Consider the following 71,392-nt stretch of genomic DNA (forward strand, 5'->3'; position numbering starts at 1 on the left):
GTTTTTAAATACCGTGTACACTCACTGTTCACTCTATTAGACACTCCTACATAGTTGGTCCACCTTGTAGATGTAAAGTCAGAGATGATCACTCACCTATTGCTGCTGTTTGGTCATCTAGACGTTCATCAGTGGTCACAGGATGCTGCCCACAGGGTGCTGTTGGCTGGATATTTTTGGTTGGTGGACTATTCTCAGTCCAGCAGTGGCAGTGAGGTGTTTAAAACCTCCAGCAGCGCTGCTGTGTCCAATCCCCTCATACCAGCACAACACACACTAACATACCACCACCATGTCAGTGTCACTGCAGTGCTGAGAATGATCCACCACCTAAATAATACCTACTCTGTGGTGGTCCTGTAGGGGTCCTGACCAATGAAGAACAGGGTGAAAGCAGGCTAAAATGGTATGTAGAGAAATAGATGGACTACAGTCAGTAATTGTAGAACTACAAAGTGCTTCTATAGGGTAAAAGGAGCTGACAGTGTGTGTAGAAACAAGGAGGTGGTGTTAATGTTATTGCTAATTGGTGTATATGTATGTATATATATATATATATATATATATATATATATATATATATATATATATATATACTATAATATAGAGATGTATTATGTATTATGTAACAGTAAAGTATAGTTGTATCATTAAAAATATCTGCATTCTGGAATACAACCTTAACAAGCTGATTTAAGTTTACTATAATTCTGAGAAGTAGAACAGAGTTGTAACAAAGGGTTTATCTGACTTTGTAATAATACAGTACAATAGTTAATAATAACATGCATATGCTGTACTCTAAATGTAGATTCTTTACAGGTCCAAGATGGTCCAAGATCTTTTTTTTTCTTTTGCTTGCACTGCAGAGTTATTCACCATTTATCAACAAGGCTGGTCCTGCAGCAGCCAAAAAACAATTCTACATTTATAGATTGAACCATCTGTTCTTTTCACTCTCGTCTGGGTGACCTGCTTCTGGGATATTTTTCTTTTGGAAAGCATGGCTTTGCTAAAAAGAGCTAAACAAGGACTTTACATTTACAGCATGTAGCAAACACTTTTATCCAAAGTAACTGTGTCAGTTTGAGCAATTTTTAAGAGTAATGGGCCTTGCTCAGGGGTCTAGCTGTGGGGTGACGCTTCAATCAGTACCCTTTGTTTGTTTGTTTATTAGGGTTTTAACATCATGTTTTACACTTTGGTTACATTCATGACAGGAACGGTAGTTACTCATTACACAAGATTCATCAGTTCTTATCGAACACAGTCATGGACAATTTTGTGTCTCCAATTCACCTCACTTGCATGTCTTTGGACTGTGGGAGGAAACCAGAGCTCCTGGTGGAAACCCACGCGGACACGGGGAGAACATGCAAACTCCACACAGAAAGGACCCGGACCACCCCACCTGGATCGAACCCAGGACCTTCTTGCTGTGAGGCGACGGTGCTACCCACCAAGACACCGTGCCTCCCCAGTGCCCTTTGTAATATTAATCCAGTACCTTAACCACCACTGCCCTGGAACAACAGTTTTTAATAAGTTTTAATAACTAGACCTTGTAGTTAGTTCATTTTGATTTAATTTTAAAAACTGATCATTGTTTTAACGATCTGTGTGTGTGTGTGTGTGTGTGTGTGTGTGTGTGTGTGTGTGTGTGTGTGTGTAAATTGTAGATTGTATTTCTGTGTTCTTTTTTTTTGCTTTCTTAGTTTTGTCTAGGCTGGGTAGAGATAATTGCACCATAGTTCATTTGTAACTGTTTTTGTGTAACTGTTGTTCTTGCTGATTTAAGGTCATCCTGCAACATGGTAGCTTATATAATAATAATCACACTCTCATGCACACCTAGATAACACTATGCTCTTTACCATACAGATTGTTATGTTCCAAAATGAGTTGTTTGAAAAGAAACATAGAAATTCTAAACAGAAAGTGAATTGTCCTTCTGCATATTTGTGTGTGCTGTTAAATGTATTTCTGTGCACCCATTTTCTTAAAATAGGAGCACAAGTGATCCTATCAAAGACCATTACAATTGAGCCCTGTCAGGTTGCACAATTCCTGCAAAGCGCTCATGGGCACAGGCACATCTGGCAATGCAATTTTTTTTTCACACCTAGAAACGGCAACAAAAAAGTGGATGGTGAAAGTTATAGTTTATGCCAGTCAGTACAGAAATATGGGTATCATATTTATATATCATAAGTGGTAGCCAAGCTAGACATAAATGTGCGCCACATATTTTCATTATGAATGTATAATGAATAACGTGTCTTACTACGGATCAGTAGATTCTAGGTTCGACTTCTGGCTGGCTCGGGTACCTTGGGGACGTTGTAGCCTAGTGGTTGAGGTACTGGATTAGTAATCAGAAGGTTGCTGGTTCAAGCCCTACCACTTCCAGGTTGCTGCTGTTGGGCCGTTGAGCAAGGCCCTTAACCCTTAATTGCTTTAACTGTATACTGTCACAGTACTGTAAGTCGCTCTGAATAAAAGCGTCTGCTAAATGCCGAAAACCAAAATGTAAATATGATATACATCAGAATCTTTATTTTCGCCAAGTACCAGATGTACAAGGAATTTCTCTTGGTGCATGTGTCAACATATATACATCAAATTAAATAGTAGAAAAAGGAACACTATATATAAACACAGAATAAACAATACAATAGCGTAAACATAACATAAACAGTACAGCATCAGACAAGTGTGTAATGGAGTTACATTTGAGGTTTGAAAAAAGATCACATTCTTATTATTAATTACTAAAGAATTTAAAGTGTATGCCCATATCTAAGTAGAATTTGTCATACTGAAGAGCTTATTGACTTTTATAGTGAGCTGTTGAAATCTCTGCCCTTGGTAGAGGTGTTATTGTAAAGTAGAAAAGCCTAGGCAAAACAACAGCTCAGCCAAAACATGAACATTAAGAGTTAAAGGGAATGGAACACTTTAAATATATGTTTGCAACAGTCAATAATAATTACCAGAATACTGGTATATACTTAACTTCAAATCATAAACTTCATGATTGGGTTTTTTTTTTGTGTGTGGGACCACCTTTACGTACAATGTACAATGTAGGTTTGTATTTACAATGTTTAGTGTCTGCCAAAATATGCTATGGCATGGGACTCTCAAACAGTATTTTATCATTTTGTGTAATTTTGTACCTCCAATTCACCTCACTTGCATGTCTTTGGACTGTGGGAGCACCCGGAGGAAACCCACGCAGACATGGGGAGAACATGCAAACTCCACACAGTTTCTTTCACCATACCGCCCACATGTTTAGCTAGACATTAAACAATAAAACAGTTCAAGTCAATTGGAACATAACAAAAGACCCTTTACAAATTTGTTGTAGGATCTCTAAAAATCGACTGAGTTATATGGAACAGTGGTTTCCAGCTGCTACAGCTATGCAAACCACTTTTCTGGGAGACCTTTCTACAAGCAAGATGTTGCAGTGTGTCTGTGGGATATTGTGCTCATTCAGTCATAAGAGCATTTGTAAGGTCAGGGACCGATTGTCAAAGAGAAGGCCTATTTTACTATCAATGTTCCAATTCATCTAAAAGTTGTTTAATTTAGTTGTGGTCAGTGCAGAACCCTGGTGTTTCCCCATATAAATTTTCCAAGCCATGTCTTTGTAGATCTTTGTGCATGGAACACAAACTGTTGCCACAAAGTTGAATCATTTACTTTTATATACACCAATCAGCCATAACATTAAAACTACCTTCTTGTTTCTACACTCACCGTCCATTTTATCAGCTCCACTTACCATATAGAAGCACTTTGTAGTTCTACAATTACTGACTGTAGTCCATCTGTTTCTGTGCATGCTTTGTTAGCCCCCTTTTATGCTGTTCTTCAATTGTCAGGACTCTCACAGGACCACTAGTATTATTTGGGTGGTGGATCATTCTCAGCACTGCAGTGACACTGACATGGTGGTGGTCTGTTAGTGTGTGTTGTGCTGGTATGAGTGGATAAGACACAGCAGCGCTGATGGAGTTTTTAAACACCTCACTGTCACTGCTGGACTGAGAATAGTCCACCAACCAAAAATATATCCAGCCAACAGTGCCCCGTGGGCAGCTCCCTGTGACCACTAATGAAAGTCTAGAAGATGACCAATTCAGATCTACAACTTTACATCTACAAGGTGGACCAACTAGGTAGGAGTGTCTAATAGAGTGTACAGTGAGTGGACACGGTATTTAAAAACTCCAGCAGTGCTGCTGTGTCTGATCCACTCATACCAGCACAACACACACTAACACACCACCACCATGTCAGTGTCACTGCAGTGCTGAGAATGATCCACCACCTAAATAATACCTGCTCTGTGGTGGTCCTGACCATTGAAGTACAGGGTGAAACCAGGCTAAAAAAGTATGTAGAGAAACAGATGGACTACATTCAGTAATTGTAGAACAACAAAGTGCTCCTATATGGTAAGTGGAGCTGATAAAATGGACAGTAAATGTAGAAACAAGGAGGTGGTTTTAATGTTATGGCTGATCAGTGTAAATGATTGTATACAGCTATTAGCAGTGAGGTGGCTAAAACCCTGGACTCGCAAATTACTATGGGTGTCCACATACACAAGTTTTATTACTCAAGATTTGATTTTGTATTTAGTAAGAATCTTTAACAAACTAGGCAATGAATTATAATCCTCAACCGAGAACGTCAACTAGTTTGATGCGTGTGTTTCTATTTTTTGTGTTTTTACCTTGAAATTTGATAGGGACACTACAGATGGACTAATCTACATTCCGGTCACTTCCATCACATCAAAATTCTTAGCTTCACTGCCCAGACTGTGTGCATTTTATGTCTTCAAATAGAATGCATTTCAGAAATGACAGTGATGTGTAAGTGTTCCTCGACAATTCATGTATAAAGCAGATCTTTGTGCATTGTGGGAAGTTACAGTATAAAAGTCATAGGATGTTAGGAATACTATATAAGTATCGTACAGAAGATGAATATACTGTAAATTCTACGTGGTAATTAGCATATGAAAGATAACAATATATGCCTTGACTACAATACATTTTGTCTTCCTTTCTGCCAGTCATGATATTATATTACAGTAATTGTTCTTAATTGTTCTTTGAAAAGCAGATGTGCATGACATCATATCATACCCAAGTGAGTCAATGCTAGCTGAAATTACCTGTTAGAACAAAAGAGTATTCAGCATATAAAAAAATATGTTGTGTGAAACAGTTAGTGAACAATGCCACAAATAAGTGTTTTCCCACAGACCTAATTCACACGTCATAATCAGGAATTTGTATCTATTTGATTAGGAAATTTATTCTCAGGATCTGTCAAAAAATACAGAAAAGCATACATACTGTAGAAACAATGTATTGCCTGGAAGCAGTGCTTACAGTAATTGATGCTGGTTCCAGTTTATAAAATCAGACAATAAAACAACAGACAGTAAACCAAAACAATAAAGACAGTGCAACATGCAGTTAACAGTGCAAAGACAAAAGCAGTGTTACCAACAGATGGTAATTACAGTGGACAGGATGTTGAACAGTAGTTGGCATACTTTATAAAACAATAGACAGTACACAATGTGGTAAAGAGTGATAGTTACAAAAATGCATGTGAGCAAACTCTGTTCAAAATGAATTATCAGTAAAATTGTTGTTATTGACCAAAGCCACTCAGTATATGGATAGCCACAGAAAAAAAGCTATGTAGGTAAGTTTGGTTCTTGAAATAATAAGCAATTGATAATTACTGCATGTTGACACCAGAAAAATACCTTATTGGACATTATTAGTAATTTATATTCAAAATAGTGTCCTTTCCATGCCCCCTATTTAGATTACTGATTATAATCTGATGTGACACTCTGCTAATGGGAATTTCTGAGTTCACGACTCAGTCACTAATCTCATTTCTCAGTGAGTGTGTTTATATGCACCCTAAGAATTCCATTAAGGTCGGGTTCCTGTAACATATTATTGTATGGTCATGTTTGATCAGCTTAATCTGATTAGTGCATATTCAAATGATCAGTAATCCAAATTAATTACCTGCTCAGTAATTATACATGATGTACATGATTACTGTCTTTTGTATGGGCAACAGTGATGGCTCGCATCAGGCAGGATTCTAACTAAAGTGTTATTAGAGTAAAGTCAACCTTGCATACTATATTGTGCAGTACTCTGTAATCGAATACTGCCTTCAGCATGTACATTAAAGCAGGAACATATCATACAGCATTTAAAAAGATTTTAACAACAAAGAGGCTCATGTTACAAACTAAAACCTTGATATAATTGTGCTTTTAACCAAACAGCAAGAAATAAACAACACAATAGGTTAAAGAATATATAATGCTGGTTAACAAAATCGGTGTGATTCCTCTACTGTTATTCAGTTAGTTTAACTAAAACACACGCTGTTCACCAGAGCTGAGATCTCGAATACATCGTATCTAATCTTGACTCTACCTGCCGGCTGAGGATGAGTGGCCACATGAACAACGATTGGCCTGTTGTTCAGATAGGGGTGGGATTAAGCCGGATGGGGACTCTCTCTCAGACTAGTGCGATTACGACCTCTGCTGGCTGGTTGGTGTCACCTGCACGGAGATGGGAAAGGAGTGCAGTAGAGGGTGTGGCTCTCTGTACACAGCGCTGCACTGCACTCGTCAAGTGTAGGTGATAAGATGTTCAATTGCTGTGCACGTGTCAGAGGGGGCGTGGAGCAGAAATTGACGGGCAGAAATTGGATGCGCTAAAGTGGGGGAAAAATGGGGGGGGAAAAAAGTTAATCATGTCTCCAAAAATCAACAGCTTCACTACATACAGAAATGCTACTTAAGGAATACTGTAAATCAAAGCATAACCATCCATAAATACAGTAAATATAGGGCTAACTAACTGGAAGTGCCAGATTTTTAATACTACTATATATACTGTATATATATACAGTGTATCACAAAAGTGAGTACACCCCTCACATTTCTGCAGATATTTAAGTATATCTTTTCATGGGACAACACTGACAAAATGACACTTTGACACAATGAAAAGTAGTCTGTGTGCAGCTTATATAACAGTGTAAATTTATTCTTCCCTCAAAATAACTCAATATACAGCCATTAATGTCTAAACCACCGGCAACAAAAGTGAGTACACCCCTTAGTGAAAGTTCCTGAAGTGTCAATATTTTGTGTGGCCACCATTATTTCCCAGAACTGCCTTAACTCTCCTGGGCATGGAGTTTACCAGAGCTTCACAGGTTGCCACTGGAATGCTTTTCCACTCCTCCATGACGACATCACGGAGCTGGCGGATATTCGAGACTTTGCGCTCCTCCACCTTCCGCTTGAGGATGCCCCAAAGATGTTCTATTGGGTTTAGGTCTGGAGACATGCTTGGCCAGTCCATCACCTTTACCCTCAGCCTCTTCAATAAAGCAGTGGTCGTCTTAGAGGTGTGTTTGGGGTCATTATCATGCTGGAACACTGCCCTGCGACCCAGTTTCCGGAGGGAGGGGATCATGCTCTGCTTCAGTATTTCACAGTACATATTGGAGTTCATGTGTCCCTCAATGAAATGTAACTCCCCAACACCTGCTGCACCCATGCAGCCCCAGACCATGGCATTCCCACCACCATGCTTGACTGTAGGCATGACACACTTATCTTTGTACTCCTCACCTGATTGCCGCCACACATGCTTGAGACCATCTGAACCAAACAAATTAATCTTGGTCTCATCAGACCATAGGACATGGTTCCAGTAATCCATGTCCTTTGTTGACATGTCTTCAGCAAACTGTTTGCGGGCTTTCTTGTGTAGAGACTTCAGAAGAGGCTTCCTTCTGGGGTGACAGCCATGCAGACCAATTTGATGTAGTGTGCGGCGTATGGTCTGAGCACTGACAGGCTGACCCCCCACCTTTTCAATCACTGCAGCAATGCTGACAGCACTCCTCCGCCTATCTTTCAAAGACAGCAGTTGGATGTGACGCTGAGCACGTGCACTCAGCTTCTTTGGACGACCAACGCGAGGTCTGTTCTGAGTGGACCCTGCTCTTTTAAAATGCTGGATGATCTTGGCCACTGTGCTGCAGCTCAGTTTCAGGGTGTTGGCAATCTTCTTGTAGCCTTGGCCATCTTCATGTAGCGCAACAATTCGTCTTTTAAGATCCTCAGAGAGTTCTTTGCCATGAGGTGCCATGTTGGAACTTTCAGTGACCAGTATGAGAGAGTGTGAGAGTTGTACTACTAAATTGAACACACCTGCTCCCTATGCACACCTGAGACCTAAAAACACTAACAAATCACATGACATTTTGGAGGGAAACTGACAAGCAGTGCTCAATTTGGACATTTAGGGGTGTAGTCTCTTAGGGGTGTACTCACTTTTGTTGCCGGTGGTTTAGACATTAATGGCTGTATATTGAGTTATTTTGAGGGAAGAATAAATTTACACTGTTATATAAGCTGCACACAGACTACTTTTCATTGTGTCAAAGTGTCATTTTGTCAGTGTTGTCCCATGAAAAGATATACTTAAATATCTGCAGAAATGTGAGGGGTGTACTCACTTTTGTGATACACTGTATATATATATATATATATATATATATATATATATATATATATATATATATATATATATATATATATACAGGGGTTGGACAAAATAACTGAAACACCTGGTTTTAGACCACAATAATTTATTAGTATGGTGTAGGGCCTCCTTTTGCGGCCAATACAGCGTCAATTCGTCTTGGAAATGACATATACAAGTCCTGCACAGTGGTCAGAGGGATTTTAAGCCATTCTTCTTGCAGGATAGTGGCCAGGTCACTACGTGATGCTGGTGGAGGAAAACGTTTCCTGACTCGCTTCTCCAAAACACCCCAAAGTGGCTCAATAATATTTAAATCTGGTGACTGTGCAGGCCATGGGAGATGTTCAACTTCACTTTCATGTTCATCAAACCAATCTTTCACCAGTCTTGCTGTGTGTATTGGTGCATTGTCATCCTGATACACGGCACCGCCATTGGATGCACATGGTCCTCCAGAATGGTTCGGTAGTCCTTGGCAGTGACGCGCCCATCTAGCACAAGTATTGGGCCAAGGGAATGCCATGATATGGCAGCCCAAACCATCACTGATCCACCCCCATGCTTCACTCTGGGCATGCAACAGTCTGGGTGGTACGCTTCTTTGGGGCTTCTCCACACCGTAACTCTCCCGGATGTGGGGAAAACAGTAAAGGTGGACTCATCAGAGAACAATACATGTTTCACATTGTCCACAGCCCAAGATTTGCGCTCCTTGCACCATTGAAACCGACGTTTGGCATTGGCACGAGTGACCAAAGGTTTGGCTATAGCAGCCCGGCCGTGTATATTGACCCTGTGGAGCTCCCGACGGACAGTTCTGGTGGAAACAGGAAAGTTGAGGTGCACATTTAATTCTGCCGTGATTTGGGCAGCCGTGGTTTTATGTTTTTTGGATACAATCCGGGTTAGCACCCGAACATCCCTTTCAGACAGCTTCCTCTTGCGTCCACAGTTAATCCTGTTGGATGTGGTTTGTCCTTCTTGGTGGTATGCTGACATTACCCTGGATACCGTGGCTCTTGATACATCACAAAGACTTGCTGTCTTGGTCACAGATGCGCCAGCAAGACGTGCACCAACAATTTGTCCTCTTTTGAACTCTGGTATGTCACCCATAATGTTGTGTGCATTGCAATATTTTGAGCAAAACTGTGCTCTTACCCTGCTAATTGAACCTTCACACTCTGCTCTTACTGGTGCAATGTGCAATTAATGAAGATTGGCCACCAGACTGGTCCAATTTAGCCATGAAACCTCCCACACTAAAATGACAGTTTCAGTTTCATTGTCCAACCCCTGTATATATATATATATATATATAAACAAAAGATTATTTTATTAATCCCCATGGGGGTAAGCAGTTCCAGTACAGAGTAAATACAGTTAAAGATAAAGTAAATAAAACAGGGTAGAACAAAATAAAATATTGACTATATAAAGGCAATTACTATTTAGCAGCAAAATGACAAAGTCTGACTGTATAGGTAAACACTACATTAATATATAAGGTTTAACTTCGCCAGTAAAACACAAAAATGTGCAGTTGTAATTCTTAAAAGCATGCAAAAAGTAGCATTTAACAGCAAGTCTAAACAGTTCTCACGGTGAGAACTCAGGTTACTGACATTACTGACCCTTGTTAACTCAAAGATTGTCCATAATCACATTACTAAAGATCATTGTCATAAACTGATTTCTTGCAGTAACTTCATTATAATGTGCATGTAAAAGCACTTGACACTAGGGTGGCACTGCAGTAAATTACGCTAGCCCACTACTACTGGGAGCCAAGGTTCAAATAGCCAGCTGTGATATCAGCCGGTTGGGCATCAACACACAGACATAATTAGCTTTGTCTGGTGGGAGAATGGCCGAAGCTCTGGTATGGATTGGGTTCTGTCTGGTGTGTGGTACTGAATTGTGCCCAGTGATTCCAGCGAAGCTACACCCACTGCAACCCGATCAGGATAAAGCTGTGGGAAAAAAATGAAATTAAAATGTCAAAGCACTTTGTGTGAAGACCTTTAATGAAAGAATGTACTTACCAGTTACAAAATGTCATAATGTTCACCAATAAATTAGCTATTTATAATATACTGTAATTTAGTCGTTATTAGTAGCATCTTTGTATGTAGTAAAACTGTTAATCTATTACACCTTTAATAGTGTAGTAGTTTAATAGTGGTTTACTGTGTTATTTTAACATAGAGTTGAAGCAACACCATGTAGAATAAATGGATGTCAGAATATATGTTGTGTCTACCTGTCTGGAACAGACTGGAGACTTTGTTTTTAATGAGCATGTGAGGAATTTTGTCTGCTAGTATTAATGACAGTTTGGTATTTGAATAGGATTTTTTTTTACTTCAGATATGTCAAAAGCTACAAAATCCCTTAAAACTAATAAATTAAATTACATACTTTAAAACTCATAATGCTATAGCATACGTAGTTCTTTCCAAGAAGTTATAAGGTAACATCATGTAATAGTTCACTAAAGATATATATATATATATATATATATATACAGTGTATCACAAAAGTGAGTACACCCCTCACATTTCTGCAAATATTTCATTATATCTTTTCATGGGACAACACTATAGACATAAAACTTGGATATAACTTAGAGTAGTCAGTGTACAACTTGTATAGCAGTGTAGATTTACTGTCTTCTGAAAATAACTCAACACACAGCCATTAATGTCTAAATAGCTGGCAACATAAGTGAGTACACCCCACAGTGAACATGTCCAAATTGTGCCCAAAGTATCAATATTTTGTGTGACCACCATTATTATTGAGCACTGCCTTAACCATCCTGGGCATGGAATTCACCAGAGCTGCACAGGTTGCTACTGGAATCCTCTTCCACTCCTCCATGATGACATCACGGAGCTGGTGGATGTTAGACACCTTGAACTCCTCCACCTTCCACTTGAGGATGCGCCACAGGTGCTCAATTGGGTTTAGTCCATCACCTTTACCTTCAGCTTCCTCAGCAAGGCAGTTGTCATCTTGGAGGTTGTGTTTGGGGTCGTTATCCTGTTGGAAAACTGCCATGAGGCCCAGTTTTCGAAGGGAGAGGATCATGCTCTGTTTCAGAATGTCACAGTACATGTTGGAATTCATGTTTCCCTCAATGAACTGCAGCTCCCCAGTGCCAGCAACACTCATGCAGCCCAAGACCATGATGCTACCACCACCATGCTTGACTGTAGGCAAGATACAGTTGTCTTGGTACTTCTCACCAGGGCGCTGCCACACATGCTGGACACCATCTGAGCCAAACAAGTTTATCTTGGTCTCGTCAGACCACAGGGCATTCCAGTAATCCATGTTCTTGGACTGCTTGTCTTCAGCAAACTGTTTGCGGGCTTTCTTGTGCGTCAGCTTCCTTCTGGGATGACGACCATGCAGACCGAGTTGATGCAGTGTGCGGCGTATGGTCTGAGCACTGACAGGCTGACCTCCCACGTCTTCAACCTCTGCAGCAATGCTGGCAGCACTCATGTGTCTATTTTTTAAAGCCAACCTCTGGATATGACGCCGAACACGTGGACTCAACTTCTTTGGTCGACCCTGGCGAAGCCTGTTCCGAGTGGAACCTGTCCTGGAAAACCGCTGTATGACCTTGGCCACCATGCTGTAGCTCAGTTTCAGTGTGTTAGCAATCTTCTTATAGCCCAGGCCATCTTTGTGGAGAGCAACAATTCTATTTCTCACATCCTCAGAGAGTTCTTTGCCATGAGGTGCCATGTTGAATATCCAGTGGCCAGTATGAGAGAATTGTACCCAAAACACCAAATTTAACAGCCCTGCTCCCCATTTACACCTGGGACCTTGACACATGACACCAGGGAGGGACAACGACACATTTGGGCACAATTTGGACATGTTCACTGTGGGGTGTACTCACTTATGTTGCCAGCTATTTAGACATTAATGGCTGTGTGTTGAGTTATTTTCAGAAGACAGTAAATCTACACTGCTATACAAGTTGTACACTGACTACTCTAAGTTATATCCAAGTTTCATGTCTATAGTGTTGTCCCATGAAAAGATATAATGAAATATTTGCAGAAATGTGAGGGGTGTACTCACTTTTGTGATACACTGTATATATATATATATATATATATATATATACTGTATATATATTTATGCTGTATGCTGATAGCTGATCAGAATGAATTAAAGGTACTCACTCACTCTTTAATGTCAATTTTGTATCTCTAATTCACCTCACTTGCCTGTGTTTGGACTGTGGGAGGAAACCGGAGCTCACGGAGGGAAAACCCCCACAGGGTTGCCAACTTTCAGAAGTAGAAATAAGGAACACCCTGGGCTGGTGGGTTGGCGGAAAAAGAATAGGTTGGGGGTGGGATGGCGGGTGTTTACCTGAGTGGGGGGTTGGCGGTTAGGGTTGCACCTATAAAAAATATAATAAGTCTTATACCGTCATAGGAATATTATCAAAATGCTTTATTTAGGCTGTTTAACATTTATTATTTTCATTTTTTATAATTATGAATCAGAACCATATTTTAGGCAAAACAACATGCACAAAGAACATCATGTAACATTTTTTCTCAACAGTGTAAACAACATTTTTACATAATCCATCTTCACACTGATATGTAGCCCCGGTTCTGGACTGCGTTGCTTAGGGTTGGCAGTGAGAAAATGCCCACCCCAGAAAATGCCCACCCCAGCGCTCCCATAGCACCGGCCCTGCTTGTGTTACTTTAGTACCTAAGCCGGATTCGAACCTAGGGCGGAAAAATATGCACGATGCGCTCTGCCACTGCACTACTCAAACACCGGAGTAATACACAGGTTGTTACGCTGATATGCCTGTGCACACACGGCGTTACTAAGACTAAAAGTAAAAACTACTTACAATAATAACCAAACGCTTTCTAATTCCCACGGTAGCAGCAGTTTCCTTCTGTTTTATACACATCGCCCTGTCTCAGTCTAATCAGCAGCATTTCTCTCTCATTGATAAAAATACAGAACAAAGAGCGTCCCGTATCAGTTCAATACGGAACACGAAGTTTAGTTTCCAAATAAGGAACGCTTCCGTATTTTACGGGACGGTTGGCAACCCTACCCACTGAGCCACCCTAGCCAAGTGCTACTATCAGTACCTAGTTGCAATGTTAAAATTGGCAGTTGGAACAACACCCAGACTACATAGTTTAGTTTAGTTAGTTATATAGTATTGAATTTATATATTCATTTTACTGATTGCCCTAATTTGACAGATGAAAAGTTGGACTGTTGTAAAAGTGGGATGAATTTCGATCAGGCTGTATTTCACACGGTGATCACGTGGGTCAAGTGGCTGAGTAAATTGGGTCTAGCGACGCCCACGGCTGACTGTCTTCTCCCCGCGTGCAGCACCGCCCTGCTCATCTCTGCTCGTTGATTGGAAGCGAGGGCGCGATCGAGTGATCCTTCTGAGCCCATCCGGGTTCGATTAAATCTGCCTGTCGATCTGCTGCTGACTGCGGCTGCGAGTGCGAGTGAGAACAACACACATACACACACACACACAGCTCGTCTAATATCACGTCTGCTCTGCGCTTCACACACGGCGTGACAGCCCCAGTAGCTGCGGGTCTGTCCCGGTTCCAGACCAGAGCATGGCTTCGGGGGAGCTGTACGAGGTACTGTGCGTTCACTTCTTATAGATTGAGAATGGAGGAATTAGGAAGTGAGAGGAGGCGCTCAGGGACTGAAAAAGCTCGCCGTGAAGCCCTTTAACGGGGGTGGAACTCATGAGACCCTGTGTGAGACGCCCGATCTGATAGACAGGGTTGACTTTTTTTAGTCTTGTATTATTTATTCAGGCTTGTTTATTGCTGAAGAGATTGAGAATGCTTCTGAATGTGTTGGGTAAATCCGCCTTGAGATTTAAACTCCTGAGGTTGCTTTTTAATGTCACAAAAGTGCCATGAGATTGATGAACCTTATAGTCAGGATGAAGCATAATCGATATATTATTATATATTATTATATTATACATCTGTACATTTATGGAGCAGATCTATATTAAATATGATTTGTTTAATCTGGCAAAAAAACCGACTTTTTCTTTTCAAATTCCACTAATAGAGAGTCAGAGACAGAAGAGATGGGAAGACAGTCTGGATTACTTGACTGATTCTTTGCTTCTACTCACTGACATTTTGACACATCATCACATCACGCTTTAACAACTTGTGTCATCTTCTAATTATTCCGAAAAAACTGATTACAAACCGCGTTTGATGAGAAGAAGTGTTTCCAAAGCAAATGTCGGCACGTCTTTCAAGCTTTCAGTCCAATGTAGCACCACAAACAGCGTCTGGCATGATTAGATGGTAGAATGGAGATGTCATGGCGTCCATGTTTCAGTTTCTTTTCACGTATTTACCGTAATGTTAATAACTCTTAGTTTCTCTTCATGGTTACTTGTTAATATTAACGAATTTTGGGTTGTGAACAAAGTTGGAAAATGTCAAACAACACAACTTGGTGACTTTTTACCTCAGGGATGTAGTTTTGGGAAATTTACACCTGTGGAAATGTGTTGTTTTGTTGATGTCAACAAGATGCATCAGAGAACGTGTGTGGTTGTTACATACAATTGTAGAGAACTTGTGTCATGGAAGTCTTGAGAATTTAATGACTTTTACCTCTGTTTTTCCCTTTGGACTGAATGAATAAACCTACTCATTTGTTTAAAGTCCAAAAATTGATAAATAATTTTGATGTTTTTCCCTTCACACTTTACACTTTTATTTAGTTAGTAACACCTGACACACTGAACAAGCTTCTGGATCTTTCACCATTCTTCTTGTCAGAGTTTAACCAGATTTGACAATTTCTTTAGTGTCCACCTAAACTATCAGAAGAAAATTATTGGGGCACCCCTTCTTATGTTTGAATTAATGTGTTTCAACCACAACAATTGTCTAACAGCCAATAGAAGAGAGTCAGAGACAGAAGAGATGTGAAGACAGTCTGGATTACTTGACTGATTCTTTGCTTCTACTCACCGACATTTTGACACCTCATCACATCACGCTTTAACAACTTGTGTCATCTTCTAATTATTCCGAAAAAACTGATTACAAACCGTGTTTCACGAGAAGAAGTGTTTCCAAAGCAAATGTCGGCACGTCTTTCAACCTTTCAGTCCAATGTAGCACCACAAACAGCGTCTGGCATGACTTAGATGGTAGAATGGAGATGTCATGGCATCCATGTTTCAGTTTCTTTCCACGTATTTACCATAGTGTTATTAACTCAGTTTCTCTTCATGGTTACTTGTTAATATTAACGAATTTCGGGTTGTGAACAAAGTTCGGAAAATATGAAACAAGACGTGTTGGTGACTTTTTACCTCAGAGATGTAGTTTTGGGAAATTTACACCTGTGGCAATGTGTTGTTTTGTTAATGTCAACAAGATGCATCAGAGAACGTGTGTGGTTGTTATTTACTATTGTAGAGGACTTATGCCATTGAGGTTTTGAAAATTCAGTGACTTCTGCCTCTGTTTTCCCTTTGGACTGAACGAATAAACCTACTCATTCGTCCAAAAAGGTTTTTTGTCATTTCACTCTTTACATTTTCATTTTGTTAGTAACACCTGGAACACTGAACAAGCTTCTGGATCTTTGACCATTCTTCTTGTCAGAGTTTAACCAGATTTGACAATTTCTGTACTGTCCACCTACACTATATCGACAAAAGTATTGGGGCACCCCTTCTAATGTTTGAATTTATGTGTTTCAACCACAACAATTGTCTAACAGCCAATAGAAGAGAGTCAGAGACAGAAGAGATGTGAGGACAGTCTGGATTACAGAGAACATCAGAGAACGTGTGTGGTTGTTACATACAATTGTAGAGGACTTGTCATAGAAGTCTTGAGAATTCAATGACTCTTGTCTCTGTTTTCCCTTTGAACTGAATGAATAAACCTGCTTATTTGTCCAAAATCCTAAAATTGATGAATTATTTGGTCACACTTTACATTTTCATTTTGTTAGTAACACCTGGCTTACTGAACAAGCTTCTGGATCTTTCACCATTCTGTACTGTCCACCTAAACTATCTGGACAAAAGTATTGGGGCACCCCTTCTAATTTTTGTAATTTGTGTGTTTTAACCACAACAATTGCTAACAGGTGTGATATATCAGCAGTAGTTTAGAAATGACCATTTACTGTTCCAGCATGATTGTACCCTTGTGCCCAAATTAAGGTCTATAAGGAAACTACAAACACTCCAGTGGACCGCACTGAGCTCTGACCTCAGCCCCACTTGACAGCTTTGGAATAAACTGGAACATCAATTGAGGCTTTCCTGACCAACATCATTGCCCAGTCATACAAATGCTGTTTTGACTGAATGGGCACAAATTCTTACACACATACTTTAAAGTCTTGAGAGAAGCCTTCTCAAAAGAGTGGCTGTTGTTATTGTTAAAAAGGTCACATAAATGTCACTATTTTAATAACATTTATTTTTGGTTAATAACATTTTATTCATGGTTAAACTCAGTACTTATGGCCATTTAGTGTATTCTTGCTAGGGTTGAGGTAAAGATTGTCTGCAATGCACTAGTTTAACAGGCAGCAAAACAGCTCCAGAGCATAGTATTGCTACCATCATGTTTGACAGCAATTACAGTGGTGTTTGAAAATGCCATGGTAAAACATTTAAACCAAACAATTCTGGTTAATCTGGTCAAATAACTAAATCTTTGTTTGATCTGACCAGAAAATGAGAGCTTTTTCTTTGTGTCAAGGTTTAAGTTGATGATTTGATGCAGGGACTTCTTTCTTATAGAAGAGTCTCTATGCTACTATCTCTATTATTGACTTAACTGTGGACAGTTGTGCTAGTTGTGTTCTAGAAGCTTCTGAATATTGGCAGTTTTTGGTGAGTCTTGCATCAAAGGCAAATGTAACTTTTATTAAAATTGTCAGTTGGGTTTTCGTTTCAACCTTGCCAAAAAAGATGACTGTTTTAGTACTTATACTTATACTAGTTGTTTGTACTGATTATGTTGGGGACCTAAGGTTGCGTAAGTTTGTGCAAAGCTTTCTGGACGGCTGTGTTGTAATGCTTGTGGCTAAGTCTTATGGGTTCAGTTAAACTAGCTCTATCTGTATGGAAACAAAAAAGAACCCAGCTTGGATTTCTTTTGTCATATTTTAAGAAAAACCTGCAATAAAATTGGATGTTATTTTGACAATGAAGTATGTCTGTTGAGGATGAGTGTTACCTTTAATGAGGGTGGTTATTACACTAATGATAAGAGCTGTTTCATCTATTAAACAATAGGACAAGATGTGCATGGCAATGACTGTTTTGTAATAACTGTCAGACTGTAAGTCAGACTGCCCATGCTAACTCTTGGTCACAACAATGAAAGATTATTGACTTGTCTGAGGAACACTGTTTTCTTTAAGATCGTGCTGACAGCCAGGCATGTGTGCATCATGACTCACAGAAGAGTAGCCTCCAGAATGCACTCTGGACAATTCTCTTCTTAATGTACAGTTCAAGTTGAAGGACCTGCTGGTAATGTAACCTGCTTGATACCAGATACCACAGAATTCCGCCAGATGTTTTGTGGAGTCCATGTTTTGTCAGCTAGAAGTTGTTCTGGCGGCATGTTAGTGGGTGGTCATGATGTCCTGGTCATCAGTGTGTAACTGAAATGATTTGTTACATTTTTAATTGAGATGGTTGTCACATTTATGATGGGAGTGGTTTTTATACTCATGATAGGTGAGGTTTTTCACTTTAATTCGGGTGATTGTTACACTCATGGTGGGAATGGTTGATACGATCGTAATAGTTATGGATGATAAAAATTGTTATGACACAATTTTGAAAATTTTTGTTACACCTTTGACATGGTAGTTTTTAGACCGGTGATGTATAGCTGTTGTTACACTGATGATCAGTGATTTTACTATAGTCCTAATGAGCAGTGGTAGCTCAGCAGTTAAGTTGCTGGACTAGTATTCAGAAGGTTGCTGGTTCAAGCTCCACCACTGCCAAGTTCCAGCTGTTGTGCCACTGAGCAAGACCCTTTACCCTCAATTCCTTGTGTTCTATTCAGTCACAGTTGAAGGTCTTAATGTAATGGGGATGGATGTCAGACTCATAAAACTAATCTTATGCTAATGAAACATTTTCACACTTTGTATTTTTTGTATGATTACATATCTTACGGAAATAAAATGAGAAGCAATGCAATATTATGAGAGATAAAATCTACACTGTTTAAAAGATCAGTGCTTGACCTTTACTTTATTCATTTCATTCTTGGCATTTAGCAGATGCCTTCATCCAAAGCGACTTATGCCTGGTCGGCGCTAGATTTGCCGGCTCGGGAGCAACTCGGCGTTCACTCGGCGATCGAAACTCGGCTCTCAATCGCTATGTGTGAACTACTCAACAACTAGATCCGACCGGCACGCCAAAGCGAGATTTCTAGCATGTCGAATATCTGAATCTGAGTTTCCAAACTGGCGATGAGTGCTATGTCGAACAGCCAATGAAAACGCAAGATACGGTGTGAGGGGAAACGCAGGGGAGGAGTTGTAGAAAGGTGGGACAGGGGCTTAATATAGTTTATATCAGAATACATCGGCACACACACAAGTCTTACAGTATTTCTGACCTTATCGTTCTCTACCAAACATAATACCCATGCTGCATTGCATATTTATTAACCTCCAACTCACTATAGAAGAATCCATGCTGTTCACGTAGCCAAATCCACTCAGATTCATTTATTTTTTCTCCTTGATTTTACGTTGCACATCAGCGCACAAACTTGTTGACGTGCATTTTTGGACGTGGTATCATAAAACCTTTAGTCATTTCTCGCGTTTGTTTTTGTGACAGAACGTAGTTTGGGAGACCAGAGAAACTCGTCTGCGATTCCAGTTGGTGATAGATCGTGTAGTGTGAAACCCCCTATCGCCGATCAGTCGCGTAGTGTGAAAGCCACACCCACTTGAAAGACTCCCGATTAGAAGAGATCCAGTTGTGTAGTGTGACCTGTACAGCGACCTGATGACTTGGAAAGTCGTGTAGTGTGAACTTGGCATTACAGTACAGAGACAGTATACAGTCTAAGCAATTAAGGATTAAGAGCCTTGCTCAAGGGCCCAACAGTGACAACCTGGCAGTGGTGAGGCTTGAACCAGCAACCTTCTGATTACTAGTTCAGTACCTTAACCGCTAGGCTACAGCGTGCCTTGTAGACGCTTTTACCACATTTGTGCAAAATATGGAATTGTTTTCTTTCCCCTTATCTAAAGTTATTCATGTTCATTATACCCCATGTTGACCCCACCCCAAAACAGATGGGTTTTCTTTTTACCTGAGAGCTCCATTGTATGCTGGTATAAACATGTTTATAAAACTTGGTGCCGTCATTGCTGGAACATCTTGTTTGTCTACATTTCTCCTCTTTTATACTTGGAATTCTTCTGCATCTGACACACTCTGATAAGGTTTTTATCATTCATACTCATGACTAAAAGGTGTATAGGATGGATTAGATATGCTTAAAACCAGTTTGGGAACAACACTTTTCTCATCCAGCTAGGGCTGAAACTGTTCCTGGAGATACTCGAGTAATTCGATTACTAAAAATCATGGCATCGTTTAGTCCATACAACTATATACAGCTCACCGTGTTTCGCGCGGACAACTTTCACTTTTGCACAACGTGTTCACGCTGTGGACAAGGTGACGTGAAGAAGCCGAGGGCTGCATCCCAAATCCCATACTTAAACAGGACTTAAACCGGGTACTTTTGGCGTACAGTTCAACGAATGAGGACACGCTCGCTGCTCCTTCGTACTGTTAAGTATGAAATTGCGATTTAGGACGCAGCCGAGGTTTGATGCCGCGGACTGCAAAATGGAGAGAGAGAAAATAGCGAGGGGCAAACACAGGAGACTGGACAGAGAAAACGACAAAGTTTGAGATCATTTTAAGCTTGAAAAAACGAGAACTCAGAACAACATCCACACCATCAGAGCGTCTTGTTGATGCGTTTACTTTTCTTCATTGCAGCCACCACTGGTTTATTTGAAGGCTTAGACAAACACACATTTATGCACACAAACGCCAAATCTACCTCATCTAGGAGATGCAATCCTGAAAGATAGTTTTTTTGCCTCCTACAAATGCCACAAAGCCTCCCAACAAAACATTAAAGCTTTATGTTCTGCGTGAGCTGTAGCTGAAACTTTTAGTTCTGAAAGTTGCACAAATCAAAGGCAATGTTTATGTATTATTGTTTATTATTATTTATGCCTTGGTTTTAGGTTGCCTGTATACATTTTAAAAGTAATTCGATTTATTTTTTATGTATTTGTTTTTGCATTTCAAAATGTTCTCTTTAAACTGTCCTGTATGCGAGGAATAAAAATGTACAGTGTTTTAAGAGACATGTTATATTTAATCGTATATGTATTTACTTTTGCTCTTTATTAAAGCAAGGGCGGCACGGTGGCTAAGTGGGTAGCACTGTCGCCTCACAGCAAGCAGGTTCTGGATTCGATCCCCAGGTCGGGCGGTCCGGGTCCTTTCTGTGTGCATGTTCTCCCCGTGACTGCGTGGGTTTACTCCAGGTGCTCCGGTTTCCTCCCACAGTCCAAAAACATGCAAGTGAGGTGAATTGGAGATACTAAATTGTCCACGAATGTGTTCGATATAACCTTGAGAACTGATGAACCTTGTGTGAAGATAAACTACCGTTCCTGTCATGAATGTTGCCAAAAGTGTAAAAACATGACGTTAAACCGATACCGCGCTCATTAACTTGTACTCGTACTCGCAAACGAGGCTCCGATACTAAACATCCGATACCGTGTGCCTAGTGCACGTTGCTGCGTTATGCCTGGTTCACACTACACGATTTTTGCCCTGATTTTCGCTCCGCGACTGGTCGGCGCTAGATTTGCCGGCTCGGGAGCAACTCGGCGTTCGCTCGGCGATCAAAACTCGGCTCTCAATCGCAAAGTGTGAACAACTCAACAACTCGATCCGACCGGCTCGCCGAGCGCTCGAGTTTTCTAGCACGTCAGATATCTGATCTCAGATGTGCGACTGGGAATGAGTGACATGTCGAACAGCCAATGAGAACGCAGGATACGGTGTGAGGGGAAACGCAGGAGAGGAGTGTAAACAGGTGGGACAGGGGGATAATATAGTTTATATCAGAATACACCGGCACACACACACGTTTTACAGTATTTCTGACCTGATCGTTCTCTACAAAACATAACAACAAAACACCAACATTGCAAAAATATTTATTAACCTCCAACTCACTACAGAACAATCCATGCTATTCGTGTTGCCAAATCCACTCAGATTCATTTATTTTTCCTCCTTGATTTCATCACGTCAGCGCACAAACACTTTGATCACTCGCTACTTGTTGACGTGCATTTTTGGACGTGGTATCATTAAACTTCTCACGTGTGTTTTTGTTTAAAAAAAAACGGTATTCTAAATAGGTATCGGTATCAGTATCGGTATCGGCAAGTACAAAAATACATGTACTTGTACTCGTACTCGGTTGGGAAAAAATGGTATAGATGCATCCCTAGGTAAAATCCTAATAAACAATTATTAAAGCAAAAGTATTTCTTATCCGATTACTCGATTAATCGCTGGAATAATCGATAGAATACTCGATTACAAAATTAATCGATAGTTGCAGCCCTACATCCAGCATTAAGCGAGATCCATAAAGACATAATTTGACACATTTGGTGTGAAGAAACTCCAGTGGCCTGCACAGAGCCCTGACCTTAACCCCACTGAACACCTTTGGGATGGATTGGAATATTGATTGCGAGCCAGGCATTTTTTTCCAATTTTAGTGCCTGACCGGCTAAGTGCACTATTGACTGAATGGTCACACACTCCAAAATTTTGTAAGAGCATTCCCAATGGAGCTGTGGCTATTTTACCACTAAAGGATGTGGTACATGTGGATACCATTAGAAAGCTTGGACTCTCATTTTACGTCTGTATTTAGGTCTAGTCTATATTTGATGTCAGTTCCATCTTTCAAATTGAACAAAACTGAACAACAATCCAAATTTGCTTTCTTGTGAACAGAACAACCTGAGGTAAGAAGACGTGTAAGGATTATTAGAGGAATTTGAGTGTGTGGGTGGAATTCTTCTGCATTTTAAGCAAGTCTGTGCAGTCCATATGGAGTTAATATCGATCGTTCGAGGATTTGAATCGTCACAGATGCCGTTTGGGCAGTTACAGCGGTGCTCTTGGTTATTCATGTTAACTGCAAGCTCAATTGATAAATCAGATTGTAATTCACACTTGTGAAGAGAAGAAAGAATGAGGTAAATTAATAAGATTGGATATGCCACAAAGGCTAATTCATTCATTACCTCAGCCATACGATGAAAAATGAAACAGAGCTCGTGCTCCAACACTGTTTTCCAAAAACTCTGATGTCCAGCAATCAAATCATGAAGATTGATCAAGTTGATTTAAGATATTAGACTTGTATTTTCTATTATATACCAAATGTAAATGCTTAAACAGCTGGAGCACTTCATAGTCTGATCAGTCGTGCAGTTAGATCAGCTTTTACTGTAATGCTAAAGCAAATGATGTACAGGTGTGTAATAGAGATGTACCGATCGGGGTTTTTGACGCCGATTTCGATCTCCGATTTCTTTTCAGAGCGATCGGCCGATACCGATCGGTTGGGGGGGGCCTGACCAGGGGGTGTTGTGAGATTTTTTTACTTCTAAAACTAAAGCAATTCATTTTTCACCCACGGGAGACATATCTCATTAGTCTAACTGACCACGCTCACACGCACGTTAGATGTTATACAGTTCAGTCTGAAAAAACCCTTAAAAATAGGTCTAACAGTGAAGATAAACCGGTGACAAAAGCAACGACGTGTGTGTGTCTTTAAGAGAGACGCTCTGTTCACAGTATCGATATAAGTGATTCATGAGTTGATTCATTTTATGTGAATCGTAAGTTTCTTTTCTCAGTTATCTCTCCGTGTTTACTGTTATTAATTAATGTCGTGGTTTTAAATAAACACCAGCTACTACAGAACATTTTGTGTGACTCTCTTACATTAAAAAGCTTAATTAAACTGCTATCACCACAGAGTGGTAACCGAGTCAGACTCGTTCTGTCTGTGGAGCTAAAAGTTTTCTGTCAGTCAGAGCAGATGATCCTGAACTATGTATGATGCACAACGTTACTTATGTTATTTTAGGTCGTGAAGAGCTTTCACGATGGTTTCTGTACGATGGTTGATGAATGGTGATGTGATGATAGCTCAAAGTCTGGATCAATCCACTGAGCTGTTAAGCTTAACGTGGTCTTTATATATCACACGATTGGATCGGCTACATTTGGGAAATATTGCCGATCGCCGATAGCATATTTTGATTAAAAATCGGCCGATATCGATTTATAGCCGATCGATCGTTCCATCTCTAGTGTGTAATGTGTCCATAATCATTTATAACTGCATACGTAATGATGTAAGAAGTGCAGACTGTCACAGACATTGGTTTGATGCGCTGTGTGCTGTGACTCATTCCCCTCATCCCCAGGATTAAAATGATCTGCGGTTTGAGGCACAGTAGCACTTTGGTTGGTTCATACCAGATTTTATACCAGGGGTCGCAACATGCACCCTCGTTTACCACCCTCTTGCAACTCCACAGCATTAGATTTTAAGATTGCATTTTCCCCCATTTCTCCTCTCTACTAATGCCCACTTCTGATTGAGATGAGAAAGACTGTCGCACGCCCCCTCTTACACATGTGCAGTAGCCGACTGCATCTTTTCACCTGCACGAGGTGAGTTAATATGCGGATCAGCTTTGTGTACAGAGAGCCATACCCAGTCCACATTATTCCTCGACTCTGTGCAGGCGCCATAAATTAGCCAGCAGAGGTCGTAATTGTAGGGATGTAACGATGCACCACAAGACAGTTAATAACGATTCAAAAATTCCATGATTCATATCGATTTGACATGTATAATGAATCGATATTCACTATAAACATTAGAGGGCACTGGCGCTATACACCTCGCCTGGTTGACATCACTGGCGCTATATGCCTGGTTGCCAAACTGGGCTTAATTCGAAATTGTTTTGCATAGTTTGTACCTACCTCAGAAAAAAAGGGCATCCATTATTTAGATAAATAAAAGATAATTACAAATACAGTATTTTATTTTATTTTTTTAAGAGAAATAATAAAAGGAAACTTTGTCATAATTTGTCTTCAATTTCAGTTTAAAAAATCGGGAAAAAATCTTATCGTGAACCCAGTATCGTGAATCGCATCGCATCGTGGGTAGAGTGTATCGTTACATCCCTACTTAATTGCATCAGTTTGTTGTATGAACAACGAGCCAGTTGTTGTTCATATAGCCGCCCAGCCCAGCCGGATGGCAGAGCTGAGTTTCGAACCAACAAGTTCAAAATGTCAGCTCTGGTGTGCTCCGCCACCTGAACGGCCTGCATTAGATTTTTAAGTACAAATATGATAATCCTCCTTTACAGTAATACAATGCTTTGCTGATCATTCTAACAGCAAACATTGTAGCAATAAATAAACTCTGTAATTCATTTTTAACTGCTAATTCACCAACCTGGAACACTAGAAGTGTTGAGCGTTGGTCATTTGACTGCTGTAACATCTTCCTAGAAGCACCACGCCTGGTTGACCAAAATACTCCTTTCATGACCTTTCTCAGAACTGTTCTTTTTATAACTTAGGATCCTTACATTTTCAAAACTGGCTAAAATAAGTTAAAAAGGAGACCGAAATGCAGAAATCTGAAACAGTAAGCTCTAGATCTGTTTTTAAACAGTGTTAATGCAACCCACAATCTAGTTTCGACCAGCATCACACACTGCAAAATACACAATGTGTTTTGCAGCTTTCCTACCCCTTTTCCACTGACCCAGAACAGGCTCTGTTTCGATTCTCGAACTTGATTTTGAATCGGTTCAGCGTGTTTTCACCAAAAAAAGAGAATGCTCAGGTTTTTAGCTCGAACTGTTGGGTCATCTGTATGCGTGTCAGGTTGTAGAGGTTTTGATGCTGTTAAATGAGAATTTGCAAAACCGCTTTTGCTCTGCTGTGCCGTTGTTTCTTATGGTGCTTGACGCTGCAATTCCTTCTTTTATAGTTCACTTGATTGAATTTTGAGCCAGTTTGACGCCGATATTTTTAAAGCGCCTCCAATGAGACGAACTGTTTGATATAACGTGGTAACAGCGACCCAGACAAGTTTGAACAACGCTCAACGTGGTTTGTTGTACTAAAACAATGAGTGAGGGATTTCAGCAGTACAGAGCACTCATAACCAGTAATAACAGAGAGACATTTAGTGTTCCAATGTCGACTTTTAGAACATTGAGCCACGTTAAGTTTTACTTTAAGGTTTTCCGACTCTCCCAAGAAGCTAATTCTCAGGAGCCCTGAGCTGCATAAGACAAGTTTAAAAGTAAAACCACCACAGTGAAGTAAAAACAGTTGAACACAGATATATGTGGCCACTTTTAGAGTGGATTTAATGGTTATTTCACACAAATGGATGTTCGTGTCGTGGAACACTAGTGATGTTTTACCGCATAGCTCAAGCCAAGTGCTGGGCAAAGCGGCTATGAATATATTTTTGTTGTTGCTACACAACCCACATAATGACAAAGTTTAGGTGTTTCTGCCACACCCACTGCTTACCATTTTGTTCAATTAATTATATAAAAATTAATATATGCTTTTATTTTGAAATTTTGGGAACGGTTCTTTCCAGATCCAGCATGACTCTTTCACAAAGCAGGGTCCATAAAGACGTGATTTGACAATTTGTGTGGAAGTGGTGTGGAGGTGCTCCAGTGGCCTGCCAAGAGCCCTGGACTCAACCCCAGTGAATGCCCCAGGGATAAACTAAAACAGTGATTGCCAGGTTTTTACATTCGCCATCACTGTCTGACCTCACCAATGCCCTTTTAACTAAATGGAAATACATTTCTGAATGTTCTGGATAGATTTGCTGGAATTGTGGGGGCTTGTGTAGCCACAAAGGGGAGTAGGGGTGAATGGCAACTTTTATTAACTCATAGAATGTCCAGCAAGCTCATGCCTCAGGTGTCTTCATACTTTTAGATATATAATGTATATGTAACTTTACAATAGGTGATAAGTCTGGACTGCAGGCAGGCCAGTCTACCACCTGCACACTATGATAATGTTGTCTATGTAGAGAGCTTCATGACAGCCTCCCAAAAGTTCAAGATGGGTTTAGTGCCACGGCACAATAAACTTTTTACAATAAATACTGAATACTTGTTGTTTCTGTGTTGTTCCTGTACTATTGGAGGGCTTAACTCACAGTGTAAATACCACTACTGCTTTAGGTAAATTATGTAAAGAACAGGAAGGAACTGTCTTTAATTTTCTTCTTAATTAAAGGATTAGGATGCTATTACTGCACTGTCCCCAACAGGCTTTTCTAACAAGCTGTTTAATCCATTAATCACAGTACACTCAGTTCATTATAGTCCAACCTATGCTTTTAAATAAGGTGATAGTCATAGGTCATAGTGACATAGGAGGGTACACTAATAAGAGAAGAATATAAAGGTGTTTATAAAAGTGTTTTACATGTCACTATGATAAAAGTACACTAGCAGCACCGTAGTAACTGCCTGGGACCTAGTTCGTACTAGGGACGTTGTAGCCTAAAATGTGTTCAGCTGAAGAAAACGTTTAACCGTGCAGCGCTGTGACCTACACTCATTTAGCGGATGGTTCTTATCCTTATCCTATCCTAAACTTTAGCATGGTGTTAAAGGGAACAGTGAGATAGGGCTGTTAAACAGCATCAATAGGCGCTTATCTGCTCCACGCAGCGACTGCTTCTGGTTCAAGATGTTTCATAACAGGATTGAAAGCTTCCAACAGAGTACAGAAACAGAATGTTTTCATTTATGGTGCTGGTGTGACACTAATGTATACAGGAGGGATGAACAAATGAGATATAAACAGATATGGGTACAAAATGTTTCATTTTTCACACGAGATATTGTCAAATGTGGCAAAAACTATGAGGACACCTGACATTCAGTTTTTCAGACATAGTGTTCCAAAACTATTAAGCTTCACTCCACCCATGCTAATATATCAGTTTCCACTCTTCTAGAAAGAAATTTGCGCCATTTCAGTCTAGGCCAGGCATGTCCAATGTCCGGTCGGATTTTATACGGCCCGCATCTTCTGTCTTAAATTGCATTACTTGTGGCCCGCCAGCACAGTCGAACAGAAAAAAAATATATCGTCGCTGTCCGATGAAAAACACGTATCTCCACTTTTAGCAGTTTTCATTTTTTTATTTTTTTTTTACGTGTTGATTGTTGTGGGTATAAATCTCTGTCTGTCCATAACAGCGAATATCAATATGACCAATGAAAAGATGAAAAATTACGCAATCTCTTTAACGATATTTCCATTGGCTGCTAGACCTGTCCGTCAAAACCACATGTCTTTTGGTTTCCCTCCGGTACTGTTTGAGAAAGGAGCTAAACTCGTTTGCTGCGTAATGTTTCATCTCAGCAGTTTATTCAGGTTATTCAGTCGCATTGTTGTAAACATGATTTATATTTGTGGTGATTGTAGTTTTTTGAAAACACATTTGTATCTGATATTTATATGGACTAAGCGTTTACACGGACTGTATTAATTAACACAGTTAAACTTTTTTATAGCTACAGTAAATAACTTGATTTACAAAGTAAAGATATTGTCTGGTAACTTGACTGTTTTAGGTATTTATAGGTTTTATATGGTCATTTAGAACAGTATTTCCCAGTCATGTTTCTTCACAACACAGTATTAAAAGGTTTTCTTAATAGGATTGTTCAGTATGAACGTCTTTTTTTCTCTTTTGTCTTATGGTTATGTATGCCAGGAAATACTCCAAAGGTAGCCATGCATTGTTATAGTTTAAACCCAAACCATGTTTGGCACCTAAAAAACATTAAAAAATAACCTAAATATTACAAGTGGGGGGGGGGGGGGGGGGGGTGTATACATGCAAATGTGATTGGCATCCTGTCCAACATGTGTTACTGATTCAGAGAAAACTAGACCCACTGTAACCCTGACAATAATAAGCGGTGGTAAATCGTAAATGAAAAAAATAATAATAATACAACTGGGTTTAAATTAGAGCACCGATCGATCGACAGTCGATTATCAAACCTTATTTTCTACCTTAGCCCAGATTTATAAAGTAAATATTTGTGAGTTTTATCGATTTATTCTTATTTAAACTAGACTACAGGTGTCACATTTCGATAGATGTGTATCTTATTATAAACTATCTCGATAGATCTATATTAATTATAGGCATTTCACGAAGTTATAGGCGTTTCACTTAACGACTTAAAACAGATGTGCGCATGCTCGGTAGCACATCTCGATGGGTAGGATAAATCGACAGAACACCTGTTCACATTTATACCTGCGCGCACGCAAATACACGCGGCGAAAGTAAGTAGTGCAGGAACAACTCCAAAAACATTCGGAACAACAAATTTAATAAGACATTTAAAACTGCTTCACCCCGCTAAATATGCGGCATTTGACAAAGCGAACAAAGGCAAAGACGTTAAAGCTAAAGCTAACGAGAGCGAAGAGCCGGGCACAAGCCAGCGTCCCCTGCTATCGCAACGAAAAGACGAAAGCAAGTACAAGGAAAATCATAGCATTAAATACAATTTTCTGTAGTCGAGGATACAGGCTTTAGGAATTTGAGACATTACCTGAGCCCAAGCAGACTTACTTTTCTGTACATTGCAACTGGTGCATTTCTAGTTTAAATAAGTAAATACAAAGACACCTATGGGCAAAAGTATGTGGATACCATTTTAATTACAGAGTTTAAGCCACACTTATTGCTAACAGATGTAGAAAATCAATAATATAAAATTGTTATATTTGTTTTATTTCTGCAACAGTTTTTGGGGACTTGCTGAGAAGACACAAAGATTTGAGAAGTTAGGGATGGACTAAATCCACTGCCCTGCACCCTACTGAACACCTTTGATAAGAATATTCTGCCGTTGGGCTACCCAGATTATTTATTCTTGTATCATTTCACACACTCAGCCTTTTACAAGTCAGTTGAAAAAAAAGGCGGCAATTAGTTTTACAATGGGCATTTCAACATCTTGATTTTTTGTTTGCATTACCTGGCGCACTTGTTTTCTTGTGGAAAAGTAAAAGTATCGCTCATTTTATTCAGAGGTTTGTGAAAAGAAAGGTTTGTCCTATAACCCAACGCACATTTTTGTTTTGAGATATAAGAAGTTTCCGGAATTGGCCGGTTATATGTTTAAAAAATCGGCGATCGGAATCAGCCAAGAAAATTGCAATCGGTGCATCTCTAGTTTACATACAAACACACCTATGGCCAAAAGTATGTGGGCACCAATTTTAATTACTGAGTTTAAGAGTTAACGGATTTCAATTTAACGGACAAAATCTGGAAAACCTAACGACCCGTCTGATTGTTTAAAATTTCTGAGAGAAGCATACCAAGGCCAGTCGTTTTGTAATTGTCCGCTAGCTGGAGACATCTGTCTGTTTACATTAGCGATGGGCTTTACTTTGTCGGGAGGCTCACTTTGTTCTCGCTTTTTCCCTCTGTGTTTTATGTTTAATTTTTGCAAGTTCTAGTGCTTAGTTATGCACCAGCGCCGCTCCAGTAGCAACCAGCAGTGCTTCACACTCAGAATAATAGATACTCCCCACTATACGATCACCTCAAAAAACATCTCCTCCACCACACAAAATAACTGAAATTCCTCCCCGGTACTACAGTACACCAATTTTAATATTTATTTACAGGTTTAACATTACATCTGTACATATATATTTACAATGGTCATTTTACTGTTTATCATATTTGCATGTTTAGCACATTTGTGGACATTAGTGCTGTATTTTTGTAAATTTTTGCACCCCCTGGAAAAAAGTCTGTTTCAGACAATTGCATTTTACGTGCCAGTGCTCCCCCCTTTAGTCCGTTAAATTTAGGTTCCACTGTATTAAAATTGGTGTACTGTACTACTAGGGAGAAATTTCATTTACCTTGTGTGGTAAAGATTTTTTTTTTTTTTTTTTTTTTTTTTTTTTTTTTTTTTTTGCCGTGATCGAATAGTGCAGACTCAGTATCTATCATTCTGAAACTGGTGGTGGCTACTGAAGCAGTGCTGGTGCATAACTAAGCACTAGAACTTGCAAAAATTAAGCATAAAACACAGAGAAAAAGGCGAGAACAAAGTGAGCCTCCTGACAAAATAAGCCTATCACTCATGTAAACAGAGATATGTGCGCCTGCTAGTGGACAGTTACTGAACTAATGGTCTTGGGACGTTTCTTGCGGGAATTTTGAACAATCGGACCGGGCATTTGGTTTTTCAGATTTTGTCTGTTAAATCCGAAATCCTTTAAATAGAGGTCCGTTAAATGGAGGTTCCACTGTATTTGTTTTACTTCAGCAACAGTTTTTGGGGACTTGCTAAGAAGACACAAAGATTTGAGAAGTTAGGGGTGGACTAAATCCACTGCCTTGCACCCTACTGAACACCTTCGATATGAATTGGAATGTCACTTTTGTCCAACTTCAGTCCTATATATAGACTTGGGCACAAATTCCCACAAACACCCACTATTCTGTAAAAAAGCCTTCCTAGAAGAGTGGAGCCACAAAGGTGTAGGTATAGGTGTTGCAATCCGTATTTAAACCTGTGGATTTTAAGTAGGATGTCCAACAAGCTCACGGTCAGTGGTCACATATACAGGGGTTGGACAAAATAACTGAAACACCTGGTTTTAGACAACAATAATTTATTAGTATGGTGTAGGGCCTCCTTTTGCGGCCAATACAGCGTCAATTCGTCTTGGAAATGACATATACAAGTCCTGCACAGTGGTCAGAGGGATTTTAAGCCATTCTTCTTGCAGGATAGTGGCCAGGTCACTACGTGATGCTGGTGGAGGAAAACGTTTCCTGACTCGCTTCTCCAAAACACCCCAAAGTGGCTCAATAATATTTAGATCTGGTGACTGTGCAGGCCATGGGAGATGTTGAACTTCACTTTCATGTTCATCAAACCAATCTTTCACCAGTCTTGCTGTGTGTATTGGTGCATTGTCATCCTGATACACGGCACCGCCATTGGATGCACATGGTCCTCCAGAATGGTTCGGTAGTCCTTGGCAATGTGACGTGCCCATCTAGCACAAGTATTGAGCCAAGGGAATGCCATGATATGGCAGCCCAAACCATCACTGATCCACCCCCATGCTTCACTCTGGGCATGCAACAGTCTGGGTGGTACGCTTCTTTGGGGCTTCTCCACACCGTAACTCTCCCGGATGTGGGGAAAACAGTAAAGGTGGACTCATCAGAGAACAATACATGTTTCACATTGTCCACAGCCCAAGATTTGCACTCCTTGCACCATTGAAACCGACGTTTGGCATTGGCACGAGTGACCAAAGGTTTGGCTGTAGCAGCCCGGCCGTGTATATTGACCCTGTGGAGCTCCCGACGGACAGTTCTGGTGGAAACAGGAGAGTTGAGGTGCACATTTAATTCTGCCGTGATTTGGGCAGCCGTGGTTTTATGTTTTTTGGATACAATCCGGGTTAGCACCCGAACATCCCTTTCAGACAGCTTCCTCTTGCGTCCACAGTTAATCCTGTTGGATGTGGTTTGTCCTTCTTGGTGGTATGCTGACATTACCCTGGATACCGTAGCTCTTGATACATCACAAAGACTTGCTGTCTTGGTCACAGATGCGCCAGCAAGACGTGCACCAACAATTTGTCCTCTTTTGAACTCTGGTATGTCACCCATAATGTTGTGTGCATTGCAATATTTTGAGCAAAACTGTGCTCTTACCCTGCTAATTGAACCTTCACACTCTGCTCTTACTGGTGCAATGTGCAATTAATGAAGATTGGCCACCAGACTGGTCCAATTTAGCCATGAAACCTCCCACACTAAAATGACAGGTGTTTCAGTTATTTTGTCCAACCCCTGTATTTGACCGTATTGTATAACTGGACCTCCTTAATATTTCCTTGTGTACTGTTTGGTTACAGGTGGAGCGGATCGTAGACAAGCGAAAGAACAAAAAGGGCAAGTGGGAATATCTGATCCGATGGAAAGGCTACGAGAGCAAAGAGGACACATGGGAGCCCGAGCACCACCTGCTGCACTGTGAGGAGTTCATTGATCAGTTCAACAGCCTCCATCTGCAAGATCGACACTCCAAATCATCCAAACCCAGCACACAGCCAAGAGTCCATGACTCATCCAAATCCCACAGAGAAACACGCAAAAAGAAAAGGACTAGTGCAGGAGGGGGTCCGGGCCCAGGATCGGGACCGGGCCCAGGTGTCCCGCCCAAACCGAGAAAAATGAGCGGTGGGAAAGCGCCTGGGGACAGAATGAGCAAAACTATGTCTTACAGGGGAGTAAAAGCAGGACTTCAGTTTGTTCCACTCATCAGGGCTCCTACTAATGGACTTCAGAATGGAGACATGAACACGATGCATTATAGGACTACTGCCAGGACACAGGGGGTCCCGAGCAGCAGAGTGGAAAGGATGATGGGAGATATGGAGAAGAGCAGAAGGGCAGTACCACCAGTAAATGAATTAGGTAAGGCTGCTTTACTTCTCCTCCTTTTCCCAGACATGTGGTCTTCTTGAGAGTAAAAAAGAAATACTTACGGCTGGGATTTCTAAACTGCCTAAAATATGGAGGTTTGCGTTTTGTTTTAATGTTTCACTTTTACTTTCTACAGTGAACAAACATTGTGTATGTGTTTTCTGTAGAGATGCACGAGTACCGATACTGGTATCGGGTATTTGCCCGATACCGCGCTCATTAACTTGTACTCGTACTCGCAAACGAGGCTCCGATACTAAACATCCGATACCGTGTGCCTAGTGCACGTTGCTGCGTGATGCCTGGTTCACACTACACGATTTTTGCCCTGATTTTCGCTCGGTGACTGGTCGGTGCTAGATTTGCCGGCTCGGGAGCAACTCGGCGTTCGCTCGGCTCTCAAAACTCGGCTCTCGATCGCTAAGTGTGAACTATCCAACAACTCGATCCGACCGGCTCGCCGAGCGCTCGAGTTTTCTAGCACGTCAGATATCTGATCTGAGACGTGCGACTGGGAATGAGTGACATGTCGAACAGCCAATGAGAACGCAGGATACGGTGTGAGGGGAAACGCAGGAGAGGAGTGTAAACCGGTGGGACAGGGGGATAATATAGTTTATATCAGAATACACCGGCACACACACACACGTTTTACAGTATTTCTGACCTGATCGTTCTCTACAAAACATAACAACAAAACACCAACATTGCAAAAATATTTATTAACCTCCAACTCACTATAGAACAATCCATGCTATTCGTGTTGCCAAATCCACTCAGATTCATTTATTTTTTCTCCTTGATTTCATCACATCAGCGCACAAACACTTTGATCACTCGCTACTTGTTGACGTGCATTTTTGGACGTGGTATCATTAAACTTCTCGTCACTTCTCACGTGTGTTTTTGTTTTAAAAAAACAGTATTCTAAATAGGTATTGGTATCAGCAAGTACAAAAATACATGTACTTGTACTCGGTTGGGGAAAAAATGGTATCGATGCATCCCTAGTTTTCTGCATTGCTTTACTCTTCTCTGTAGGTCCCGCCTATTTGCACACCATGATTGGTCAATCACATAAACATACAACACGCACTATTGGTCAATCTGTTACTTTGTTGCCAGTAATGTTAAATCTGTATGGTAACTTATTTATTATTAGGATTTAATTTATAAGAGGCATTGTATATAGTCAATGTAGGTGTTTTTATTACTTTATTAAACTGTTTATGGATTAAATCTAAATAGCATCCTTTTTTTTAATAAATTTTTTTCCCCCAGTTTTTCCCGCCTAATCTAGTCGTGTCCAATTAACCTGAATGCGTCCTCTAAACTGATTCAACCCTTCACCGCTGACTGAGGACGCCTCTCAACTGACCCTCCGGCACGTACAGTCAGTACAGACTGCATTTTTCACCTGCACGAGTCGAGTTCATACACTTGACGGGCACTGTGTACGGAGGGCCACACCCCCATCAGCATTATTCCTCAACCCTGTGCAGGTGCCATCAGTCAGCCAGCAGGGGCCGCAGTCGCACCAGTTCCGAAGACCTATGATCCGACTTTCTTACCCCTAACCCTGAACAACAGCCAATCGTTGTTCATGCTGCCGCCCAGCTCAGTCGGCAAGGCAGAGCTGAGATTCGATACGATGTATTCAAAACCCTAACTCTGGTGCGCTAGCGTACTTTACCGCCGCGCCACCTGAGCGGCTCTAAATAGCATCCTTGTATTAGCATCCCACCCACACCCCTTCTGTGTAAAGTTTAAAATGAAAAATACTTCTTTAAAAAGACTGATACATGAAGAAGCTTTGATTTGCATCTATAGTGAAATGCATTTTTTAATGTTAAACTTGTTTAAAATGCTAATACAATAAAACTGGACGCTTGGCTTATGTAGTGGCCTTTTATGCTAGTAAACTGACATTCAAACCCAAATCTCTGTAGTATTATTAACCAGCTGGGCATCTGCATAGACACGATTGGCTATGCTTAAGGAAGGGGGGTGGACGAAGCCGTGGGATGATTTGGCGTCCTGTCTACCATATTTCTGCTTTGTTTCCAGGTAAAACTGGACCTGCCACAACTCCGAACAGGATAAAGTAGTTGATAAAATAAAAATAATTGTCATACAATGAAACCACCAAAACAGAAGCACAGACTATCAATAAGCTGCATTGTTTTACTATTTACCTGCACAGCATGAAGAACAATGGGGACTAAATAAAATAAATATATGTAGAAATATATACAGAACAAGACCACTCATGTGGTATAGCGGTCTAATTGGAACCTGTCTTTAGGTGGGTGGTGCCAGAAAGTGCATTCCGTTTTGTGACAAATTGGGCACCCAGGTGGCGCAGCGGGATATTCCGCTTGCACACCAGCACAGAGTTTCTGAACTCCTCGGTTCGAAACTCGGTGTTGCTACCGGTCAGCTGGGCGCCATCTAGCGGGCATAATTGGCAGTGCCTGCAGCAGATACTAATTGGTCACCGTATCTGCAGGGTGGGGGCCGGACTATGTATGTGTGGGTGTCTCTTCATACGCTGTGTAAGGACCCTGATTGGTGGAAGAGACGTCTGTGCAGAATGCAGGGGCGAGAAGAGGAGGGCTGTGCATGTGTCGGAAGAGGCGTGTACAGCGACGTGCTCCCCTCAGATGCAATCTGGTATCTCATAGCAGCGGAAGCCAAAATTGAGTGTGCTAATTCGGGAGAAGAATGGGGGGAAAATGCATTAAGAAAAAAAAAAAAAAAACTGTGCCAAATCTTTATTAATCTTAGACTAGCACAGATCTGAAAAGCGATACAATACCATCTTAACATGGCATGTAAATAAATGTGAAATTACAGCCACTCTGCTTAGGTCAGGTCATCCATTTAAACTTAATAGATAAGCTACTGTGACACCAGCTGCTACTTTGAGTTGTAGAAGTTAATGTCTGTGATGTGACAAAGCTTTTCTACCAAAAGAACCTTTATGAAAAAGTTGCCAGAAATTAATGGTTTGTAAAACTGGATTTGGAGTTTAGTGGAAAGGTGGATCTGTTTACTCTGAATTCTAGGCTGTATGTCTTGCCTAAACCTAAGAAGACAGATCAGCCATGTAACGCTATCCCCTCTTTGAAAAATGGTGGTGGTAGCATTATGAAACTGGGGTCCAGAGACTGGCAGTCTGGTCAGGATTGATGGGGATATTTGAAATAGCTTAAGTCCTCATGCCAGACATTGTAAGCTAAGAAGAAAGTTTGGTTATCGGCATGCAGTTACCCAACACATACTGCTAAATCAACTGTTTGTTTTTACTGATCTTAACTCTGAACATGTTATAAAATCTGTCATACACCAATGCTTTGGCTTTGATTCAGAAATGAAAGCCTGCATACAGTGGAAGCCAAAAGTCTAAGACCACTAGTCTTAAATTTAGTTCGTTTAGCTTTACACATTCTGTAAAAGTCACTTCTAGGAGAAGCTTTTGGATATGGATTAGCTCTGCTAATTCAGCCATAGGTCTAGGGTAGTAAGACCAGGCAAGGCAAGTTTATTTCTTTTTTTGTTTAGCACCTTTCTCACTCCTCAGCAGTTCAAAGTGCTTCACACAGACATTAAAAATTAAAACCTTAATATAGAAAGCTCTCGACATCCAGAGATCTAGCACCTCAGATAGGTATTAAAGGTATTAGCAAAAGGGGTTTACAAAAAGTTCAAATCAAAGTGCATGGCAAAGAATAAATAAAAGAAATTCAGAAATAGAGAATTGTAAATAGAAATAATGAGACAAGGATCTTTAAACTGGACTTAAACATGGCTACATTTGGAACGACTGACCTCTGTTGGGAGTTTGTTCTAGCATTTGACAGCTTGATGACTGAACGCTGCCTCAGTCTGTTTGGTTATGATTCTGGGCACCACTAGCTGATCAGTCCCTAGTGACCGGAGAGGCCTGTTGGGTTTGTATACTTCAAGCAGAACAGCAATGTAATTTGTGATCTGGTTGTTCAGTGATTGTGTATAGGGCTGCACCTAACGATTTATTTATTTATTAATTTTTTTATTGATTAATCTAAGAATTTTTTTAATCAATTAATCAAACTTTTTTTTTTTTATTGATTAATCTAACGTGGTTTTTTTTTTTTTTTTTTATAGATTAATCTAACGTTTTTATTTTATTTTATTTTTTTTGCTTAATCTAACGATTTTTATCAGTTGATCTAATATTTTTCGCTTGATCGATTAGTCTAAACTTATTTACTGCTTATTTTAAAGGGGTTTATGTGTGCTCTTACATAAAAGAATGAAAAACATAATTCATCTTTCAATATTTTCTCTAATATTCTCTTAACACAATATGCACTTCAGGGCAGTATTCTGCAAATAATACCTGTGTTAAAAGGTACCTTTATTGTAATGTCAAACATAAAATCTCCCAAAAATTAATGCAAGAGCTTGTAAAATTCAAGTAAAGGAATATAAAACGCCTTTATTTGTCATATATACATGTACAGTATAACAGGAATTCTCTCTTTGCATATTTCAGCTTGTTTGAAAAGTCCTTCACACTTCTTAGCTTGACCCTTAAAAAAAGAAACATAAAGCATATCAGAATTACAGTGATGGGGGCATAATCACTACTGTGTTGTCAGATGTCTCATCAGAAAAACACTAGACCTCACATTTAAATAGCTGTGACAGTTTTATCACTGTATCACAGCAACTCTTTACCTGAAATATAGAATCAATATTCTATTTCTATTTTCTATTATATTCAAACTTAAAATGGTTATAACTGGGAATTACTTTATTCTGGTGGGTGTAATATGTAGTTAAGCTAATCACTGGTAAATGTATGTTACAGCAATAAAGTGCAAAGAAAATAAATAAAATTATTTACAGGCTGTAGCGACAGGCTGTAATGTTAGTTTAACCTATTTTCTTCCTCTAACGCACCATTAAAGTAAACAGAAAAATATAAAACACCTGAATAACAATCTTACATAACGTACGGTGGTATAATATGTTACCGCTACAGTAACGGTGCAGAAATTACTTTATTTATTGTTAAATTTATTTTACTAACATGGAGCGATGAAGACAGAAAATCAACTTTATAGCGACTACTACTAACATAAGCACCGTAGCTATGTTAGCTGTGTTAATAAACCTATTATATAACGTTAAGGTGGAGAAGTACATGTAAACTTACTGTCGTGTTTTGCTCTTGAAAAAGCGCTTTGGGATGCTTGCGCTTCATGTGCTCGTGCATATCGGTCGTACAGCTGTCATAAACCATCTTCACTTTGTGAAGTTTACAGAGCACCACATTGTTGGGTCTCTGTCAAAAACACTTCCACACTTTAGATGCTCGTGTGTGAGTTTTTTAGCCGCAGCTTGCCCTGAGAAATCCATGTTTTAGTGGGCGTGGCCATCTTTGCGACGCGTCGACGCACGTTTTTGCAAATCGATGATGTATTTTCGTAATCTATTATGTCGATTACGTCGACCCAACCCTAATTCTATATAAATCAAAAGCACTTTAAGTTCAGTTATGTCACTAATTGTTAGTGTGCTTGGACCTTTTAGTTCTTTTACACATTCTAGAAGCTCTAGCTGTCTGTTTGTGGTCTTGGGGAGACCAGTAACGAGACTGTTGAAGTAGTCAAGCCTACTGGAAATAAAGACATGAATGGGGGTCTGTTTCAAAACCTACTGAGCTGCCTTGCTGCCCACTACCTAAATAGAAAGGATTCTTGCTGACAGACAGAGGGCAGATTACTCAGGCACAGGACCCACGGTGTGCTTCACTGTGAGATATTATGTTTTTTGTAACATTTTTAAAGACTAGCAAATATCTTAGGGAGGAATTGAGGATTGAGTCTTTAAACTGTATCACAAAATGTGAATGAATAAGTCCCGGCAGACATTACTTAGTCTGCCATAGCATTTTGAAAGCAAACATGTTGTATGTAACTCTGGCTGCTTGTGATGCAAATCGGTCTGTGTGACATTTTACTAGCCACAGGAACAAGCCTTTACTGCTAAATGTCACTTGGACCGCTGTTGGGCTTGTCAGAAAGGCACATTCAGGCATTTCTATGCAGATCCAATAGAAAAATAATCTACAGTATACAATCAATAATGTACTGTACAATTATGTTTTAATATTTTTAAAAATATATACATTACTCATTTCCTCTATAGGTAGGCATCCCCAGTTGGCCTCACCTATTACAGAACATTCATCTCTCCATTATAGGAAGCCAGCCACCCGCTCTTTATTCAACAGATTCAATTAACCTAACTGCATGTCTTTGGGCTGTGGGAGGAAGCAGGAGTTACCGGTGGAAACCCACACAGACATGAAGAGAACATGCAAACTCCACACAGTATAAGCACTCAGACTGCTCCATCTGGGAATCACACCCAGGACCTTGCTGTGAGGCGACAGTTCTACTAACCAAGCCACCAAGCCTGAGCCCCACTGGGTCCCAGTGTTTCCAGTGAAACCAAACCTGCGCAGGATAAAGCGGTTGAAATGAAACAATAATAATAATAATAATAATAGCAGTAATAATAGTAGTAGTAGTAATAATAATAATAAAAATAGTCCTAGTAATAATAAAAGTAGTAGTAATAATAAAAATAATAACAATAAAATAATAATAAAAATAGCAGTAATAATAGTAGTAGTAATAATATAATAATAATAATAATAAAAATAGTAGTCCTAGTAATAATAAAAGTAGTAGTAGTAATAATAATAATAATAGAAATAATAATAGCAGTAATAATAGTAGTAGTAATAATAATAATTATGATAATAATAATAATATAGTCCTAGTAATAATAAAAGTAGTAGTAGTAATAATAATAAAAATAATAATAATAGAAACAATAATAATAATAGCAGTAATAATAGTAGTAGTAATAATAATAATGATGATAATAATAATAATAATGATAGTCCTAGTAATAATAAAAGTAGTAGTAATAATAATAAAAATAATAATAATAGAAATAATAATAATAATAGCAGTAATAATAATAATAATAATAAAAATAGTAGTCCTAGTAATAATCAAAGTAGTAGTAATAATAATAATAAAAATAATTAAAATAGAAATAATAATAATAATAGCAGTAATAATAGTAGTAGTAGTAATAATAATAATAAAAATAACAAAAATAGAAATAATAATAATAGCAGTATTAATACTAGTAGTAGTAGTAGTAATAATAATAATAGTAATAAAAATAGAAATAATAATAATATTAGCAGTAATAATAGTAGTAGTAGTAATAATAATAATAATAAAAATAGAAATAATAATAATAATAGCAGTAATAATAGTAGTAGTAGTAGTAGTAATAATAATAATAATAATAAAAATTGAAATAATAATAATAATAATAGCAGTAATAATAGTAGTAGTAGTAGTAGTAGTAATAATAATAATAATAATAAAAATAATATTAATAATAATAATAATAGCAGTAATAATAGTAGTAGTAGTAATAATAAAAATAATAAAAATAGAAATAATAATAATAGCAGTAATAATAGTAGTAGTAGTAATAATAATAGTAGTAGTCCTAGTAATAATCAAAGTAGTAGTAATAATAATAATTATTATTATTATTATTTTTATTATTATTATATTTTACTATATAAAAATTAATTTAATTACTATATAAAAAGTACTGTTTAATATGTGGTCTGGATACTTTTTAAGACAATTTTATTTGACTTCTGGTTTTTATCTGACAGTTTTTGTCTTGCTCCAGGTTGCCATGTAGAGTCAGACGTACATTTAATTTTATTTAGCCTCTTATGTCATCTTAAAATTCAGAGCAGTGATGTGATCTGTTTTGTCACCATCAAGCCATTTCTCACCAGTGATTTGTGGCGTCTCTTTCAGATTTAAATTGATGGAGTCGAGTGATGGTTTAATTAAATTGTTAAACAGAAAAGGGGAGAGCAGACTAGATGGATACCAGGACGTGACCGGATGAATGATGAATGGTGGCTACATAATGACTTGTACCGGTCAGACATTATAATAAAGGATTAAATGTGTCATTAATATACAGAGCTGGAATGTGTAATTAATATTTAGAGCTGGGATGGTCAGGCAGGATGTAGTGTTGGATCTACACACACCCTCTGGTTACTGATTATGAGGAGCTTGGCATGTTTACCCCAAGTGTTTGGATTGTCTCTGGGTACTTGGGCGTTCTCCCACCTCCCAAAAAGCATGCAAGGAGGTGGATTGGCTATGCTGTTTGAGTATTTGAGTGCATTTGTGTATGTATACATATACAAACACACATACATATACACATATACACCGATCAACCATAACCACTTGTGTAAGAATCTGTAGCTCTGCTTTCAGTTCAAATCAACCATCAGCTGTTAAAAATTAATTTAATTAACCTTTTTAACCTCATCATTAAGTCTGTAGTTGCTGTCTTCCAAATGAGCTTGATTAGTTTATAGAGGTTACATTAAGATTACACTTGTCACTCTTCCTGTTGGGGGAACATAAGTAAAAAGTGTTCTATTAATTTCCAAATTCCAGAGTCCTCCTGCTTGTTAGCTTAGCAACGATGCCCGAAGGTGAGACTCCACATTATTCTCAATCTTTTTAAACTGAGTGCCACTGTTAGTGATGATGGTTTCTGGGAACCCTAGGCCCATAGATGTTACATGGTGAATTTATCATTTACCACCACTGTTTCGGTGTTATTATCTGAGCTTGGCGCATTATATTGGTATTAAGCGAATCAAAGAGTGAACTTTATATCACCATAGGCTTAGAGATTTCTCTGCAAGAATAAAACTCCAGTTTCAAAATAGGCACCTAAAACCTTGAGAAAAAAAGTTTGTGGCTGATAACATAGACTTTTTTTCTTGTGCGGCAGCCTATAAGGACTTACTGATGTCGAGCTTGCTTGTCTATGGACAGTGATATACCACCTCCTTGTTTCTACACTCACTGTCCAGTTTATCAGCTCCACTTACCATATAGGAGCATTTTAAAGTTCTACAATTACTGACTGTAGTCCATCTGTTTCTCTACATACTTTTTTAGCCTGTTTTCACCCTGTTCTTCAATGATCAGGACCCCCACAGGAACACTACAGAGCAGGTATTATTTAGGTGGTGGATCATTCTCAGCACTGCAGTGACACTGACATAGTGGTGGTGTGTTAGTGTGTGTTGTGCTGGTATGAGTGGATCAGACACAGTAGCACTGCTGGAGTTTTTAAACATTGTGTCCACTCACTGTCCACTCTATTAGACACTCCTACCTAGTTGGTCCACCTTGTAGATGTAAAGTCAGAGACGATCACTCATCTATTGCTGCTGTTTGAGTCGGTCATCTTTGAGATCTTCATCAGTGGTCACAGGACGCTGCCCACAGGGCGCTGTTGGCTGGATATTTTTGGTTGGTGGACTATTCTCAGTCCAGCATTGACAGTGAGGTGTTTAAAAACTCCAGCAGCATCGCTAACACACCACCAGCATGTCAGTGTCACTGCAGTGCTGAGAATGATCCACCACCCAAATAATACCTGCTCTGTAGTGGTCCTGTGGGGGCCCTGACCATTAAAGAACAGGGTGAAACGGGGCTAACAAAGCATGCAGATACAAATGGACTACAGTCAGTAATTGTAGAACTACAAAGTGCTTCTATATGGTAAGTAGAGCTGATAAAATGGACAGTGATTGTAGAAACAAATCTCTAAACACAAACTTTAAATTAAAGGTACGGCCTTATATACTGTATAATACATGCACATTTTTGATGGGTGGTCCTAATGTTTTGGCTCATTAGTGTACATTTTGTTATTTAAGTTTTTAAGTTATTTTGTTATGTAAGTCGTGGTTTTTATCTTAGCTTGAAAGATCTAACCCCACTGAATCAGACTTGTGAGGTTATTCGTGATAACACACTCCTCCTGTTCTATTGCTTAAACAGTAAACATCTTATTGTTTGTCAGAGCCGCCCATGCAAGTTGGGCAGAGCAGATGGAGATGGAGCATATTAATAGAAATCGTTGGCACTTGTGCTGGCTGGCTTTGCTGCTAAACCATGCCTTCCAGCATGCTGCTCAAAAGAACAAGTTACCAATACATCTCTGCAGCTACCATCCTTCAATGGCCTCCAGCTGGTCTGAACCCTCGTATCTTTTCCTCCAAGCCAAATTTACTGGCATACAAATTCTCCCACAAATGCAAATGTAGAGGCTTCTTGAAGCACATGAACAACAGTATTTCCCAATCCAAGCACACGTTAGGAATGCTGTCCGAATCCAAGCATGAGAAATCCTCAAAATAGGCAAATAAGTCCAAAGCCTGAAGTGGAAAAAGCAGATCAAAATTTGCATGACCTTCCAATGAACTGAGTAGACTGAGTATTCACGTCTGTTTGCAGGTAATTTGGTGCAGGTGTATGTACACTGATCAGCCATAACATTAAAACCACCTCCTTGTTTCTATACTCACTGTCCATTTTATCAGCTCCACTTACCATATAGAAGCACTTTGTAGTTCTACAATTACTGACCACCACAGAGCAGGTATTATATAGGTGGTGGATGTATACACCATTGAATTGAATAAATAAATGAATGTATGAAAAAAAAAAAAACTTTTCACAAAAAAGACCTGGAATGCTGATTTATCTGACCACAATACAAATTTACACTGTGTGATGGTCCATCCTAGATGCACCAGAGCCCAGAGAAGTCGACGCTGCTTCTGGATATGGTTAACATAAGGCTTCTTTTTTGCACTATAAAGTTTTAAGTGGCATTTGTGCATGTAACTCTGTATTGTAGTGCCTGGCAAAGGTTTACCAAAGTAATCCCTCACCCATGTGGTTATATCAGCTATTGTTGAGTGGTGGTTCTTGATGCAGTCCCGTCTGAGGGCTGGAAGATCACAGGCGTTCAGCTTAAGCTTGCACCCTTGACCTTTATGCACTGAAATTCCTCCTGATTCCTTGAATGGTTTAATGATATTATGCACTGTAGAGGAGAAATATGCAAATCCCTTCCCATCTTTCTTTGAGGTACATTGTTTTTAAACATTTCAATCATTTTCTCACACATTTGTTGACAAACTGGAGATTCTCTGATCATCTTTGCTCATCAAAGACTCAGCCTTTCCTGGATGCTGCTTTTGTACCAAACCATGATTACAATCACCTGTTGACATCACCTGTTTGGAATCACATCATGATGTAGTTTTTTCACCTCATTACTAGCCCTAAATTGCCCCCGTCCCAACTTTTTTAGAATGTGTTGCAGGTCTGAAATGCAGGAATGGAGGTCTATTAATAAATGAAATAAAGTTGAGCAGATAAAACATGAAATATCTCAGGTTCATCCTGTCTGCATCTTAATTTTATTAAAATTTTCTATACTGTCCCAACTTTTTCTGATTTGGGGTTGTATAAAGTCAGCAGGATTATTCAATGTATTTATTTAATTATTAAATGTTTCACTTTGTCATTTCCAAACAGGCACCCCGCTGCCCAACGGAGACGCACATTTGCACAGTTCAGCCAAACGGAAGCTGGCGGAAGACAAAGCCTACGTCTTTGATAAAAGGCTGAGGTACAACGTCCGTCAGAACGAGACCAACTACAGATTTCGGGACATTGTCGTGAGGAAGGAAGAAGGTTTTACACACGTCCTGCTGTCCAGCCAAACATCCGAGAAAAATGCGCTAACGCCAGAGGTACGAGACTTTCAGATTTACAAAGGAAGTATTAGTCACTGACACCTTGTCATCAAAGGAAAGTCGTACAGCCACATTTAGACCATGGCATCACATTCACCCACCAGCTTTTTCGACTTTACACCCACCTTCTGATTATACTCATACACGCCATTTCCTGTTCCAGCATGACTGGGCTTTTGTGCACAACATGAGGTCCATTAAAATAATGGAAGTGGAAGAACTCTAGTTGCCTGTTTGACCCTAGTGATCACTTTTGGGGTTGTTTGACACATTGTTTGAGCCAGGCCTCCTCGTCCATAATCGGTGCATGACTCACAAATTCAGCCCAGCCGCTCAGGTGGCGCAGCGGTAAAAAGACACGCTGCAACCAGAGCTGGATCTCGAATACATGGTATCGAATCCAGCTCTGCCTTACCGGCTTGAGGCCGAGTGGCAATATGAACAACGATTGGCCTGTTGTTCAGTTGGGGGCGGGACAAAGAGCCGGATGTGGGTCTCTCTCTGTCAGAATGGTGCAATTACGACCCATGCTGGCTGATTAGAGGCGCCTACACAGAGATGAGGAAGGAGTGCTCTTAGGGTGTGTCTCTCCGCATGCAACGCTGGGTGGCACAACACTCGTCAATGTGTGGGTGGCAAAAATGCAAGCGGCTTGCTGCTCACGTGTCGTAGGGGATATGGGTTAGCTTCGATCTCCTCGGTCAGGGAAGGGTTTGGCATAGGCAGAGAGGAAGCGCGATGCAAATTGGACAATTGGATGCACTAAAGGGGGGAGAAAAAAGAACAAAAAAAACAAACAAATGCAGCCCAAATTCCCACAGACACAGTTTGTTGAGGAGGATTAAAGGCTGTCTGAGCCTTAAAGGGAAAGTGTGAGCAGCTCCATATTTATACACTTACATTTTCAGCATTCAGTAGACGCTCTTATCCAAAGTGACTTCCAATTAAGCTGTTAAATGGTGTCACATACTTATCCACATAATGGACACCCCCCCTCCCCCAATTCACGACTGTGAATGCTCTGCCGCTTTCACAGCCCTCGATCATATCAAGGAGAGCCGAATCAGCTCACACCCCCTCCAACACGTGTCCAGTCTGGCACCGCTTCTTATCACCTGCCAGTGTTGGTCCCACAGAGAGCCGCATCTCGTATGGCTTGACATGCTAAGCGCCATGTTGCACAACACACACACACTTGCGCAGGCGTCTGGACCAGTCCTGGAGATCACATATTGGCGCAGAGGTGTAAGAAAAACCCCGTCCAACCTTCCCTTCCTCAAACATGGCCAACTGTGTTTGTGTGATCGCCTGGCCAGATTAGTGCCTCTGCTGAGATTTGAACTGGCGAGTTTGAACGCTCTGCAGTGTTGTGCTAGCTTGGCAGTAGTGAGTATTAAATCAGCAACCCTCTGATTACCAGTCCAGGATCCAGTTCAATTACCACTTACATTTACATTTTCAGCATTTAGCAGACGCTTTTATCCAAAGCGACTTACACAATTAGCTGAGGGTTAAGGGCCTTGCTCAGGGACCCAACAGTGGCAACTTGGTGGTGGCGGGGCTTGAACCGGCAACCTTCTGTTTACTAGTCCAGTACCTTAACCACTGAGCTATCACTGCCCTAATGTAATGTAATTACCATTGAATGCAGTCACAGCAATTGAGGGTTAAGGGCCTTGATCTAAGGCCTCACTATGGACTGGCATTTGGTCGGTGGTGTGTTACTGCATTGCGCCCAGTGAATTTGGGGAAACCGAACCCATACCAACCCTGTCTAGTATAAAGCGGCCAATTCTATATCCATGCCTTCAGTTATGGAATAGAATGTCAAATGTAATTTTGATCAGGTGTCCACATACTTTTGACCATATAATGGGATATTACGTTTTCCATGGTCAGAAAATGAAAGCTTGCATGGCTGCTATCAGGTCGTTCCCTCATACTCTCTGTACAGTGAATCATGTGGATTTAGGGCTAGCGTTTATCTGTGCCGCTCGTCCCTCGTGGCAGCTAGTTCATGCTCGTAAATCACTTTCATTTTCTCCTCTTCGCAAACAAGTGTTGTAGAGAAACGGAGGGGTGTAAAAGCCGTGACTCAGCCCACAGGACAGAAGCTTACAGCTGACATTTTTTTCCTTTTGTTAACCCCTCACCTTTTTTATGAATATTAACCAGAACGGTAAATGCCAAAACTCTCAGGTCAGATCATTTAAAAAGTCAGTCATGCTCAGCTTGTTGCATATATGATGCATGTTTAAAACTGTCGGTGAAGCCGCTCAGGTGGCGCAGTGGTAAAAACACACGCTGGAACCAGAGCTGGGATCTCGAATACATCGTCTCGAATCTCAGCTCTGCCTACCGGCTAAGGATGAGCGGCCACATGAACAACGATTGGCCTGTTGTTCAGATATGGGTGGGACTAAGCCGGATAGGATCTCTCTCCCATGACTGCTGCAATTACGATCTCTGCTGGCTGACTGATGGCGCCTGCACAGAGATGAAAAGAGAGTATAAATTTGTTTATTAATTCAATTTCATTTCATTTTAATGTAATACATTCCTCTATTTATTGTATGTTTTACCACCCCTTTATCTTATTTGGGGTCACAGTGGGTACAATTCACAGGGCGAAGGGTAGAAAACACCCTGGACAGGTCGCTTAGTCCATCACATGGTCTGACTGCTTGTCTTTGGACTGTGGGAAAACCGGAGCTCCCGGAGGAAACCCACACAGACACGGGGAGAACATGAAAACTCCACACTGATAGGAGCCGAACCGCTCCACCTGGTAATCAAACCCAGAACCTTCTTGCTGTGAGTTGACAGTGCTACCCACAAAGCACCCATGCCACCATTAATGTAATACACCAGTTAGCAATGAGTGTGGTGGAAAGTGAAGTCAACTGAAGACGGGTGTCCACTTATATACTGAGTTGCTTTTAATGTTTCCGTTAATTTCAAATGTAATCATCAAGCACTCGTGTGTAAAAGTGTGTTAACTGCCCCCATCCCCCCAGACCCCACATCAGAATGCGTACACGTCAGGACGTCTGACAATCACAAGGAAGGATAGCACAAATAAAAATCATATTTACATTAGACATGGTTTGTTTAGGCTATGCTGACCCGAGAGTATCGAGATGAAATAAAAAGGCGTGTCTTTGAAATAAGAAACCGTATAAATGGGAGACAGGCTGTTGGTAGCAGACAGATCATAAGGGTTACTTGATCAAAGGAAAACAATCATTAGATAAAACAGACTAAAGAAAGCCAGAGGGATGAAGAGGGGTTATTGATGTTCCCAAGGATTTCCAGACAGAACGAAGTGTGCTCAGATTTTTTTTTTTTTGATGCTACATTACAAACAACTCCCTAAATGTGAACATAGACACGCCCTTTTCATAACAGCTGTGCATGTGAGGGTCACATATACACTGATCAGCCATAACATTAAAACCACCTCCTTGTTTCTACACTCACTGTCTATTTTATCAGCTCCACTTACCATATAGAAGCACTTTGAATTTCTACAATCACTGACTGTAGTCCATCTATTTCTCTATGTACTTTTTTAGTCTGCTTTCACCCTATTCTTTAATGGTCAGGACCACTACAGAGCAGGTATTGTTTAGGTGGTGGATCATTCTCAGCACTGCAGTGACACTGACATGGTGGTGGTGTGTTAGTGTGTGTTGTGCTGGTATGAGTGGATCAGACACAGCAGCGCTGCTGGAGTTTTTAAATACCGTGTCCACTCACTGTCCACTTTATAAGACACTCCTACTAGGTTGGTCCACCTTGTAGATGTAAAGTCAGAGACGATCACTCATCTATTGCTGCTGTTTGAATTGGTCATCTTCTAGACCAAATAAAAACTCCAGCAGTGCTGCTGTGTCTTATCCACTCATACCAGCACAACACACACTAACACACCACCACCATGTCAGTGTCACTGCAGTGCTGAGAATGATCCACCACCTAAATAATACCTGCTCTGTAGTGGCCCTGTGGGAGTCCTGACCATTGAGCAACAGGGTGAAAGCAGAGAGAAAATATGTAGAGAAACAGATGGACTACAGTCAGTAATTGTAGAACTACAAAGTGCTTCTATATAAGTGAAGCTGATAAAATGGACAGTGAGTGTAGAAGCAAGGAGGTGGTTTTAATGTCATGGCTGATCTGTGTATATACATAGTTATGTGAGCACTTGACCATAAAAAAAAAACAATGTAGCTTTTTATTAATGCTACTGACTTCTAAATCAACTACTTTCATTTAACGTGTTAGAATAAAAAAATGTTCATGCGATATGGTGTTCTGATTTCTCAGATTATGAAGGAAGTGTGTCGAGCGCTGGGTACGGCAGCTGTGGACGACAGTAAGCTGTTATTGCTCAGCGCTGTGGGCAGCATCTTCTGCAGCGGTCTGGACGCCTCATACCTGATTGGTCGCCTCTCTACTGACTGCAGGAAAGAAAGCAGCCGGATTGCTGAGGCTGTCAGGTACAATGTTTTCTTTTTATGCTCCTTAGTATTGGTGGGTAGCCTCAGAGCAAGAAGGTCCTGGGTTCGATCTCCAGGTGGGGTGGTCCGGGTCCTTTCTGTGTGGAGTTTGCATGTTCTCCCCGTGTCTGCGTGGGTTTACTCCGGGTGCTCCGGTTTCCTCCCACAGTCCATAGACATGCAAGTGAGGTGAACTGGAGACACTAAGTTGTCCATGACTGTGTTTGATATAACCTTGTGAACTGATGAATCTTGTGTAGTGAGTAACTACCGTTCCTGTCATGAATGTAACCAAAGTGTAAAACATGATGTTAAAATTGTAATTAACAAACAAACAAACTCCTTAGTATTGAGTAACATGTGCCGCTCAGGTGGTAAAGTACGCTAGCGCACCAGAGTTGGGGTTTCGAATACATCGTATCGAATCTCAGCTCTGCCTTTCCGACTGGGCTGGGCAGCAGCATGAACAACGATTGGCTGTTGTTCAGGGTTAGAGGGTAAGAAAATCTGATCATAGGTCCTCATAACTGGTGCGACTGCGGCCCCTGCTGGCTGACTGATGGTGCCTTCACAGGGCTGAGGAATAATGCTGATGGGGGTGTGGCCCTCTGTACACAGTGCCCGTAAGTGTATGAACTCAACTCATGCAGGTGAAAAATGCAGTCTGTACTGACTGTACGTGCCGGAGGGGGCGTATGTCAGTTGAGAGGTGTCCTCAGTCAGCGGTGAAGGGTTGAATCAGTATAGAGGACGCAATCAGGGTAATTGGACACGACTAGATTAGGCGGGAAAAATTGGGGGAAAAAAAGTATTGAGTAACGTTTTTTTTTTTTTTTTTTTTTTTTTTTTTTTTTTTTTTTTTTTTTTTTTTTATTATTAGAATAATCATCACTTAATATCCAAAAATCTAATATTAATAAGGTTTATACCTGCATTTTTATCCATTTTATTGGATGTTATTCCACAAAGACTTTAATTTACCCTGACTAATGTCTTAAATGCTTCACAATCACGTTTCTTAAGGTCTAATCAATTTTCATCAAGTGAGAGCTCTTAAAAATCACAGAGTGTCCCGACCGAGCTCACCCCATTAAATATTCGGGTGGGAGTCTGGTGTTCCTGCAGCTCAACATTCATTCACATGTACTGCATCTCTCTGCTCCTAATCACAGCTGATGATCACAGTCATCAGTCAGAATAATTAAGGTTATTATGCCGATTAAATTTGCGTATGAATGCTGTCTGGTACCCCACTGTTCAGCTTGTACACTCATGCTTCTTACATCAGCTTTAGTTAATTTGTTCATTAAGAACTAAATCCAGGGAGGTTTTGAAAATCAGAAATGCATTAGCAGGAAAAAAGTATACACTCATTGATTATTTTAAGTGCTTGTTGTATATCAGTCTATATGTATTTATCTGTCTGTCTATCTATCCATCTATCTATCTATATATACAGTGTATCACAAAAGTGAGTACACCCCTCACATTTCTGCAAATATTTCATTATATCTTTTCATGGGACAACACTATAGACATGAAACTTGGATATAACTTAGAGTAGTCAGTGTACAGCTTGTATAGCAGTGTAGATTTACTGTCTTCTGAAAATAACTCAACACACAGCCATTAATGTCTAAATGGCTGGCAACATAAGTGAGTACACCCCACAGTGAACATGTCCAAATTGTGCCCAAATGTGTCGTTGTCCCTCCCTGGTGTCATGTGTCAAGGTCCCAGGTGTAAATGGGGAGCAGGGCTGTTAAATTTGGTGTTTTGGGTACAATTCTCTCATACTGGCCACTGGATATTCAACATGGCACCTCATGGCAAAGAACTCTCTGAGGATGTGAGAAATAGAATTGTTGCTCTCCACAAAGATGGCCTGGGCTATAAGAAGATTGCTAACACCCTGAAACTGAGCTACAGCATGGTGGCCAAGGTCATACAGCGGTTTTCCAGGACAGGTTCCACTCGGAACAGGCTTCGCCAGGGTCGACCAAAGAAGTTGAGTCCACGTGTTTGGCGTCATATCCAGAGGTTGGCTTTAAAAAATACACACATGAGTGCTGCCAGCATTGCTGCAGAGGTTGAAGACGTGGGAGGTCAGCCTGTCAGTGCTCAGACCATACGCCGCACACTGCATCAACTCGGTCTGCATGGTCGTCATCCCAGAGGGAAGCTGACGCACAAGAAAGCCAGCAAACAGTTTTCTGAAGACAAGCAGTCCAAGAACATGGATTACTGGAATGCCCTGTGGTCTGACGAGACCAAGATAAACTTGTTTGGCTCAGATGGTGTCCAGCATGTGTGGCGGCGCCCTGGTGAGAAGTACCAAGACAACTGTATCTTGCCTACAGTCAAGCATGGTGGTGGTAGCATCATGGTCTTGGGCTGCATGAGTGCTGCTGGCACTGGGGAGCTGCAGTTCATTGAGGGAAACATGAATTCCAACATGTACTGTGACATTCTGAAACAGAGCATGATCCCCTCCCTTCGAAAACTGGGCCTCATGGCAGTTTTCCAACAGGATAACGACCCCAAACACAACCTTCAAGATGACAACTGCCTTGCTGAGGAAGCTGAAGGTAAAGGTGATGGACTAAACCCAATTGAGCACCTGTGGCGCATCCTCAAGTGGAAGGTGAAGGAGTTCAAGGTGTCTAACATCCACCAGCTCCGTGATGTCATCATGGAGGAGTGGAAGAGGATTCCAGTAGCAACCTGTGCAGCTCTGGTGAATTCCATGCCCAGGAGGGTTAAGGCAGTGCTGGATAATAATGGTGGTCACACAAAATATTGACATTTTGGGCACAATTTGGACATGTTCACTGTGGGGTGTACTCACTTATGTTGCCAGCCATTTAGACATTAATGGCTGTGTGTTGAGTTATTTTCAGAAGACAGTAAATCTACACTGCTACACAAGTTGTACACTAACTACTCTAAGTTATATCCAAGTTTTATTTCTATAGTGTTGTCCCATGAAAAGATATAATGAAATATTTGCAGAAATGTGAGGGGTGTACTCACTTTTGTGATACACTGTATATATTTGTTTGTTTATTAGGATTTTAATGTCATGTTATGTTTTACACTTTTTACATTCATGACAGGAACGGTAGTTACTCACTACACAAGGTTCATCAGTTCACAAGGTTATATCGAACACAGTCATGGACAATTTAGTGTCTCCAATTCACCTCACTTGCACGTCTTTCGACTGTGACTCACTGTCCACTCTATTAGACACTCCTACCTAGTTAGTTCACCTTGTAGATGTAAAGTCAGAGATGATCGCTCATTGCTGCTGTTTGAGTCGGTCATCTTTTAGACCTTCATCAGTGGTAACAGGATGCTGCCCACAGGGCGCTGTTGGCTGGATATTTTTGGTTGGTGGACTATTCTCAGTCCAGCAGTGACAGTGAGGTGTTTAAAAACTCCAGCAGCATTGCTGTGTCTTATCCACCGCTGAGAATGATCCACCAACCAAATAATACCTACTCTGTAGTGGTCCTGGGAGAGTCCTGACCATTGAAGAACAGCATGAAAGGGGGCTAACAAAACATGCGGAGAAACAGATGGACTACAGTCAGTGATTGTAGAACTACAAAGTGCTTCTATATGGTAAGTGGAGCTGATAAAATAGACAGTGAGTGTAGAGACAAGGAGGTGGTTTTAATGTTATGGCTGATCAATATGTAAGTATGTATGTATGTATGTAATGTATGTATGTATGTATGTATGTATGTATGTATGTATGTATGTATGTATATATATAGATATATATACAGTGTATCACAAAAGTGAGTACACCCCTCACATTTCTGCAGATATTTAAGTATATCTTTTCATGGGACAACACTGACAAAATGACACTTTGACACAATGAAAAGTAGTCTGTGTGCAGCTTATATAACAGTGTAAATTTATTCTTCCCTCAAAATAATTCAATATACAGCCATTAATGTCTAAACCACCGGCAACAAAAGTGAGTACACCCCTTAGTGAAAGTTCCTGAAGTGTCAATATTTTGTGTGGCCACCATTATTTCCCAGAACTGCCTTAACTCTCCTGGGCATGGAGTTTACCAGAGCTTCACAGGTTGCCACTGGAATGCTTTTCCACTCCTCCATGACGACATCACGGAGCTGGCGGATATTCGAGACTTTGCGCTCCTCCACCTTCCGCTTGAGGATGCCCCAAAGATGTTCTATTGGGTTTAGGTCTGGAGACATGCTTGGCTAGTCCATCACCTTTACCCTCAGCCTCTTCAATAAAGCAGTGGTCGTCTTAGAGGTGTGTTTGGGGTCATTATCATGCTGGAACACTGCCCTGCGACCCAGTTTCCGGAGGGAGGGGATCATGCTCTGCTTCAGTATTTTACAGTACATATTGGAGTTCATGTGTCCCTCAATGAAATGTAACTCCCCAACACCTGCTGCACTCATGCAGCCCCAGACCATGGCATTCCCACCACCATGCTTGACTGTAGGCATGACACACTTATCTTTGTACTCCTCACCTGATTGCCGCCACACATGCTTGAGACCATCTGAACCAAACAAATTAATCTTGGTCTCATCAGACCATAGGACATGGTTCCAGTAATCCATGTCCTTTGTTGACATGTCTTCAGCAAACTGTTTGCGGGCTTTCTTGTGTAGAGACTTCAGAAGAGGCTTCCTTCTGGGGTGACAGCCATGCAGACCAATTTGATGTAGTGTGCGGCGTATGGTCTGAGCACTGACAGGCTGACCCCCCACCTTTTCAATCTCTGCAGCAATGCTGACAGCACTCCTGCGCCTATCTTTCAAAGACAGCAGTTGGATGTGACGCTGAGCACGTGCACTCAGCTTCTTTGGACGACCAACGCGAGGTCTGTTCTGAGTGGACCCTGCTCTTTTAAAATGCTGGATGATCTTGGCCACTGTGCTGCAGCTCAGTTTCAGGGTGTTGGCAATCTTCTTGTAGCCTTGGCCATCTTTATGTAGCGCAACAATTCGTCTTTTAAGATCCTCAGAGAGTTCTTTGCCATGAGGTGCCATGTTGGAACTTTCAGTGACCAGTATGAGAGAGTGTGAGAGCTGTACTACTAAATTGAACACACCTGCTCCCTATGCACACCTGAGACCTAGTAACACTAACAAATCACATGACATTTTGGAGGGAAAATGACAAGCAGTGCTCAATTTCGACATTTAGGGGTGTAGTCTCTTAGGGGTGTACTCACTTTTGTTGCCGGTGGTTTAGACATTAATGGCTGTATATTGAGTTATTTTGAGGGAAGAATAAATTTACACTGTTATATAAGCTGCACACAGACTACTTTTCATTGTGTCAAAGTGTCATTTTGTCAGTGTTGTCCCATGAAAAGATATACTTAAATATCTGCAGAAATGTGAGGGGTGTACTCACTTTTGTGATACACTGTATATATATATATATATATATATATATATATACTGTATATATATATATGTATATATATATATATATATATATTTATACACACACGTAAATAAATTATAATTGATTTTTATTTGTATAAATGTGTACATTTGAAAAACAGTGTTTGTTGCCCCGCAATCGTCCGCCATATTTGTTATTTTTTGTGAGAAAAGTTGTGCCGCACTGAATGCTGGGATTGCCTTCACCGCTAAGGAAGCATCGGATGCTCCCTCGTTATTCAGTCAAAATACCAGTCAAATTTAAGGTACCTACTAGGCAGCATTTTCAGATATTTAAGAATTTAGACTCTTCTCGGGAGCGAGCGTAGGATGAAGTAAAATGCTGTCTATGTAGAGAGCTCACTAGGTTTTCAGACAGACCCATAGTGTGTCAGTTTTGAAACCCTTCTGGCTGTGAAGTGTTAGGACTTAATAAACATAACAGCTCTTCTTCTGCTTTCTCACTACAGGGACTTTGTAAAAGCCTTCATTCACTTTAAGAAGCCCATCGTAGTGGCCATCAATGGTCCAGCACTGGGTTTGGGTGCCTCTATCCTACCCCTCTGTGACATTGTCTGGGCCAGTGAGCGGGCGTGGTTCCAAACTCCCTGTGCTGCACTACGACTTACACCCTCCGGCTGCTCCTCCTACACTTTCCCTCAGATCCTGGGTGTGGCTCTGGTGAGTTTATAGTTTTACTTTTGGACACCTTGATGCTGCAATTTTTAAATCCACCAATACTCCAGGTTTCCAGAATAATGTATAAACAACACTTATCAAGTGAGTGCACTATCAAATCATATTTTTATGCATTTGTTAAGAGGTTGGTGCACAGGCCTGGTTTTAAAACCCCATAAGCAAAACTACACCATTCACAAACTGCCTACACTGGGTACACGTCCCACCAAAACCTGTGCCAACACTCAACAACCTTGGGCTTCTTTAACCAGTCGACTGAGCATCTAAAAATAAAACTAATTGATGCCCTTAAAGCCCAAAGAGGGGGTGACTTGACTGACATACACTCACTCTGATGCGTGCACAGTCTACTGATCTCTTCTTATACACCCACACATCGTGGATTTGCGCGTGAGGTCGGCTTCGTCCACGGAGAGCCACGCCCCGACCTCTGCGCTCCTCCACCGCTGTGAGAGCTCCCTGGGCAACCAGGTTCCTTTCACAGCCCCTCCCCTCTGTTCAATACGGTCATTTCCCACCTTAGCCAATTATGCCTGTTAACGGGCACCCAGCAGACCGGTAGCAGAGCCGAGACTTGAACCGGGGAGTTTAGAACCTCGGCGCTGGTGTGCTAGCGACTTATCGTGGTTCACAACCTGAGCGCCCAGGTGTGTGTTTACAATATAATATATATAATATAATATAATTTAAAGTCACAGCACCCAGTTTAAACACTACTGGCACAGGTACAAACCAGTGTTCTCTGTATGAAAGGTCAGTAATTTCCTGCTTTTCTGTAGGCCAATGAGATGTTGTTCTGTGGGAGGAAGCTGACCGCACAGGAGGCTTGTAGTCGAGGTCTGGTCTCACAAGTCTTCTGGCCGACCACCTTTCATCAGGAAGTTATGCACCGGGTTAAAGAGATGGCAGTCTGCAGTGCTGTGGTAAGAGTTCTCAAACCTTCATACCTTCGTTTTCAAAACTTGATATCGGTCAGAATTAGGGCACCTCAGTAGGCAGCATTTTGAGGCATCTAAGGCATCTAATTTAGACAGCTTCTTCTCAAGAGTAGGATGCGCGTAGGATGATGTAAAATGCTGTCTATATAGAGAGCTCACCAGGTTCTGAGACAGACCCACTGAGTCTTCCCCAAGGTTCTGAGATTATGCTGCTGTCTGATTCCTGAGAGGAATTACAGCGCTGCCGGCATGTTGCACCACAGGCTTCAATTGCTGATCTTAACTCTTTAATCTAAATAACTAAAGCTGCAATCATTTTCTCCCCCTGGCGCTTGAAAAGTATACTCCCCGCCTGTATTTCTAGCAGCTCTAAACAACGACATACCACCCTGCTCTTAGTGTTCTCTTTCTGAACTCATACTGCCGTATGTGCTTTAGGTGGAGTCCTAAACTATTGAGGAGCAGTCAATAGTAAATCATCTGTACATCAAGCTCAACCAAGAACAACTGTGATGCAAGAACTGAGCTGTTTAACTACATTTCATTATATTATTTACTATATGGGCAAAAGTATTCTAATATTTAAATTAATGTGTTTTAGTTAGAAATTGCTAACAAGTGTAATAAATAAATGATATAAAGAAAATGATATGCTTCTAACTTTGCAGCAACAGTTTAAGGAAGGTCTTTTCTAAAGCCGCTCAGGTGGCGCAGCGGTAAAAACACACAAGCTGAGATCTCGAATACATCGTATCGAATCTTGGCTCTGCCTGCCGGCTGAGGCTGAGCGGCCACATGAACAACGATTGGCCTGTTGTTCAGATAGGGGCGGGCTTAAGCCGGATGGGGACTCTCTCTCAGACTAGTGCGATTACGACCTCTGCTGGCTGGTTGGTGGTGCCTGCACGGAGATGGGAAAGGAGTGCGGTAGAGGGTGTGGCTCTCCGTACACGACGCTGTACTGCACTGCACTCGTGTAGGTGATAAGATGTTCGATTGCTGTGCACGTGTCCTGTTCCAGCACGTGCCCTAAAAGGACATGAAAATCTTGTTTTAAAGAAACTCCAGTGGCCTGCACAGAGCCCCACTGAACAGCCTTGGAATTAACTGGAACAACAAACTGGAACATGCTTCCACTCCACCAGTGCCGATCCCCGCTCTGATTGAGGAGAACGAAGCTAACCCACGCCCCCTCCGACACGTGGGAAGTAGCCGTATGCATTTTGTCACCTATACTTTGACGAGTGCAATGCGGATGAGCACTGTGTACGGAGAGACACACCCTGACTGCACTCTTTTTTCCGTCTCTGTGCAGGTGCCATCAGTCAGCCAGCAGAGGTCGTAATTGCATTAGTTATGAGGAATCCCCATCAGGCTTTTTAATATCCCACCCCCCTATATGAACAACAGGCCAATCGTTGTTCATGTGGTTGCTCGACCCAGCCGGCAGGCAGGACTTAGATTCGATACGATGTATTAGTATGAGTTCCCAGCTCTGGTGTTCTAGCGTGTGTTTTACCGCTGTGCCACCTGAGCGGCCCATGAATTGGGGCTTTTTGACCAACATATGCACTTTTGATTCAATGGGCTCAAATTCCCACAGACATACTTTGAAGTTCTCTTTATACGGGTGTGGGTATGTACTTCAGCTTCATCCCACCTACTTCCACCTGAATAAAAATATGAAGATGGACCGGCTGCTTAAGCGAGTAAGGGCGCATTTACATGAGAAGCGTCAAAACTGTGTTGGCGCTGGCTGTGCCACTGTTTCTTATGGACCTGCTATGCTTCCCTAAGCAGCACACACCATGCACTTTTGCCATGTTTGGCTTGCAACTGACCTTATCAAAGTGCCTCCAATGAGACGAACTGTTTGATATGACACGGTAAAAGTGACTCAAGCAGTACGTACAACTCTTAACATGAACAAAGCCTAACGTAACTTTTTTTTTTTTAAATGCATTTTCTCCCCTTTAGCGTGTCCAATTGCCCAATTTGCATCACGCATCGTCTCTGCCTCTGCCGATCCCCTGCCCTGACCGAGGAGATCGAAGCTAACCCACATCCCCTCCGACACATGAACAGCAAGCCGTATGCATCTTGCCACCCACACATTGACGAGTGTGGCGCCACCTAGCGTTGCGTGCGGAGAGACACACCCTAAGAGCACTCCTTCCTCATCTCCGTGTAGGCGCCTCTAATCAGCCAGCAGAGGTCGTAACTGCACCATTCTGACAGAGAGAGACCCACTTCCGACCTTAGTCCCGCCCATCTGAACAACAGGCCAATCGTTGTTCATACAGCCGCTCAGCCTCGGCCGGTAAGGCAGAGCTGGATTCGATACGACGTACTCGAGATCCAGCTCCGGTTGCAGCGTGTGTTTTTACCGCTGCGCCACGTGAGCGGCCCTAACGTAACTTGTTATACTAAAACAACAAGCGTGAAATTTCAAAAGTGAAGAGAACTTATGAGCAGTAATAATTAAGATAGATTTAGTGTTCCTGTGTCGTTCTTTTAGTACATTAAACCACGTTAAGCTTTATTTTTTACGTTAAGCGTTTCAACTGTCCCGGAGAAGCTGATTCTCACAATTTCTTAGCACCGTGAGCTATAACACAAAGTTTAAAAGTGAAACAGGAGGATGTGGATGCTTTCAGAGTGGATTTGATGGTTATTTTACACAAATGGAGGTTGGTGTCGTGGTGCACTTTGATAACGTTTTGCCGCTTCTCATTAGGATGAATGCGTTCTAAGAGTGTTTGTTGGCCTGCACTGAATTAGCACCTCATCAAGAATGCATTTCTGCCTTGTACCTGGGGCTTCAGTTTACTCTGGAACCTACTGCAACCCTGACCAGAATAAAGCAGTTAAATAGCAGAAAATATCTAAAACAAATGAATCCCTCCACTCATCGGTGACTTTTCAGAACCGATTGTTTGTATAAATTGCTCATTTCTCTTCGTTTTTCATCCTCAGGTTCTGGAAGAGTCGAAATGTATGATGCGCAGTATCCTGAAGTCTGTACTGGAGGAGGTTAATGAGAAGGAATGCCAGATGCTCAAACAGCTGTGGTGCTCCAGCAAGGGCCTGGAGGCGCTCTTCAGTTACCTCCAGAGTAAAGGTTACGATGCCTGAATAAGCCGTCCTCACTGTCCCTCTCTCAAGCTGAATGCCAGTCTATCAGCGTGTCCATTCACGTCCAGCCAGAGCAGAACACCATGTCGGTCAAATCTGCTGAAATAAGCCAAAAATATGTGTTTTTTTTTTTTATTACTGCTAATCCCTGTTAGCGGCGGGAGGATAAACCAGCATTGTGAACAATGAAAAATCTCAAGTCGTGATAAAAAGCCTGTAATGTTATTATTCTTTATTTATTAAATCAGAAATGAAGCCATTTTAAAGGTGCAAAGTAATAATTGAATAACCGTGTGTAAACTACAGTGTAGATAATTTAGTGTATTGTAGGGTTTATTGGTTGTTTGCTTATTTCTGAAGGGATGAGTTCATGCCAAAGGGAATATTAATCATACTAATGTTTTTAATTATAAACACGTCGCCGATGGGGTATGACACGGCAGCTGTTGTGCAATAGCGATGGCCTTACGATGAAGATTTTAATGACTGCTGTAATACAGTCATCGAGCACTTTATTAGGTACACCTGTTTGGTACGCCCATTTATTAAGTGCTTTAAATTAATAAAACCTCCATTCAGTATACAATTATTGCCTGTAGCCTATTAATTGACCAGATGTGATATGATCTAAGTGGTGCATTGGCACTAACATGGTACTGGCATGGTAGTGTTTTGTTCTGGTATGAGTGTAGCAGGTGCAGCAATGTTGTTGGGATGTTTTTGACTACCTCAGTAGGGTGGCATGGTGGCTCAGTGGGTAGCACTGTCGCCTCACAGCAAGAAGGCCCTGGGTTTGATTCCCAGGTGGAGCGGTCTGGGTCCTTTTATTGTGCAGTTTGCATGTTCTTCCTATCTTCCCTTCTGCGTGTGTTTCCTCCAGGAGCTCCGGTTTCCTCCCACAGTCCAAAGACATGCAAGTGACGTGAATTGGAGATACAAAATTGCCAGCTTGAACTGATGAATCTTGTGTAGCCAGTAACTACCTGTCATAAATATAATCAAAGTGTGTAAAACATGACATTAAAATCCTAATAAATAAATAAATACATTTTTCAATATTAGTCCTGGGGGGAGAACAGCTCCCCAACCAAAAATATAAACCCATCAGTGTCAACTGTTAAAAGACTAGATGAACATTAACACACATGCATGGCTTGTGAGCGCTTTGGTCCCTACAGGGTATGTGTTCCTAATAAACAGGCCAGTAAGTTTAAACAGTACAGTACAGTACCTGGAAATCACAGAATCCAGGAAATCACATTGTAGGATTTTTAAAGAATTTTTTTGTAAATTATGGTGGAAAATAAGTATTTGGTCAATAACAAAAGTTCAACTTAATACTTTGTAACATAACCTTTGTTGGCAATGACGGAGGTCAAACGTTTCCTGTAAGTCTTCACCAGGTTTGCACACACTGTAGCTGGTATTTTGGCCCATTCCTCCATGCAGATCTCCTCTAGAGCAGTGATGTTTTGGGGCTGTCGCTGGGCAACACGGACTGCACAAATTTTCTATGGGGTTGAGGTCTGGAGACTGGCTAGGCCACTCCAGGACCTTGAAATGCTTTTTACGGAGCCACTCCTTCATTGCCCGAGCGGTGTGTTTGGAATCATTGTCATGCTGGAAGACCCAGCCACGTTCCATCTTTAATGCTCTCACTGATGGAAGGAGGTTTTGGCTTAAAATCTCACGATACATGGCCCCGTTCATTCTTCCCTTAACACGGATCAGTCGTCCTGTCCCCTTTGCAGAAAAACAGCCCCAAAGCATGATGTTTCCACCCCCATGCTTCACAGTAGGTATGGTGTTCTTGGGTTTTTCTTCTTCCTCCAAACACGACGAGTTGAGTTTTTACCAAAAATTTCCATTTTGGTTTCATCTGACCACATGATATTCTCCCAATCCTCTTCTGGATCATCCATATGCTCTCTGGCAAACTTCAGACGGGCCTGGACCTGTACTGGCTTAAGCAGGGGGACACGCCTGGCACTGCAGGATTTGAGTCCCTCTCGGCGTAGTGTGTATACTGATGGTAGCCTTTGTTACTTTGGTCCCAGCTCTCTGCAGGTCATTCATCAGGTCCCTCCGTGTAGTTCTGGGATTTTTGCTCACCGTTCTCATGATCATTTTGACCCCACGGGATGAGATCTTGACCCCAAGGGAGATTATCAATGATCTTGTATGTCTTCCATTTTCTTACAATTGTTCCCACAGTTGATTTATTCACACCAACCTGCTTGCCTATTGTAGATTCACTCTTCCCAGCCTGGTGCAGGTCTACAATTTTCTTCCTGGTGTCCTTCGACAGCTCTTTGGTCTTGGCCATGGTTGAGTTTGGAGTCTGACTGTTTGAGGCTGTGGACAGGTGTCTTTTATACAGATAACGAGGTCAAACAGGTGCCATTAATACAGGTAACGAGTGGAGGACAGAAGAGCTTCTTAAAGGATAAGTTACAGGTCTGTGAGAGCCAGAAATCTTGCTTGTTTGTTATTGACCAAATACTTATTTTCCACCATAATTTACGAATAAATTTTTTTTTTCCTCATTTTGTCTCTCATAGTTGAAGTGTACCTATGATGAAAATTACAGACCTCTCTCATCTTTCTAAGTAGGAGAGTCAGTGGCTGACTAAATACTTTTTGACCCCACTGTACTATACATGGAAATGTCCAGATTAATATAAACAGTAATTCTAATCATTAAGCGGGTGTTTCGTCCAAGAAATAGTGTAATAGTTTGCGAATGTTATGTTCGCCCTCATGTTGCCTAGCAACACGGCACACCGTTAACGGGACTACAGTACCTGTATTACAGCACCTGAAAATTCACAGAGAGTTATAGCGCGGGTTGTTCACTGAATGGTAGCAACTGGCGTAATGACGCTCGTGGCTTTGTCTCACGAGAGACTTTGTCTGTCGTGACTCATTTTGACCCGTACAAGTTCTAGCACGCGAGTCGTATTCCAAATAAACGTCGTATACCAAGCAAAATTTTTCGCGTCCAAACAGGACGTATACCAAGTTGGACTTATTCCAAAGCGGACGTATACCGAGGTTCCACTGTATTTTAAAATCCCAACAACACTGCTGCACCTGCTACACTCCTACCAGAACACACACTACCATCATTACTGGTTATTCAGGTGATACCACCATGCAGTATACAATACAGCCTACAGTATACAGCCTGTTAATTGAAAGAGATCCCCCTGACCAGATGTGATTTGAGTGGTGGGCAATTCCCAGCACTGCAATGGCTCAAAATGGTACTGACACGTAGTGTTTTTGTTCTGGTATGAGTGTAGCAGGTGCAGCAATGTTACTGGGATTTTTAACTACCTCAGTATCAGTACTGGGAGGAGAATAGTTCCCTAATCATGAATCTAAACCCATCAGTGTCCTGTAGTCAGAAAGTGTCCACTAATAAAAGAAAAACAGCTCTGGTCTCTAACAGGGTACATGTGCCAATTAAAGAGGTCAGTGAGTTTAAACAGTATTTAAAAGTCCCAACAACACTGCTGCACCTGCTACACTCATACCAAAACACACACTACCATTATTACTGGTTATGTAGGTGATACCACCATGCAGTATACAATTACTGACTGTAGCCTGTTAATTTAAAGGGATCCACCTAACCAGATGTGATTTGATTTGAGTGGTGGGCCATTCCCAGCAATGCAATTGCATTAACCTGATACTAGCGTGGTAGTGTTTTGTTCTGGTATGAGTGTAGCAGGTGCAGCAGTGTAGTTGGGATTTTTAACTACCTCAATATCAATGCTGGGGGGGAGAACAGTTTCTCAACCGAAAATCTAAACCCACCAGTGTCCTGTAATCAGAAAGTATTCACTGATGAAAGACAAAACAGCTCTGGTCTCTAACAGGGTATGTGTTTTAACAGTATTTAAAAGTCCCAACAACACTGCTGCACCTGCTACACGCCTACCAGAACCGGGGGGTTCTATAAAAGATAAAAGACTAGAGGAACATAAAAGATCCTCTAAGAAAGATTAACAAACATAGTGCATGGAAAAAGAAAGACAGCTCTGGTCTCTAACAGGGTACATGTGCCAATTAAAGAGGCCAGTGAGTTAACAGTATTTAAAAATCCCAACACTGCTGCACCTGCTACACTCAGACCACAACACACATCATCAATAATACTGGTTATTTAGATGATGGATAATTATCACCACTACAACAACATTTGGTCACTGGAGTCTTATAGAGTCACTTATGATTGATAAATAGGGAAACAGGGGGGTGAGAAAGTGTACAGAGCATCATATGTGCTACAGTTAGTAATTGTACACCTACAAAGTTCATCTGAACGATCGATGAATGTACATACCAGACAGGTGTTCCTAATAAAGTGCTTGATGAGTGTGCAGCTCAGATTAGCGCACGTTCAAGTAGCTCGTCGTCCTCCGTCCTGCACGTCATGACTAATCCTCTTAGTGTTTGATTAGTGGGATGAAATTATCCTTTTAAAGACGTTAAGTGCTCATAAACAAACACGCGGAATTCATTTCCACTGATGCATTCCATAATGTTCATAACATCTCATCCATTATTCATCTCTGATTCATAAGTCTATGCAAATCCAACACCGGGACGCCGATTCTTTCAGCCGCTCGACCGCCGTGCATCATAAACTGAAGGAGATTTAAGTTTAAAATTAAGTGACATCTGATCGTGTGACGTTTTACAGTCTCAGAAAAACACTGTGCGTACAGTCGACTGTGCTGTTTTAGTCTGTATTTATTAGCTTAGCACCTTTTTCTTTTTTTTTTTTTTTTAAGGAAGCTCAATAGAACTGAACTGTGAGGTTTCACTTGTAGAAGTCATAATTCAGTCTGATGTCTGCTGTACTACATTACCCACGATCCCAAAGCAAAACCCACCAATCAGAGATACAACTTTATGGCTAAAACTGTGCTGATGCTTTCCTGTTTATTTCCTATAGTTTAGGGACTTAAGTGGCCACCACAGAGCCCTGATCTCATCCCAATTTAAGATCTTTGTGGTGAATTGAAACACTAATTCTGAGCTAGGCCTTGTTGTTCCACATCAGCGCCTTATATGTCAAATGCTCCTTCAAATTCACACACTTCAAAATCGTCTGGAAAGCCTCTATAGAAACCAAGGGACCAAATTCATATTAATGCCCAGCGTTTTGAAATGTGATGTACATAAGCTTAGTCAGGTGTCCACATACTTTTGACTATGTAGTGTATTTTCAGGCTGTGGAGAGCTAAACAGTGACCATTTATTTTCTTTGGCTTCTTTTCTTGAGATGTCAGTGTCTCGAGTTTATATCTCATCCAGTCCTATCGACCTAGCAGGGCTTCCAAATCAGTACAGTTGGATGTGCCTGAGGGAGGGATGTTAACTACGCTTGACTGAGTCTGTATAATTGCAACCGCTGCTGTCTGGTTAAGGTGCCAGCACTACTTTTGGGGTATTTACACTGATCAGCCATAACATTAAAACCACCTCCTTGTTTCTACACTCACTGTCCATTTCATCAGGTCTACTTACCATATAGGAGCACTTTGTAGTTCTACAATTACTGACTGTAGTCCATCTATTTCTCTACAAAATTTTTTTAACCTGCTTTCACTCTGTTCTTCAATGGCCAGGAACCCCACAGGACCACCACAGAGCAGGTATTATTTAGGTGGTGAGTCATTCTTAGCACTGCAGTGACACTGACATGATGGTGGTGTGTTAGTGTGTGTTGTGCTGATATGAGTGGATCAGACACAGCAGCACTGCTGGGGTTTTTAAATACCGTGTCCACTCACTGTCCACTCTATTAGACACTCCTACCTAGTTGGTCCATCTTGTAGATGTAAAGTCAGATGATCGCTCTTTTATTGCTGCTGTTTGAGTTGGTCATATTCTAGACCTTCATCAGTGGTCACAGGACGCTGCCCACGGGGCGCTGTTGGCTGGATATTTTGGTTGGTGGACTATTCTCAGTCCAGCAGGGACAACTCAAGCAGCGCTGCTGTGTCTTATCCACTCATACCAGCACAACACACACTAACACACCACCACCATGTCAGTGTCACTGCAGTGCTGAGAATGATCCACCACCTAAATAATACCTGCTCTGTGGTGGTCCTGTGAGAGTCCTGACCATTAAAGAACAGCATGAAAGGGGGCTAACAAAGCATGCAGAGAAACGGACTACAGTCAGTAATTGTAGAACTTCAAAGTGCTTCTATATGGTAAGTGGAGCTGATAAAATGGACAGTGAGTGTAGAAACAAGGAGGAGGTTTTAATGTTATGGCTGATCAGTGTATATGGCTAAAATGTTGTTGCTCCTGGACATGCCTCCTCACATGCTAGCATTTGGGTGCTCGGGTGGCGCAGCGGTCTATTATGCTAGCCCACCACTGCTGAGATCCGGGTTTGAATCTCAGTGGTGCTATCGGCCAGTCAGGTGTCTACACAAACATGATTGGCTGTGTCTGAAGGGGTGGTGGCTAAAACCTTCGATGGATTGGCACCCTGTCTTGTGTATTCCTACCGTGACCCTGACCAGGAAATAACGATTGATGGAAATGAAATAAGTGACATGCTTCCTCTCCACCAATGCCGATCCCCGCTCTGATTGAGGAGAACGAAGCTAACCCACGCCCCCTCCGACACGTGTTCAGCAGCCTTATGCATCGTCACCTATACTTTGACAGTGTGCAATGCAGTTCAGCACTGTGTACGGAGAGACACACCCTGACAGCACTCTTTTTCCATCTCTGTGCAGGTTCCATCAATCAGCCAGCAGAGGTTGTAATTGCATTAGTTATGAGAGGGACCCTATCTGGCTTAATCCCACCCCTATCTGATCAACAGGCCAATCGTTGTTCATGTGGCCACTCAGCCCAGCCGGCAGGCAGAGCAGAGACTCGATACGATGTATTCGAGATCCCAGCTCTGGATCCAGCTTGTGTTTTTACCGCTGCGCCACCTGAACGGCCACGTGACAGCTTTTTAACAGTTATTTTTACCCACACTCATTGCTAACAGGTGCATCAAGTTAATTAGATTTAGGACACTGTTTAATGAGGTCGGTCTCTTGGAACTACACTGGCCTGCACAGAACCCTGACCTCAACCCCACTAAACATAGAGCATTTGTGAGGTCGGGTGCCAACGCTGGAACACAAGTCCTGACTTGTAATAGATGCTCCAATTCACCCTTCAATTGAATGGATTTAAATTCCCACTGCTGGAGTCCAAAATCTTGTGGAAAACCTTCTCATTAGAGTGGAGGCTGTTAAGGGGGAGGGGAGGGAATAGGATGTTCAGAAAGCTAAATCGCTCTATTCTGCTTGACCCCATTTTCTCTTTCACTGTAAATTGATGGTGTTTTTGTATGAAGCAGCGTAAAATTTAAACGGGTTTCTTTTCGCCTGTACTCCTCTCATCAGCCAGAATTGCCATGTCGGTCAGGAAATGTAAATGACCCTAATTCTTCCACTGAATGGAATCAATTCGGAGGGAGGAAATGCAGTGCAGTCTCTTTTTATTTTTGGCAGGCTATAGAAAGTCTCTGTGATAAAGAACTTCCATCATGTTGGCAGTTTGAGGGTAAAATGATTCACACTGAAGCAAAATGTACAGGTGTTGTGTGTTGGTAGAGTAAATATTTCTATCCTGTGTTTTGTGAATATATATATATATGTATATTTTAAAAAGTAAAATGAATATTTTAACATGTCACAGCTTCTTGTGTATTTTTGTATAAGGTTAAATGAACTATTATATTTCTGTTCCAAAGTGAGACACAGTTGTTGTGTTGTGGAAATCATGCAGATGTGGCTGTTAACAAAGATATACACTGATCAGCCATAACATTAAAACCACCATCTTGTTTCTACACACTGTTCATTTTATCAGCTCCACTTACCATATAGAAGCACTTTGTAGTTCTACAATTACTGACTGTAGTCCATCTGTTTCTTAGGACCACTACAGAGTAGGTATTATTTGGATGGTGGATCATTCTGCAGTGCACTGCAGTGACAATGACATGGTGGTGGTGTGTTAGTGTGTGTTGTGCTGGTATGAGTGGATAAGACAGCAGCGCTCATGGAGTTTTTAAAACACCTCACTGTCACTGCTGGACTGAGAATAGTCCACCAACCAAAAACCTCTGACCACTGATGAAGGTCTAGAAGATGACCAAATCAAACAGCAGCAACAGATGAGTGCTCGTCTCTGACTTTACATCTACAAGGTGGACCAACTAGGTAGGAGTGTCTAATATAGTGGACAGTGAGTGGACTCCACTTATACCAGCACAACACACACTAACACACCACCACCATGTCATTGTCACTGCAGTGATGAGAATGATCCACCACCTTAATAATACCTGCTCTGTGGGGGTCCTGACCATTGAAGAACAGGGTGAAAGCAGGCTGAAAAAAGTATGTAAAGAAACAGATGGACTACAGTCAGTAATTGTAGAACTACAAAGTGCTTCTATATGGTAAGTGGAGATGATAAAATGGACAGTGAGTGTAGAAACAAGGAGGTGGTTTTAATGTTATGGCTGATTGGTGTATACACTCATGAGCCAAAACATTTGGACCACCCCCACCACAAAATGTTTATGGCAATGACTATTTTGGATCAGGAATATACACAGTCGAGTCACATTATGACCACTTCTTAATTTTGACGACAACAGCGCGTAGCTCATGACGGAAGCCATGTTTCATGAGCTGACTTGGTGGGTATATAAGGTGTGTGATAGGCTGTCTGCATGTATATTCCTCGTTGCTATCATGAGTAAAAGTACCATGGGTAAAATTGTCTTCCCTGGGGTGGATGGAATCTTCCAGCAAGACAATGTGACATTGGTTGGAAGAGCATGACCAAGACTTCCAAGTACTACCCTGGCCCCCTCGTTCCCCAGACCTGAACCCAAACGGGCATATGTTGGACCATCTCGATCATCATGTTCGCTCTATGGATCCTCCCTCACACACCCTCTAGCAGCTGTGGGATGCACTGTAGTCAGCATGGCTTCAGACACCTGTGACAACTTACCGTATTGAGTCAGTCCCAGCACGTCTAGTTGCTGTCCGTGCTGCACACAACGGTTACTCTGGATATTAGCTGGTGGTTATAATAATGTGACTTGACTGTGCATTAAACGTTGGATTGATGGTAGTCAGTCGAAGTTCACATGTTGAATGAAGCAGTTCTGATCAGGCATAAAGACCTGAGTACATTTAACAAGGCTCAAATCGTTATAGCCAGACAACTGTGTTAAAGTATCCCCAAAACAGATTGGTGAGTACCCACTGATCCAGTGGTCTATAAAGAGACGAGTCAAAAATTTCTGACAGTTTGTTGGGTGCTCAAGACTTATTGATAGCAGAAAACATGAAGGCTTTGGTGTCTGGTGGGAGGTGAATGTGTCACAACAAACAGTGCAGCAAACCTTCTGTGTACGTGGCTACATAGTCGGGAGGCAGTCAGAGTGCCCATGCTAAGGGCAGTTGTAGCCTAGCGGTTAAGGTACTGGACTAGTAATGTCACTGGTTCAAGCCCCACCACTGCCTGGTTGCACTGCTGCACTGTTGGGCCCTTAAAGCAAGGTCATTACCCCTCATGCTTAGACAGTATACTGTCACAGATCTGTAAGTCACTTTGGATAAAAGCGTCTGCTAAATGCCGAAATTGTAAATGTTGTCTCCTGTCTGAAGCACCTACAATGGACACGCAGGCTTCAGAACTGGACAGCGCACCAGTGGAAGAAGGTCGACTGGTGTGACGAGTCCTGGTTTCTCCAGAGTCATGTGGGTGATCGGGCACACGTGCATTGATTGTAAGACAGTCCACCTTGCAACGTGCAGAACTTGAAGGACCTGCTGGTTATGTCCTGATACCAGATACCACAGGAGTCCTTCAGATGTCTTGTATAGTCTGTGTCTCGGCAGGTCAGAGGTGTTCTGACAGCATATTGTCAGAACAGGCGCAGTGGTAGCCTAGTGGTTAAGGTGATGGACTAGGGAACAGAGGGTCGCTGGTTCAAGCCCCACCACTGCCAGGTTGCCACTGTTGGGCCCTTGAGCAAGGCCCTTAACCCTCAATTGCTTGATGAGCGATCGTCTCTGACGATGGTGGTCCTGGGAGAGTCCTGACCATTGAAGAACAGCAGGAAAGGGGAGAAACAGATGGACTACAGTCAGTAATTGTAGAACTACAAAGTGCTTCCATATGGTAAGTGGAGCTGATAAAATGGACAATGTGTTGTGGACAATGGCTGATCGGTGTATATCAATGAACATACACATTGCTTGTTAAAAATCCATATACTTTCTTTCTTCCGTTTATTTTTGTAATTATTGAGAAACGGCTTGCAGTCAGTCCTGTGGTGCAGCTCCACCTTTACACATTCACACTTCAAGCTGTTTGGGTTTGAGATCTGCTGGGCTCAAGCTAGGAACAGTGCAAAACCTGAATATTTACTCATTAACACCCAGGGGCAATTTAGAGCCGATACATCTACTGGTAAAGAGAGTGCCAGTGACGGTGACTGGAAATAAGGGTCAAACTTGCTGTGCCACCAGGCTGTCCATTTTTAGTACTTAAAAGCTACATTTAAATTTTTTTGGACAAAGAAGGGCCAGTAGGTGAATTAGATGCCTTACTTAGCCCTTGGTTGGTGTGTGTGTGTGTGTGTTTGGGGGTGACCTTTACAGGTTGTGTTCATGATTCATTGTAATAAACCAATCAAATGATTTCCTGGAGAATTGAAGCTCCCAGAATCTTATTCTTTTAATTTATTCATTTATTCATGGTCTGTTTTACCACCGCTTTATGTAGGTCAGGGTTGTGGTGGGTCTGATTCATTGGACAATAGGCAGGAAACACTCTAGACAGGTTGCCAGTCCATCACAGGGCAGACACACACACACACATCTTTTAGGCCATTTTTAGTAGCTCCAATTGCCCAACTCCACACAGGATCCTTAATTTTGGGCACTGAAGTGATAAGGTTTCTTTATATTTGATTGACTTCATTAAAATATTCTAAATACGCTTATAAATAACCTTAAACAGCTTACGTAATCAGTCATTTGTAACACGTTTGGCAGATTGTAGCCAGCTAGAAGCTTTTTTTTCACATTTCTAATATTTCTAATAGTTCACATAGTTCTAATATATTTTGGCATTTCTTACTTGAGAATAATTTTTCAAAATCTACCCACAAATCTTTAGTTGTTTAAGAACCATAAGGGCTATTCCAAAAGCACTAGAGATCAAATCTCAGAGATAAAACTTCATCTTTTTTTGAATTTTATTTGTATTAATACACATACATATAACATACATATAAAATAACTGTGCATTACCCTTGTTGATCTACTTAAGTTTGTGAACCCGCTTTAATGATTCATTCATCTATCATAAAAAAGAATCAGTTTCAAAGAATG

The 71,392-nt window shown here is 41.1% G+C and overlaps 1 protein-coding gene across 1 annotated transcript; it reads left to right on the plus strand.

Moving 5' to 3' along the window:
* The first annotated feature begins 14,254 nt into the window (after window positions 1-14,254).
* LOC134323060 (chromodomain Y-like protein 2) lies at window positions 14,255-60,501 on the plus strand. The gene is made up of 7 exons (XM_063004478.1): window positions 14,255-14,311; window positions 32,878-33,439; window positions 44,983-45,200; window positions 49,533-49,705; window positions 55,626-55,836; window positions 56,634-56,777; window positions 59,769-60,501. The coding sequence occupies exons 1-7, from the start codon at window positions 14,288-14,290 to the stop codon at window positions 59,925-59,927; spliced, it is 1,491 nt and encodes a 496-aa protein (XP_062860548.1). The 5' UTR covers window positions 14,255-14,287; the 3' UTR covers window positions 59,928-60,501.
* Window positions 60,502-71,392: the final 10,891 nt, after the last annotated feature.

The sequence above is a fragment of the Trichomycterus rosablanca genome, chromosome 11 (genome assembly GCF_030014385.1).
Source record: "Trichomycterus rosablanca isolate fTriRos1 chromosome 11, fTriRos1.hap1, whole genome shotgun sequence".
Classification (NCBI taxonomy): Eukaryota; Metazoa; Chordata; class Actinopteri; order Siluriformes; family Trichomycteridae; genus Trichomycterus; species Trichomycterus rosablanca.

What these genes read in the sequence shown, in the direction of transcription:
- LOC134323060 (XM_063004478.1), top strand. Translation starts at nt 14,288, where the DNA reads ATGGCTTCGGGGGAGCTGTACGAG. An exon ending in CTTCGGGGGAGCTGTACGAG is followed by an intron (nt 14,312 to 32,877) that starts GTACTGTGCGTT and finishes GTTTGGTTACAG; the next exon opens with GTGGAGCGGATCGTAGACAA. An exon ending in AAAATGCGCTAACGCCAGAG is followed by an intron (nt 45,201 to 49,532) that starts GTACGAGACTTT and finishes CTGATTTCTCAG; the next exon opens with ATTATGAAGGAAGTGTGTCG.